The 58,615-nt window shown below is 38.4% G+C and overlaps 7 protein-coding genes across 13 annotated transcripts; 4 read left to right on the forward strand and 3 right to left on the reverse strand.

Moving 5' to 3' along the window:
- The first annotated feature begins 1,770 nt into the window (after window positions 1–1,770).
- On the forward strand, window positions 1,771–5,626 carry LOC112182594 (mitochondrial carrier protein MTM1). Of its 2 annotated transcripts, none has more exons than XR_002929513.2 (11): window positions 1,771–1,888; window positions 1,994–2,299; window positions 2,671–2,760; window positions 3,350–3,478; window positions 3,661–3,720; window positions 3,810–3,980; window positions 4,151–4,253; window positions 4,411–4,502; window positions 4,579–4,808; window positions 4,995–5,053; window positions 5,143–5,225. XR_002929513.2 is itself a non-coding variant. In XM_024321097.2 (11 exons), exons 2-11 carry the CDS (start codon window positions 2,030–2,032, stop codon window positions 5,273–5,275), a joined length of 1,257 nt encoding a protein of 418 aa, XP_024176865.1. In that variant the 5' UTR covers window positions 1,771–1,888; window positions 1,994–2,029; the 3' UTR covers window positions 5,276–5,626. The 2 variants fall into 2 exon arrangements, 1 of the variants encoding a protein (XP_024176865.1); XM_024321097.2 differs by having other exon boundaries at window positions 4,579–4,728; window positions 5,143–5,626.
- Window positions 5,627–5,966: 340 nt separating this feature from the next.
- Window positions 5,967–10,723, reverse strand: LOC112182608. 3 transcript variants are annotated; one of them, XR_005804417.1, is made up of 6 exons: window positions 10,571–10,723; window positions 9,679–10,401; window positions 8,145–9,264; window positions 7,681–8,011; window positions 6,669–7,527; window positions 5,967–6,229 (listed from the first exon to the last, which is right to left on the reverse strand). XR_005804417.1 is itself a non-coding variant. In XM_024321116.2 (4 exons), exons 2-4 carry the CDS (start codon window positions 10,304–10,306, stop codon window positions 7,825–7,827), a joined length of 1,935 nt encoding a protein of 644 aa, XP_024176884.1. In that variant the 5' UTR covers window positions 10,307–10,401; window positions 10,571–10,723; the 3' UTR covers window positions 7,593–7,824. The 3 variants fall into 3 exon arrangements, 2 of the variants coding, with proteins under 2 accessions (XP_024176884.1, XP_024176899.1); XM_024321116.2 differs by lacking the exons at window positions 5,967–6,229; window positions 6,669–7,527 and having other exon boundaries at window positions 7,593–8,011; XM_024321131.2 differs by lacking the exons at window positions 5,967–6,229; window positions 6,669–7,527 and having other exon boundaries at window positions 7,593–8,011; window positions 9,679–10,389; window positions 10,571–10,678.
- A 54-nt stretch (window positions 10,724–10,777) lies between these two features.
- LOC112182636 (dihydrofolate synthetase) lies at window positions 10,778–14,373 on the forward strand. Its single transcript, XM_024321149.2, has 10 exons — window positions 10,778–11,125; window positions 11,338–11,435; window positions 11,525–11,675; window positions 11,797–11,859; window positions 11,989–12,150; window positions 12,465–12,656; window positions 12,786–12,885; window positions 13,330–13,461; window positions 13,676–13,807; window positions 13,949–14,373. Exons 1-10 carry the CDS (start codon window positions 10,805–10,807, stop codon window positions 14,296–14,298), a joined length of 1,701 nt encoding a protein of 566 aa, XP_024176917.1. The 5' UTR covers window positions 10,778–10,804; the 3' UTR covers window positions 14,299–14,373.
- Window positions 14,374–21,031: 6,658 nt separating this feature from the next.
- On the forward strand, window positions 21,032–23,131 carry LOC112172490 (transcription factor SPEECHLESS). The gene is made up of 3 exons (XM_024309854.2): window positions 21,032–21,436; window positions 21,688–22,314; window positions 23,066–23,131. The coding sequence occupies exons 1-3, from the start codon at window positions 21,032–21,034 to the stop codon at window positions 23,129–23,131; spliced, it is 1,098 nt and encodes a 365-aa protein (XP_024165622.1).
- Window positions 23,132–37,758: 14,627 nt separating this feature from the next.
- Window positions 37,759–39,833, reverse strand: LOC112182644 (probable WRKY transcription factor 53). Its single transcript, XM_024321161.2, has 3 exons — window positions 38,973–39,833; window positions 38,711–38,839; window positions 37,759–38,624 (listed from the first exon to the last, which is right to left on the reverse strand). The coding sequence occupies exons 1-3, from the start codon at window positions 39,353–39,355 to the stop codon at window positions 38,030–38,032; spliced, it is 1,107 nt and encodes a 368-aa protein (XP_024176929.1). The 5' UTR covers window positions 39,356–39,833; the 3' UTR covers window positions 37,759–38,029.
- Window positions 39,834–44,693: 4,860 nt separating this feature from the next.
- Window positions 44,694–47,856, forward strand: LOC112182673 (RNA polymerase sigma factor sigE, chloroplastic/mitochondrial). 4 transcript variants are annotated; one of them, XM_024321192.2, is made up of 6 exons: window positions 44,694–44,838; window positions 45,226–45,997; window positions 46,111–46,257; window positions 46,358–46,594; window positions 46,733–46,996; window positions 47,341–47,856. In XM_024321192.2, exons 2-6 carry the CDS (start codon window positions 45,284–45,286, stop codon window positions 47,536–47,538), a joined length of 1,560 nt encoding a protein of 519 aa, XP_024176960.1. In that variant the 5' UTR covers window positions 44,694–44,838; window positions 45,226–45,283; the 3' UTR covers window positions 47,539–47,856. The 4 variants fall into 4 exon arrangements, with proteins under 4 accessions (XP_024176960.1, XP_040368413.1, XP_024176971.1 ...); XM_040512479.1 differs by lacking the exon at window positions 44,694–44,838 and adding an exon at window positions 44,865–44,885; XM_024321203.2 differs by lacking the exon at window positions 44,694–44,838 and adding an exon at window positions 44,980–45,059.
- LOC112182699 (MYB-like transcription factor ETC3) lies at window positions 47,806–49,643 on the reverse strand. The gene is made up of 3 exons (XM_024321222.2): window positions 49,204–49,643; window positions 49,010–49,097; window positions 47,806–48,152 (listed from the first exon to the last, which is right to left on the reverse strand). Exons 1-3 carry the CDS (start codon window positions 49,265–49,267, stop codon window positions 47,993–47,995), a joined length of 312 nt encoding a protein of 103 aa, XP_024176990.1. The 5' UTR covers window positions 49,268–49,643; the 3' UTR covers window positions 47,806–47,992.
- Window positions 49,644–58,615: the final 8,972 nt, after the last annotated feature.

Genomic DNA, 58,615 nt, shown 5'->3' on the forward strand with positions numbered 1-58,615 from the left:
CATAACATGTATAGAAACTGAAGCCCAGAACCAAAGGGCGAGTGAGACTAGGCCGAAGGTCCACACTGTAGTACTGATGCCAAAAAAGGGGACACACACTCAATATTTTGATCTCAACCATTGATATTAAATCGAAGAATACACAACTACTAATTTCCAAGTCACGTAGTGATCGGCTAAGAATCATCCCTAAATGTGACATATAACAACCTTATAATTTAGTGAATGCTTGTACACGGTGAATCATGACTAGACCAACTTCATATAAACATAGAATTAATCCTATTTGCTTGTCTATTTAGTCGACACAGAGTCATGCCACCTGTCAGTCTATCACACACAATCGAAATTTCTAGAAAAAGGCCAATCTCCCCTGATGTAGGATTTTCTCATACCAAAACACGGCTACGTTTGCATCCACTAATTCAGGAACTCCATCTTTACGGGGTTTGCATTAATGATTAATCAAAATCTCAACTAGACCTTTCAAACTTGACCTCTTGCTTCTGACCAAACTTTTAAACAATAAAATAAAAACTCAAAACATAGACCTTTCTAAAATGATAATAATAAAAAATCCAACCTAGGCTTTTTGAAATTAAAAAAAAAAACTATCTGGTGTGGTAAGGTTGGTCGACCAGCTTAACATTTTGTCCAGCGTGAGTCCTAACTTCCATCAATTTGTAGCCAGCAGATTTGAAGGCATTTGGGTTAGTGTCTCTGCGACGGGAGATTAGTCTGATTTTGTTAAGATATCCTTGTAGATCTCGGTTTGAATATTATCCGAGTGAATGTGTTATTAACTAACTAACATCACCGAGGTGGTTTGTTACCTCATCCCTGATGAAAAAATATATTCGCGCATCTCAGGTTCAATAATGGGTGGGTGTGTATTACTAATTCGCTAAGAGCATCTTTAGCAGACCCTCTATTTTGGCTACTAAGCTATTTTGGAGAGCGTGTTTAGTTTTTTTTTATCTATTTTAGCAGTTGCACCAAACTCCTAAGTGACTTTTCATTATAACTTTTAGCTATCTTGCTCTTAAATATAGAGAGCGAGATGAGACTCTCTATAATTTAAAACATTCATTTTAAGTTATTTTATGTAATTTATAAATATATTTAAATTATTTATCTTGCTCTCTATAATTTAAAACATTCATTTTAAGTTATTTTATGTAATTTATAAATACATTTAAACTATTTATTATTCATTTAAAAAATAATATAAATTCAAAACAAACTATAATAGATAGTATTGATGCAGATGTATTTCTGAAGTGGCTAACTAAAATGACTTTTTAGTTACTTTAGCTAAAATTTAACGCAAAAATGACTAACATTACTAAAAATACTCTAAGAGCATCTCCAACAGTAGAATTTATTTTTTAGTTAAATTTAGCTAAACTTGTGAAATATAGCTATTGATTTAACAATGTTGCTCCATCAATGATAGCTATTTGTAAGTGATATATTATGTTTCATCAAATCGTAAACTGACATGTGGACAAAAGAGGAGAGAGAAATATAACTTTTGCTTTAGCTATGTAGGATTCTCTAACTAAATATAGCTAGCCAATTTAGCTAAAGTTAAATATAGCTAAGCTATAGCTAGTCTGTTGGAGTTGAATTTAGCTTCAAACATAGTTAAATATAGCTAAAAATTAAATTTAGCTACTCCGTTGGAGATGCTCTAACAAGCTATCTCACTCGATCAGAAATAATAATAATAATAATAATAATAATAATAAATGGTTAATGGGGAAAATATATATTCCGTAGGTTTTAGGTGAAATAGTCTCTTCAAGAAGCGCGAACAAACGTGGCCCTCAGAATCACACACAGAAGCTGTCTGATTCGCCTTTCCCTATCCGTCGCTCTGTTTCAGGTAAACCCTAACCTCTCTCTCTCTCTCTCTCTTCTCCTCCACCAATCGGCGGGCAAACTTTTTTTTTTTTTTTTTGCTTTCCAAAAATAACCGGTTTATTTTTAGGTCGGCGTGATCGGAATATTCTAGAGCCGAGCGAACATGGTGGAGTTGGAGAGGGCGCAGAATCCTTGGGTGAGTAGTAGTGACGAGCAGCAAATCGACCGAGTTGAAATCGACGGTAGAGATTTGTCCATCATGCCGGAGCTGTCGGTTTTGGACAGAGGCGACGCCGGATTCGCTAAGCGACCAGACGGCGAGAGGTGTAAAACGACGTCGGATTGGAAGCTAGGGGTTGCGGAGAGAGCTTTCTCGGCCGCCGGCGCCGCGTTTTTGTCTGCCATTATTGTTAATCCACTTGATGTGGCCAAGGTGTGTGTACATAGCTTTCGCTTTTGGTTTTGGTGTTGCTAGGTTTCATTTCCGAGCGAAATGAAGCCATTGATAGTGTTCTAGGGTTTATGCTGTAGCAATTTGGAATTTTAGAACTGTGTAGTTTGTTAATATGGTACAATTTTTGTTGTATATAGAAGAATAGTTAGCCTATTGGATTTGTGTTAGTTTATGTAATAATGATGCTATTTCGGCCGATTTTGTGAATACAATTCGAATGTGATGCACCGAATTCAGGTAGTTTTGTTAAATGTGCTCTTGTGTTTAGCTTCTGGCTACTACTTACGGGTGGATTTCCAAGTCTTAGCTTTGCATTGAACTGTGTTCTTACTTTTTATGTTATTTAACAGACGAGGTTGCAAGCTCAGGCAGCTGGTGTGCCTTACTCGCATCCGCTAAGTAATATCACGAGTCGCATGGCTTTTTTCGGCCCTACCATGGTATGAACTCAATGCTTCTGTGTAATGGTTTACGTAGGCAATGAGAGATTTGGAAAACCTTTAATGTGGTTGCTTATATTGTTGTATACTATGCAAGCCTACACGAGGTTGCTTTATTTGCTTGCTTACTGTTTAGAGGGATATGTAATATGAGTGGAAATGAAATGGTGTCATACTGTGGTTGTGAATCCGTTTGGTAGACCATGCTGTTCGACCATGAGACAATGTGGTATTGCTCCATAGATTATCATATTATTCAATACTAGACACAAATAACTGAAGTTGCGGTTACTTGAACTAGCTTATAATTTCGAATTTAGTGGGACTAGAATTTAGGATAGTGGGGAGTTACAGATATGCGTTGTGCCCAACATATGTAAGGCGTCTATTTCATTGCATGTGGTTGTTGTTTCTTCTTTCTTCATTGTGGTTTGGTTTTCTAATACATATAAATGATACAGAGTTATTCATTACATGCTCTATAAATTTCTCCTTCTGTCATGGCATATTTGGGCTTTGATGTTTAACATATTCCTGTTCTGTGTCCAAGTTGAGGCAATTCATTTTGTTTTTCTTTATCTGTGCTCAGCTGTTTGCGGATCTAAGGTGTTCACCATCGTGCACACGTGCTGGAATTCATGGTACTGTATCAATATGCCCACCAGATTGTTTTCAGTACAAAGGCACACTTGATGTTTTCTACAAAATCATTCGACAGGTTGGTGGGTTTGTGTCAAGATTTACTTCTCATTATGCAACTGTTCATTTAATTTCTGGTTATGTTACTTTGTTATTCGCCTGCTCTATGTTCTGTTCTCTGTTCTCTGGTTTTGTGTGCTGTTAAGATGCCAAGTTTATCTACTGCTTGTCTATCATTTGATTCGGAATTTGATATTGCAGGAAGGGTTTGCAAGGTTATGGAGAGGCACAAATGCAGGATTGGCACTGGCTATTCCAACAGTGGGTTTCTGAATTCATTCAATTCTTAGTTCAGTTTCCACTCATTCCATTGATATTTCATTTATGTGACTCACCTTTTTGTTAATCAGGTGGGAATCTATCTACCATGCTATGACATATTTCGCAACTGGTTAGAAGAATTCACTGCCCGTAATGCTCCCAGCACGAGTGTATATGTTCCTTTAGTTGCTGGCTCTTTGGCACGCTCATTAGCTTGTGCAACTTGCTATCCTATTGAACTTGCTAGAACTCGCATGCAGGTAGTTTGGAGGCTTATACTTCATTCTATGTGTGATTTTGTTCTGTTTTCAAATTAATTTGTTTTGTTGCCTTAGAAGTTGTTTCCTATTTGTTTGTTAGAATATGCTAAGAGCAGAGTGATGGTGGTTATTCATTCTTTTCTTAATTATTGTTTATTGAATATTATTAGGCATTTAAAGTGATACAAAATGGTGCAAAGCCTCCTGGTGTTTTGAGGACTCTATTGGACGTTGTCTCTCATGTCAAGACCACAAGTAATGCTGAAAGCAACTGTAAGTCCATTGTTTCTGATGATGATTTGAGTTTGGCATGATCTCCTTTTTGAATGGATAGCACTTCAGTACTCCTTTTCTTATTGTGTCTTCTGTATTACTCCAGAATAATGTCTGAGCAAGTTAAATGACTTTAATCTTCTTTTCATTTTAACAGTAAGAGGCTATCGTGTCCTCTGGACTGGCATGGGAGCACAACTTGCTCGTGATGTTCCCTACTCTGCAATCTGTTGGTCGACTCTCGAGCCAGTAAGGATTGACTCTTCTGATTGTTTTGACTGCATGGATGTTACTTGAATCTAACATATATTTTTATCCTGAACAGATCAGAAGAAGACTTCTTAATCTTGTGGGTGATGAAGCAAATGCAGTCAGTATCTTTGGGGCAAATTTTTCTGCTGGTTTTGTTGCAGGAACCATAGCGGCTGCAGCTACATGTCCATTGGATGTTGCAAAGACCCGAAGACAGATAGAGGTGTTTTCTTCTTTCTGTTCTGAATTTTTTTTTCTACATATTATCACGTCCTGCTTCTGAAAGTTTGAAAACCAAGAAAGGTAAGAACACAAAATAAATGATTTCAATCATTTTTTCAATTTTTTTCAAAAAATAGCAGTATCAGAGTGATGTCTTTTGTTGATGAGTAGCGTTCCTACCAAAAATTCTTGTTTAGTGCTGCTGTGCTTATTTGAATATGTTTACTCTATCTTATGTATGTTCCTTTTCTTTTGAAACAAATTCAGAATGATCCAGTCAGGCAAATGAAAATGACGACAAGGCAAACGCTAATGGAGGTTTGGAGGTATACATCTCATCTTAAAACTTTAGTGGTATGCATTATCATCATTTAGATCTTTCCTACTAACACACCTTATTATTTACTTGGCGCAGGGGTGGAGGACTAAAGGGACTATTCACAGGGGTCGGTCCTCGTGTTGGTCGTGCAGGCCCTTCGGTAGGGATTGTTGTTTCCTTCTATGAAGTCGTGAAGTATGCTCTACATCAACGGTATGCAACTTCATGACGGGGATTCCGTGGTTTTTTTTTTCCTCCTGTTTTTGATCTTCGAAGGTGTCATTTGATGCGGTGTCTGGTGACTTAGGAAGGCCACCTACAAGTTTTGTAGATACAGTAGATTGAAGATGACAAATTTTCATCCTTTTTAGGCTGCAAGTGCAGGATTTAACCTTCTTTCCTATAGTTTTAGCTGTTCTTTACGTTGTTGCTCAATGACGAGCAAAGTTTTGTCCGTTTACATTGTTTCTTTGGGCCAACTTTATTCTGAGACTTGATCTCAGTTAATAAATTATGTCTGAAGGGACTAGATGAATCTTCAATTCTAATTTAATGACAATTTACACTGTTCTTTTTCTTTTAACTCCTAAAGATCAGCTGAGTTTACATGATAATGTCTGACAGGGCCGAAGCATTTACTTTGTTGCTAATGAATCGTTATTGAAATTAAATTGACATTCTTCGTTTGTTTGTATTGTGATTTTGTGAGAATCTGATTCTTTTATTGTGAACATTTTGTTTTCAAGTCACTGTTGCAATTTAGGAACAAAGCTCCAAGACGGAGCTTTTTTTTCTCTGGTTGCCAAAAATCTGTTCTGCAAAAGACAAAGCTGGCCTGACCAGGAACAGTGTTGATGATCAATTCAAGTGAAGAAAAGGAAGCAAGCAAGGACTTAATGTAGTAATAATGAGACTATGAATGGAGAACCAATTCAATACTTTGATTTATTCAATCTGAAACTTCCTGCCCAAAATAAAGAATTTCTCTCTAGCATACACCCAATCCAAACGAATTTACAACCCCATTACATCACAACCACCCTAAGAACCCAGTTATATGCCTGTTCTTGCTTTAATATATAACTTGAATCATCGATCAGATGGATGGTTCAGTGGATCAGGTATGTGAGAACCAACGCCAGCAGCATTAGAATGTATGCTATCCCTTGGTCAATTGCCGTGCCTGCAATCACATAGCAAACATTTCCGGCAAGTTAACATCAACAGCGAAATCGACAATTTCGACCAAAACACAGAAGCCTAAACATGATTTCACTCGTAATGAAATGGGAAACATCTAAAACAACACCTCAGGCGTTTCTATTACCAAAAATGACACTTCACATGTGAAATATCTAGAATTTCTTCTAGTTAAAGAATCAAGCTCCAAAAAGTTCTTAACGACTCATGCGATACATAATGGATTCATAATGCTCATTATGATTCAATATATGAACGTTTGCAGGGTATGAAATGTGCACATTTCATACGTTAAAAGTTGCATTCTATCAACAATTTTACAAGTACAAAACTAACAATCCAAGCTATTTCCGGAAGTTCCCCTAACGAAAACATCATACAGAAACATTTTTTTTTCTCTAAGAAAAGCAAAGAAAGCTTACCATCGCTTGTCGGAGCCAGAGCCGGAGCCGGAGCCGGAGCCAGGCCAGCTGCATGAATCATGGGCAAAATGACGGCGAAAATGAGTGCAATGACGCCAACCATTCCGTTAAATGGTGCAGCATTAACAGCCATTTTTGTCCCTTCCTCTCTCCTTGTTACGTTAGAAGCTCTCTTCTTGAAAACAAGAAGAGCACGTAACGTAGAGCGGGAGAGAGGAAGAAGTTTAACAATTCAGAGACGAATGGCTTTTGATTTTTAGAGGTCGAAAGGATGAGGGGGTTGAGGATGAAAACCCCTAAGCTTTTATAGTGCCAGAAATGGTGGTTAACCATGTAGGGTTAACCCGCATGTTTAGGGACTCATAAATCCATGTAACCCTTCAAATTTATTGTTTTTAATTTTAATTTTTCAGTTTATTACAAAAATGGGTTTTCATGTTCTGTCTTATTTGGTCGGTGCTTGATTGCCAGTTATTGCCAGCATGGATTCTCTTATTGTGGTTCTGGAAGATGATGATTCTTCTAAATTATGAGTTGGAGTGGGCAGTGTTCTGTTCTTGTTCACAAACCACCTCTCTTTTAGAAGCAAATGCAAGGTGTTTATTTATAGCAGCAACAATAATCAAAGCTTGACAGAGTTGATATATGGGGTCCTGAAATCCCCAATAATATCAGCATAACATTTATAGAAAAGGTCATCTTTTAGTGAGCATGAAGGAGGCCAAAGAAAAGCTCCCACGGCAAATTCTGCTGCACATTTCCGACAACTAGAAGGCGGTCCATCCCGATGACTTTTATCCAAGCAAACTCATCATTTCGTATAGATTGAACTCCTGGAGATCAATAAGATCTATTTTTGCTGCATAACCAAGTGAGGAAACCCATCAGGGTATTTATCTACCAGTAGTATAACTAAAGTAGGAATTTTAAAAGCATATATATACACATAAGACATTCATAGGAGTGATAGGACTACATAATACAAGTGACCTAATTTTTCTGATGTTCCTACTTGCATGTTTAAACATATCTGAAACCAAGAAGAGGCACACTTGGCAACCAAAATGGAAACCCTTCCCTCATCTCTGATAGGACTTTCCGGCAGAGGTTGTGGGTTATACATGCATATCATTACGTCGGCAAGTTGCTTGCACAGTCAAGATGGCAGAAAGAGAGGATCCTCTTTGTTTTTGTAGATCTCAAACAGTTGCTTAGAGTAACGAGTCGCAAATGTTCTACATGTTTCAAGGGCCTTGGGGTCATGCTCCTCCAACTCCTCTACGGTTTTTCTCAGATCACAATATGGGTCTCCATCAGTGAGAAAGCTAGCCAATTTAGAACCCCTGAAAAAAGGGAGAAAACCAATTAGCAAAGGTGGCTGAGAAAGGAATAGAATGCTATTATATAGTCCAAATATTCACTAATTCACATATCAACAACACGTAAAATGTTCCCTAAAGTATGCATTCATCGTACCTAGAAGCATCAAACTTGCTAAAGCCTCGAGAATTGGAGCATAAAGCCTCCCTATACATTTTTTCCTCAGAAGTTTGCTGTCTATAAAGAGCACATACAGCTTTCATGCACAGCTCTGGATCCTTAGCAAATGCAGAAAGCATGTCTGCCTCATACTCCCACCTTGTGTTGTGATCTTTGTTCCTTTGAAATGTTGATAGAACCTCCTCTAAGTTCACATCATCATCTGACACACTATTTGACTCACTAGAAGCATCATTACTTTCTGAAACATCAGAGCTGTGTACAATAAACCCACCCAAGCTTTCACCTTCACTTTCTGACCCAACCTCTTCGGGCTCATCTTCTTCAACACCCTTGTTTGGTCCTCGATCATTTTTAGTTTCACTTGTCTGACTTGAATTCCTTTGCGCCCGACCTCTTCCCCCACCTTTTCTTAACCTAACTAAATGTCGCTTTGGAGAGGTAACACTAACATCATCAACCACAGAAGTAGTAGCAGTCTCTAAGCTGGCATTCACATCAGATCCTACTTGATTGTGTATTCTTTTCTGACGATGCATTCTCTTGACCGAATTGATAGGAACATTATCATCACTACTCTCAGAATGATCATGTATTCTTTTCTGAAGATCCATTCTCTTGACTGCATTGATAGGAATATTATCATCACTACTCTCAGAGTCACTGGTCACAACATTAGAAGCTCGTTTTCTTTTGGGTGTTGAGAAAGCCAGTAATTCCTCATTGTAATTATCGAGATCTTCCTGATCATGACCGTCAGTATGTGCCTGCTTTAAAAAGCTTTTGGTAGCCAGACCTCCTATTACAGAATCTGATGATATGCAAATCTTTCTGCTTCCCTGATTCTCAGTAGGCAAAACTTTTTGGTTATCGGCAATTGTAACTTCATCATCGCTGTCACTAATATCAATGACACTGAGAGAGAAAGGTCTGCCACCACCTGGCGTAGGTGGAGCCATCTTCTTGCAAGGACTCCTATCTTCCTTGAATTCCAGCTGTTTTCTTGCTCGACTAACGTTACCATATTCCATACCAGATCTCTCTTCTTCCTTGGTACCACTGCGATGCTCATGAAGTGTAACATTAGGAGGTGTACCTGCCAAAACCCAGGTAATCGAAACAACTTTTTAAGGGACTAAGCATTTTTTGAGCACAAATATAGTCATATAATATGAGATATCTTCCAAAATCATGATGCTTTGCGTTACGATCATGCATCAATTAAGAACTAATGATTAAACGAAAGCCTCCATTCAAGAACACCAAAGATGGTAACACAGGAGATGACAGGCGCCACATACTCAAAAACCTAACAGTTATATGAGTCAAACCTAACCAATATCCACATTCGCTGCAGCTAATACCCATATTCATCTGGACTTTTGTCCAAAATTTGGTAATAATGCAAACACTAAGATATTTCCTGAAACCAATTTGTTCAGTACATCAGGGGACAAGACAACAGATTAATATAGATATTAGAGTACCCTAGTACATAAATAACTTATACCTGCTTCTTGCAGATGGCAGATCTCTTTACCAGGGGAGTGATATGTAGAGCTAAGATCAATAACATTCACAGCTATATCTTTGCTCCTTGAACTTTCCATGCCAACTCCAACATTCAACCCATCCTCAAGTTCAATCCTTTCATTCGGTTGTGTTCTCCTGCTTGCTTCAACGGAATCCCCAGTTAAGTTCCACGGAAACTCCCCACCTTTCAAGACTAAATCCTTGTCCAACTTCAAGACCCACGTCTTCAATTCTTTGAACTTCTGCTTCCAAGCCTCAACCTCACTTTCAGCAGTTTTCTTCTCACACTCCAACACCTTGTTCTCAAGCATAAGCTGAAAGACCCCATCTCCCTCCAAGCTATCCTCATTAAAATCAACTATTATCTCCGTCCCATCTCCACCCCCATTAGCTTGCTTCCTAATTTCATCACTTCCTCTCTTCAATGCCCTAATCTCTTCTTCCATCGCAAGCTTTTCGCCTTCCAAAGCCCGAAACTTAATCTCAAGATCTTCATACTCACTCTTTCTCTTCACAATCTCCAACTCTAACTCCTCACACCTCTCTTCAACTCTCCTCCTCCTATTTTCTACCTCACTAGCCCCACAATCTTCCACCACCTCCATTTTACCCTAAACCCAATTCAAAAAACCCTACTCTATAACATCAAGCATTTCAAAAACCCTCGCATTTCCCACTTCAAAATCACCTGGAAAATTCACTATTTATCAAAAAAAAAAAAAATCAAGCATATTAGTAAAAGCATCGATCTTGAATGTACCAAATTTTTTTTTTTTAAAAAAAGAAAAGCACCAATCTTTGAAGCTAAAAAGAGAAGAATTATGTTCTTTCTTTTCTGGGAAACAAACCGGAGAGAAGCAGCAACTTACAGCAGAAAAAGTCCACCGTCGCCTCAAAACGTCGCCGTTTCAGTCGTTTTAGGGTTTTCTACCTTTTCTTTTCTTAATCAGAGTTTGAGAGACAAAAGCCGCCGTATTTCGTTTTCGGGGAAGAAATATAACTGCCGCCTGTTACCCGCGTAAAACCGCCACGTGTCAGCCACGTGCCTCAAAACGCAGCGTTTAAATGTAAAGTAAAAAAACTGTGCGTTTCGCCTTTAGGCTATGACTCGTCTCCTTCACTTCAGTTTTCACAGAATGAAAATTCTCAAGCTTTTCCGGCGATGCTCCGTCATTACTAACCGGACGGGCCCAATTGCCTCAGTTCGGGTCGGGTTATTGGGTAATGCGGGGCCCAAAAGAGGGTTTTGCTCGAGCACAGAGGATTCGGAGCTGAAGGACTTGATGGAGTACATGGACTCACTCAAGAACTACGAGAAATCGGGGGTTCCGGTCGGGGCGGGTACGGATTCTGACGACGGGTTCGATCTGGGTCGGATGCGGACGTTGATGGAGCTTCTGGGTCGTCCTCATTTCAAGTTCAAGGTTCGACCTTTAACTCTAATTTCATTGCTTGAAGGGTTTAGGGTTTATGTTATAAAGTTATAGTCTTTTGGGTTGCGATTGCTCAAATTGCTTTGCTTGCTTACGACCCAAGAAAGAAATCCATGGATGGATGGTATGAATTAGTTAGGAAAGTTTTTTTTTTCTTTTTTGGTTTTATGTTGTGTAATTAACTAGAGAGACAGGAATTATAGGCGGTTCACATTGCCGGAACGAAAGGAAAAGGATCAACAGCTGCATTTCTGTGCAGCATTTTGAGGGCAGAAGGGTATTCAGTTGGTTGTTATACTAGGTATGGTTTCATTCCTTTATGGCTGTGTTGATGTTACTGTTTTTGCTTGTTGCTATTCTGAGAAGAGGCTTTGTTTTGTGTGTATGCAGCCCACATATTCGAACTATCAGGGAGCGAATAACTTTGGGAAGGTCTGGTGAGCCGGTGTCGGCAAAGGCTTTGAATTCTCTGTTTCAGGAGAATAAGGAGACTCTGGATCGTGCAATGAAAGTTGAAAATGGATATATTAGTCACTTTGAGGTATGCCCTGTGTACAATGTGTTTAAAAGTATTGATATGGTTGAGAAACTTTGTATATCTCCATTGTTATGTTCAGATATTATCAATGAGAATTCAACGTTTAGTATGTGTTGTATATTAGGTTCTTACTGCTCTGGCATTCACACTATTTGCTAAGGAGAAGGTTGATATTGCAGTGATTGAGGTCATTCACTTTCCCTTCTGAGATATTTTTCTATCTATTTCCTTGTCATATGCAAATTGGTAGAAGGATATACTAAACAATTAAAAAAAGGTTATGATAGTACTAAGTTTATATACCTGAAATGAACAGGCCGGCTTGGGGGGTGCACGGGATGCAACTAATGTCATTCCTAGCTCTGGACTTGCCACATCGGTCATTACTACAATAGGAGAGGAACATTTGGCTGCACTTGGGGGTTCTTTGGAAAGCATTGCAATGGCGAAGTCTGGAATCATGAAACATGGCCGCCCAGTTAGGTGGTTCTGCCTTAGAGATTATTGTAGAAGTTGATGCCATGCACAAATAAGCTAATAGTGTTCCTGCATTGTGTTCCATCTAACGTACTCTTATCTCCTATTTCATGTCACAAATATCATAATTCCCTTGGTAGGTCATATTGAATGATAGTAATCATATAATCCGTTCTCCTCTGTCATCATTCTCATTATTTCACGTTCATACTGCTGCTTATTTGTCATCAGACTGCTGTTTCTGACTGCAGGATATATACTTCTCTTTTTGATCATGTTAAATTTTTTGACTTTTTTGAGTGGTATATATTTCAGGTGGTTTTGGGTGGTCCATTTCTTCCACATATTGAGTGCATTCTTCGTGATAAAGCTCTGTTGATGAGTTCTCCTGTTGTATTAGCGTCTGATACTAGAAATAGAAGCAAGATAAATGGTTTTAGCATGCACGATGGTAGACCCTTCCAATCTTGTGATATAGTGCTACAACTTGAGAGTGACTCAAAGCTGGTATGCATTTGAGTCATTATTTTAGGATATATTGAATCTTTCATTTTCATATCGGACTGTATTCTAAATGGTCATTATTTCAGTTATTCAGAGTTTTGTGATAACTTCTAGTTGTGGTATTTGTTGCAGTCAATTGAATTATTGGATTTGAAACTATACATGCTTGGAAGTCACCAACTGCAGAATGCTGCAACTGCTACTTGTGCAGCACTATGTCTCCGAAACTTAGGTTAGTGATTAACTTTTTACTCTGCTCCTTCAAGCTTTAACGTAGCAATACTGGAAACCTACAGGTTTTATCTTATTAGTCAAAGAGCTTTCTTTTGCTGTAAGTCTAGTAATTTGCTTCAACATAGCATTCTGTTTAACAAACTATTTTGCTGTACGTCTAGTAATGTGCTTCAACATAGCATTCTGTTTAGCAGTAAATAGGATAGATTGCTTGTTACATACCTGTAGTTTTGCTGATTCACTTAACTGGGATCATAAATTCTACAAGTCATCTACTTAGATTGAGTACTCATTAATGTAGTCATCTTTGAGTCAGCTTCCTCTATTTTGTCCATGTTACCTGAGTTCAGAGTCACTTCACTGTTATTGTACATAGTTGGTAGAATTTTTATTTGGTCATGGTCTTTCAGTTTAATCACTATTGCTTCGATGGTTACTTTAGGATGGAGAATTTCAGATGCATCCATTAGAACTGGTTTACAGCAGACACATCTTCTTGGAAGAAGTCAATTTCTAACATCGAAGGAAGCTCAGGCATTGAGATTGTATGGAGCAACAATATTGCTTGATGGAGGTTTGTTTTCCATTGAATGTTATTGTACATTCCCATTTGCATCTATGAATTATTTACTGTATGTACCATCAGAAAAAAGGTTATATAGAATATATTAAGGGTATTGCCGAAGGGATTTCAACATAAATGGTTATTTTGATTTTCTTATTTTGGATCTATTCTTTATGTACCAACATATAACAGCATCGCTAATACTTTCCGAAATACTCTTCAGCCCACACCAAAGAATCTGCTAAAGCGCTGATGGACACTATAAAGATGACTTTCCCAGAGTCGCGATTGACTCTTGTGGTTGCAATGGCAAACGACAAAGATCATCTAGGTTTCGCAAGAGAGTTTCTTTCAGGTCCAGTTACTACTCGGTTACTTTTTCCAGTACTCCCCTTATGTCATAATGTTCAATGCGGACGAGTCAAAAAGATTAAACCTTCATATATAGATTTTAGGATAGCATACAAATCTAACACACTTGGCCGCTTCTCTTCAGGTGGGCATCTAGAGGGTGTCCTCTGTACAGAAGCTAACATTGCTGGGGGGAAATCTCGGACAACTGCAGCGTCAGTGCTAAGAAATTGCTGGATCCAAGCTTCCAAAGAATTGGGCCTAGATATTGTTCATGATCAAATGACAGAATGTCAAAACTTTTCAATGGACCAATTAGTTGGCTTAAGCACGTCGGAAAAGAGACCATTATTGGCTGCTGTGCCTTCATTTCCGGATTCCATCAAGATTGCAAATCTGATTTCCAGAGGAAGAACTAGGGATCAATCTCATATTACTGTAATCACTGGCTCTCTACATATAGTTTCATTGACATTAGCCACCCTCAATAGTTAATGCCTTTTCTTTTGTCACTATGAACTAGCACAGTAAGATTTGAATTCTATTATTGCTTTCAATCCTTCTTTTACATTATCTACTAATTAAAAGCTTTTAGATTTCGCTTACATGCATGCATGCAGAATAGTTGCCACAGGAGGACCACATTTTGTTCAAATCAAGTGCACCATGCTACTTGTTAATAAATTTTCTGTTCAAATCATATGCTTCTCTTTGTCGAAAATTACTATTCTGCAGAAAAGCATGAGGATTTTCATTGGGTCATCATCCTCTATAATTAAATTTTGCATTATACATGTCAATGGCATGCAAAATCATAGCCTTTGGGAGGAGGACCACATATTCAGATTGTTCAAAGTTAATTTTCTCTTCCATAATTATATTGTTTTGTTGTCAAATAAATTATTTCTTGAATCCCTTTTGCATGTCGCAATATAAATTATCCTGCAGGGAAGGATGAGAGGGTTCATTCGGCTTATATGTTTTATTTTACTCTTTAATAGAATGGACCGGTTACGTCTGATGGATCAGACCTGCTGTGTCAAAACTTTTAATTTCAGCAACTTTATGTACTTCCAGTAAGTATTGCATGCACGTATTTTGATGGATCGAAAGAGTGAGTTCTCACATATCAACAGGTTTCATTGGGATGGTAAACATATGACTATTACGAAATTCAATCTCCCAATATTCATGGTGAACTCATGAATTAAACTGTCATTCATTAATTCTATTTTCTGGATTCCACCGGAGGAATAAAAAGGACAACGGAAACGCTACTATACCCCGATCTAAGCGTATCAAAGTTGAAAGCCGAGATAGCTCTCCATGGTTATATTTTGTCTACAGCCTATACTTCCACACACATTTTAGCTCGCCCAACTCGAGCTATATTCTCCCACACTTACCTTGTATTAATCACGAGACCCTTCAAGTCTCCTTCAACCTGGAAAACTAATTAATCTTAGATTAATGTTAAATAACTTATCAACAAGGACACTCGAACTGGATCAGTATGCTGGAAAGTAGGAAGCTGCTGTTGTTACAGACATTCTGGTAGAACAGTTTGGAGCCAAGCGCTAACAGTCGGCATCAATTGACCTACAACCTGCATATCTCTCCTTCTCAGTCGTCGCCATCACAGAAAACACATAGAAAGCTCATGATTCGAATTTTTTGTTTTATGTACGTATAGAAAGAAAAGAGGTAGCAACCCAACAATGGCATTCAAGGCTCATCTTCCTTCTGAGGGTTGATTGGATGTTTTAACACCAATGGAGGAATCCCCACATGCCCTCAATATCATTTTGAATCTCATGTCAGACCCAACTTTGTTAGCCATACGTACGTCCGACGGTCCGAGAGGTAGATCACATTCATTTTTCTTAATTTAATTTTCATATTTCATCTTAAGTATTTTGTAGAAAAACTCAAGCTCAAGAGCCTCAAATTAAAGGAGAAGGAATGGAGACAAATCAGACAATGATAGATCGATAGGAAGGATCTCCTCCTTACCTATCCAAGCCTCCACACAAAAAAAAAAAAAAAAAAAAAAAAATCAGACAATGATAGATCGATCGATCGTGGATTCAAATATGTTTTGCAAGCAAAATAAAAGAATATATGTTTCTTAAAATAATAGCTGGCTAGCTAGCCATTGCACCATCTTGGCCTGAAAAGTTGTGCTGGGTCCTAGACCAACCCTACCCCGACTGAGAATTTTGTTGCCCTAGCTAATAACTTTTATTATGTACCGGCCTGGATCGAGTTGGTTGCATTGCAGCTCGTTATAAATTAGTTTGTCTCAAAATCATCAATACAGTTCATCCAATATAAAAACAGTATTCCTTCTTGCGTGTCTCTATGTATGCAGCAATAAGAGAGAGAATGATGAGGATGGTTTCTCCACATGTTCATCGGAGACTTGTATCAATAATGCTGAGAATTTCATAATTATATTCAAAACTAAGAATGATATAGCATCTCATCGATTTCAAGATATAATGTTTTTTATTATATCATTTTTCCGTTTAGTTGCATCATTTCAATACCCTCGAATACGGTCCATTTTCTAAAAGACATGCATGACAATACTTATGATGAAGATGCTAAATTTGAGACATATAATTTGCTATATACATGATTAAATTTGAAATCCCTAGTAAATTGAATTAAGAGAGTAGCATGGGAAGGGGGAGCTGAACCAAATTCTGGCACCCAACGGTTATGGGTCAGAGATGGGGACATGACCTCCCAAACATATAAGGGAATGGGGCACCAAGTCTAATGCCATATATATTTGCATTGTATTGCAATATTGCATTTCATTGTATAGAATCCAAGATCAATTTAAGGTCCCACTTTTTACGTCTGAATTCCGACATATCCATCGGATGGTGACCCACAACAATTCCATCCCAACAGGTTTGTACTACACCTCCCGGAGATCTCGAACTTCTTACTTAAATATGCAGCACTCTTTCCGGCGTAGCAGTAGATGGCAGAAAATGGGGGGATGCATGTAAGGGTGTTGTGGTTATAACTTCATCATGATGACGACGATGACGAGTTCATGGATCAAACAGGATCACACAGAAAACGAAAGAAAGGAAAAGAAAGTTGATCAGGTTCATGATGACGACGGCGAGGAGGAGTTCATGGATCAACAGGATCACACAGAAAAAGAAAGAAAGGAAAAGAAAATTAATAAGGTTGGAGCTGTAATAAAGTCTGTCTCAGACATTTCGTGGGTGGTATTGAATGAGGTTTTCAGATTTGGAAGTGAATCAAGTTTGAGAAGAAGAGCTAGGTCCCATGGTATTTACTCTTAGCTATAGCTAGCAATATTCATTAACTTTGTCTTAAAATTTTGTCCTGCATTCTCATTCATTGATCTGTAAGGAGAGTGAAGGAGGGCTATAAATGATAAACAGTCGTAATAGTTCCGATCACATTCATTCATTTACCAAAACCAAAACTGCGCGCATAGTTTTTTGTACATCTAGATCTGGCTAAATCTATATGATACCTACCCAGAAAGCCACGCTTTTGTTTCTCTGGGAATTGAGCACAGAGATATGAAAGAGTAGTACCGCGTCTAAGGGATCTATGCCTGTATGTGTGTTACTCTTAAGGTGGTTATGAGATAAATGCCAACCCGAAGCAATTTAAAGCAATAGGGTTTATGTTGCGAATATTAATGCTAGAAGAAACAATGTGGTTGAATTATTGTAAATAGCTAGGCAGCTAGTAATATATCCGAATTTGTGGACTTCTACCGTTGTATAGGCTGCAGTCTGGTGTAGATTCTAGCTAGAAGCTAGCCTAGAATCAGTGGCCGGGTACTATCATGCATATAGGAATTGCAGTCTTTTATAGATCATTATTGGAGGAGTAGACTGAGAAAGTTAAATTAGGTAGGCCAAGTAATACAACCAGTGCTCATAGTTTGGTTCTAGAATATATGTTACTCTACTACTTCAATGCTTCCTTCAAACCTTAATGACACAAGGTTGTTTGGTGTATAATCTACTGATCTTTAAAGATTTTTTATGCATAAGCCATTGTAATTAATAATCAAAAGATTACAAGCCTTAACCGCATTGCTAGAGAGAACACGAGTTACCGGCCCCCTATTATGTTCAATGCTTAATCACATTGTCGCAATACGCCGGCTACCACACTAGGAAAGAGACTAAACGGCTCTACATGAAAGCAACAAATTATGAAAATTATAGTACCAATATTAGCTATTGCTTATGATCCAACTAATTAATTTTGAAACTAGGAGTGTACATTCCATATCAAGATATATTCATATTCAAAACTACGAAAAAAATTTAAATTTTGATAATATAATTGATGACAGAGAGAGGGAGGTTGTTGAGGGTGGTAAATATGAAAATTGATGTGTGATAACCTAGAATTGGACTGATATGGAGAGAAGTAAATGTGATAAAAACAAGTATAGATTATATGGTACACAAACACAACCTCCACTTTAAATGAAACGCGTACACTCCCATGCTTTTGCTAGCTAAACCAAAAATACGAGATACAATTTGCAATTACTCCCCTTAGGGTTTGTCACTCAACTGCACCAGTACTCCTCTCTGCTCGCTATTTGCCAAAACCAGCCACTATGAAAATATTGCAATTTGCAGCAGTAGCTTTAGTAATTCACACTGATCGAAGAGAGAGGGGAGAGAGAAAGGGAGGGATCCTCTAGTCTTTATCTAATAACTTGAAATTGATTTCATCGTAGGCACGGAGATGCCGTGGACCTGCAAATTGATAGCACATACCTTTCATAATTTTCATATATTTTAAGCATGAAAGTCGTAAATATATAATAAATAACGGGAAACAAGTTGCAGAATCTGAGCAAGTAGTACCCTACCGGCCGTCGTCATCATCTTCATCTGAAACTCTATGGACCCCCGTCTCCTCATTCATTAATGTTCATTCATTCATTTCTACTGATCCTTTCTTGCTCAAACACATGTATTTCTGGAATTTGTCCCACATACAGATACTTCATACACTTAAAAGCCATAGTTAAGCATCATCCTGAATATACTTTGTATACATTGGAACCATAAATGGTGGGATTGGGGTGCTTTTTGTGTGTGCTTGGTCGATCTCCTCCCACTTGTTTTCGACTGGGAGAGGATACCACACTCATCCGTTCAATCGCTTAATCCTCTGTTTGCTATAAAAAGAAATTATTTATTTTTTGGTGTTTGGACCTTTTATGCCTAAAGATAGGTTAGTAGCGTTGGTTCCTAATTTGCACTCGTAATCAATGGCTCATCTACTTTGTTACTCAACCAAAACAGACAGAGTATCAAGTAGCTTTCTAATATTGCTGGTAGCTAGGTTTTGGTCCGGCTAATGATCCTTGTTGGACGTACAATGAGTTTTAAGAATCTGTCCCATCAACGATAGTGCAAAATAATTATTCAATTTAAGTTTCAGTGCTAGTCTCGATCTCCTAGATGATCCATGATGGTGATCTTGCATGATCGACAAACATATACAGAAAGATATAGATGAAAAAGGTAATATCTACATGGTTTTACTCCGTTTACAAAGCAATAGCGATTGATGTTCAGCTAGCTAGATCTGACTAAGAGTACTGTTGGTTTTTGGTACGGAGATTAGCAAAGAGGAGCATTCCCCAGTAGTAGTCATGGCAATGCTAGCTAGCTCTTCCTTCTCTTTTTTTTCTTTTTCTTTAAAGGTATTGCTAGCTCCTGTATTAACTATCAACCAGTAGAGAGGTCATCCATGGCATTCATGAATGCGTAATTGCGTCTTCACTTTCTCCGGCCCCTATAAATGAGTAGAACTGAGGAAGCCCTTAATTTATTCCTCCTCACTTTTTAGAATTTTCCCACTGTCACCTCTGATTCTGATGATCTTTAATCAAACATCAAACTTTTCAACTGCATGCATGATGAATCCAGCAGTGAAAACTGTGGGAGGATTCAGAGCACTGACGTGCACTTACATTAACATAAATGGACAGTTGGATAACATCAAATACACTTTATAGTTATTAAAAAAATTACTATAAATATCAAGGGCTGAAATACCTAATAAGCGCTTGGTCACTTGTATCACCATTGCATAGAAGGATTTTCAATGAAAACCTAAGAAAATGAATGTATTCTGGACAAACCTAATAATGAACTAGGAAATGAAAGAAAATTTTACTAAATATACGCCTACACGTGGTGTTGAAAATACTACTATGGATTATTATGATTTTTTTAATTTTTAATTTATTTTGATTTTGATTTGATCTCTCATTACAATTGACATGAATGTTGAACAAAATAGTAAACAACTCAAATTTGTAAATTATTGTTTACCATTTATAAAGTTAAATAATATAATTATTTTTTTCGAGAACTTTTATCATATATCTCGCGGTATTGAATACTTCAAATTCTTTTATCATTAAATTTTTATTTTTCTTTACCAAATACAAAATGGTGAAAACACAACAAGTGTGCATTAGATTACATTTTTGTAATTTTATACGTCAAGAAAAAATATACATATATAAAAAAAATTACATTTTTGTAATTTTATACGTCAAGAGATAATTTGTAAATTTATAAAGTATTAATTACCCTCTAATAATAAGTTTTTTTGTGATTGAAAATAGTATATTAAGGGGATTGAGATTGACACCTGTTTGTTAAAATGAGCAATTTTGCAATCGACATATGCATGGAGATCGAGGGGGAGTGGTTTGAACAAAAGTGGGTGTCAGTTTTACCCATATATTAAATGTCAAATAGAGTGTCCACTTCCAATTTTGTATCGGTAAAAATGTGGCTTGAAATCTACATTCTCACATCTTTGTAGCTCTCTCTTTGTATATATATTTCTTCCAAGTCTTAATGTTCGCTCTCTATATCACACACAAACAGCTCCCCTCTTTTGTTTTTGTATTTTCTTGGGACTGTGTGCTCCACTGCCCTTCTGATTCCTGATTCCTGTACAAGAAAGATCCCGGAGACAATTATAATCCAACGGCTAAATTAAAAACCAACCAACAAAGTTCTTCAAAAATAGGTGATGGTGATGGTTTAGTCCCTTTCACCAGAGTCCCTCTTATTACTCCTTCTCGCATCCATCTCAATACACACTTTTCTTGATCTCGACAACGTCATATCTCCCTAACTTTTCGTGCTATCCTTTCTAAGCTTTGGCCACTATGGATGATCATCTTTTGTCTGAATTTTTCGAAGAACACGATCACTGCTACGGTGGCGGCGATGCTAGCAGCTTGGCTCCCGGTGATGATCTTTTTAGCATATTGGATAGCTTAGATGCAGGGTCACTCATGGATAGTTTTCCTCCGCCAACACCGTGCGATGAACTCGTGTTTAGCTCATCAAAAGAAGGAGGGATAGAAGTGTCACCGGAGCTCGAAACTTCACCAAAATCATGCAAGAGAGTGAAGCTTTCAAAAGAGGCTTCCCCAGGCGGGACAGGTTCTAATTCTGACGATGGACAGCAAAGGATGTCGCATATAACGGTGGAGCGCAACCGGAGGAAGCAAATGAACGAGCACTTGACAGTCTTGCGCTCTCTCATGCCTTGTTTCTATGTCAAAAGAGTCCGTACTCACTACTTTTTCAGTTACAATACGTTTATTTACGTTGTGATGTTTAGAATTTCATAATTAAGAAGCCAAAAAGGGTCTATTTTCGGGTAGGCTTCCACAATAGCCTCACATATGTGGATGGACTTGTTTGAGTCATCCATCCTCTCTTATTTCCTTTTGAGCTTCGTTTTCCTTTCCGTCCCACTTTAATTAGTTTCTTTGTTTTTAATATGTATTGATTGCAATTATGTTTGATAAAACAGGGGGATCAAGCATCAATTATTGGAGGGGTGGTTGACTACATCAATGAATTGCAGCAAGTTCTTCAATCACTAGAGGCCAAGAAGCAACGAAAGGCATACAGTGAAGTGTTAAGCCCTAGGCTACCAGTTTCAAGTAGTCCCAGATTACCTTCATCACCACTAGTACTTAGCCCTAGAAAACCCCCAATAAGTCCTTTGGCAAGTCCCAGAATCAGCTGCAGCAGCTTGCCTATTAGTCCAAGAACCCCACAGCCAACCAGCCCTTACAAGCCTCCCAGGACGACGTCGTTACAACAGTTGCAACAACCAGTTTACCTCTCTAGTCCAACCATAACTGCAGCTAGCTCATCACTTGAACCATCTCCTTCAAATTCGTCGACTACTAATTTTTCCTCCGTTAATCATGTTATTGACAATCTCAATGAGCTTTTTGCCAATTCTAAGTCCGCCATTGCCCATGTGGAAGTGAAGTTTTCAGGTGCAAATGTTCTTTTAAACACGGTGTCTCCTCGGATACCAGGACAAGCTCTCAAAATCATTTCGGCTCTCGAAGATCTTTCCCTCGAGATTCTCCACGTCGAAATAAAGACGGAAGACGAAAAGATGCTTAATTCCTTCACCATCAAGGTACTTATGTTAACCAATCGTTTTTATCACGTACTTTCTTTAGAAAACAGATTTCTGATGCTGAGAGAAAATTATAGAAAACTACTTCATCTTTAACCACTTAACATGCAGTACCTAAAATGAACATATTTGTGATTTAATTTTTTTTGTAATTAGTTATCGATCATAGTGGCTCTATATACAGTGCATGTTTTAAAACTCTGTATAATACATCACAAACTGGTACACAGTTTTGTTTGTGTCAGACACTCAGTACGTTCAACATATCTAGAAAAGAGTTCATCGTTTAATATACTGGTAATCAATAATGAAAATGATAGATACATGACACTCAGTACCTTCAACATATCTAGAAAAGAGTCCATCGTTTAATTTACTGGTAATCAATAGTGAAAATGATAAATACATGCATAGTGGGGACTCATCGTGAACTTCTAGTTTCTCTTCCTTGGTTTATTGGGAGGTACAGTATTGTTTCCTTTTGAAGGTAATATATGATCTATTACTATCTATGCAGTAACTTCATTCCTCCCAGTTGTAAATAAAATTTGAGTTCTAGACATGCACTGTACTGATAATGACCGTTGATTTTAAATGCTAGGGTCACTATGAAGTGCTGAAATCTAGGGTATCTATGTCTGCAGGCATTGATAGCTACTACGGATGAACTGTGATTAATAATAGTAGATTAATTGAATTGAGTTTGTTCTTTGCTAATGATTGGTAAATCTGATTTTCTTTTTCTTGCCAGATTGGAATTGAATGCCAACTTAGTGCTGAGGAACTCGCTCACCAAATTCAGCAAACATTCCGCTAAGTACATTAGGGTTGAGGATATATAACCCTAACAACTACGTACTTCAATCTCAATCTCTGAAGTACTGGTGCTGCTAATAAAAGAGAATGTGGTAATTAGGCATATGTTTTAGTTTCTCACCATATTCTTATTAGTTTACGTACAATTGTAATTGTAGATCGTCATAAGTCATAATTAGTTTAGATAGCTAGGGTAATTAACCCATGTAATTTAGCATTCCTAATATCTAGTTTGATGTATGCATGCATATATATGCATTTCAAATTTCAATTCAAAACATCTCCTCGGATCTGACTGGCCATTAATTTTTGTAACAATGGAGTGTAACAATTTCTCTTTCAGAAATTAATTTGAATAAGAGACAAGAACATGCAAGAAATAACTTCTTCGGATTTTACATATGTATTATATACTTCTTGAAAAACAGTTAATTTTTGTATTCGTACTATTGGAGAAAGAGGTTTGTCGGCCATAATTAAACTCTTTGCCATGGATGACTCTAGTATACATTGGAAACCATTTAACCCATTTAGTGGACGGGGATTTCTTGTTATTAATCAATGAAAAGAAAGGTCTTCCTATTTTATTCTACCTTTTGTAACTTCAACCATCTGTTAATCTTCACATATGGTGTATGAACTTTAAGCATTTTTACACTTTGGTGTACCAACTTTCATAACTATTAGAATTATGTATCAAGTTTGCTCCAATCTTTCATTTTGGTGTACGTACGCCGTTAAATTTTCCGTTATCTTTGCCAAAAAAAAATTTCCGTTATCTTTCCTTTAGCTTTGTCAGTTTTTTTTTTTTTGGTAAAGATAACGGAAAACTTAATAGCGTACACCAAAATGAAATATTTGAGCAAACTCGATACACCATTCTAATAGTTAAGAAAGTTGGTACACCAAAGTATAGAAATGCTTAAAGTTAATACATCATTTGTGATGTTTTCCCTTAATATTTCATTGCATTCGGAATTTCGGATCCATGAGTAGTGATGTTGCATGTGATGATGTGAATATATAGTGAGCAATCGATAGAAAACCATTTTTCTTCTCCTTTTTAATTACTATATCCAAAATCAGTAATTAATTTGATATGAGCAATGACTGCTCGATCGAAATGATCATTAGGACTTGCAAATCACATAGTTGATACTTGATAGTTCTAACTCATAGCTAGTAGTATAGCCAGGACCAAAACATATATAATAGGTGGGGTTAGTAGTTAGGCAGCTGAGTGAGAGCATTGTTGTCGTTCTTGGGACCAACAATATTGGGTGCATGTCCTACAATTATTGGGTACATATAGGGGGTACCTAGTTCTAAATTAAATGCCATAAATGATGGCAAACCTTCATGTAATATCCCTGCTAACCTAGCATGGCGAATATAGTCATAGCTAGCTCATGATCACCTACAATTCTTAGCTAGACCAAACTCTAAGAATAGACATGCAAGAGACAGATCTAGCTGAGAGGGAGAGTGGGGAGCCAAATTGCTTTTGTTACAAAATTCGTTGGTATATTGTGGACTCTTAGTATATCAATTAAGCGACATGTTTGACCCTATGAAACATATATAGATCGATGGACCACGGTAGCCCTCAACCAAATTCCTCTTTCTAACCATCTAGCTAAATTTCTTTTCTCATCTTTGCCTCTCAATTGTTGGATCATCTTGTAAATATCTAAAAAAAAAAAAAACTGTAAGAACCAGGGTGATAATCAAAAATAGGATTAAAGATTATTATTGCCAGTGGTGGAGTCAGAAACTTAGGGTTACTAGGGCACAAAAAAAAAATATCTTAACACAAAAAATCTTGGAAAATAACAAGAAATTTGTGATCGAGTTGAGAGTTGATACATGTTGCAACTATGCTTTCCTATTTTAAAGAGTTTTCCAAATCATCATTAAGTAACAATGAGTGATGGAGCTAGAACTTCATCTTAGATGAAGACTTTTAGAAATTGAAAAGAAAAAATTTAGAACTTGTTTAAGGAAAACTGAAATTGGAAGAGAATTGATCGAGTTGTACTTTCATTGATAATAGAGACCTCTTTATATAGAGGATTATAAGGCATAGAATCAGAGTTCTACAAGGAAACACAATATTACAATTGATTGGATATCTCCAAGGTTCTCCGATATTATCTCTAATTCTAACTCTATTACCAGTAGGTCAAGTAACCTAGAGTTTGGGCCAGACATATATTCTGGATTTACTTGAACACTCCCCCTTATGTCTCCCAAACATGGTGCTTCTCTCGTTGCCTCATTAAAAACCTTGTCGAGTAACAAAAACCCTGTGGGACAAAATAACCTTTGTCGAAGGGGAAAAAGAGCATAACACACCCTTCACGTTTCGAGACCATACATATAGACACCTCCCCCTGATGTCTGCATCTCCCCCTAACGACTACGGTCATTGGAGTTCAGATAACTTCCGCAAACGATGCTACCAACATATTTCTCGAAAGTGAAATTTAGGCAATGGCTTAGTGAGCAAGTTTGCCATATTGTCCTCAGATCGAACCTAGTTCACTTTGATCTTGAGGAGAGTTTGTTGTTGCTGATTATACTTGGTGTGGTCGCTTTTGATGTAGCCTTACTTCAAAACAAGCAGCATTATCCTATATGCTCGTAGGCTCATCTGTGGTAGACTTCAAACCACAATTAATCGAACATGCGTAACTATGGATCCAATCCATATACATTCACTATCACTTCGTGAGGAGCAATAATCTCTGCATTGTTCGAAGATATAGCAACTATGGTCTGTTTTGTAGACCTCTAAGATATCATGGTCTTTACCTATGGTGAACACTTAACCAGTTTGGGAATGACCTTTGTATGGGTCAGAGAGATACCCAATATTAGCAAAACCTTTCAAAACACATGTCTTTTTGGGATGGGGATAGAGGACGCAAGCCAGTGTTGGCGGCGTTCCTGGTGTGTGATGGGTCCGAATCCATCATCTCTCTATAGGGATAGAACAAGCCCATATCAATCGTACATCTCAAGTACTGAAAGATATCTTTTACACCAATCCAATGGCGTCGCGTTGGCACAAAGCTATATCCAGCTATCAAGTTCATTGCAAACGAGATGTCTGGTCTTGTGCATTTAGCTAAGTACAATAATGCGCCTATTGTACTTATGTAGGGCACTTCCGCCTCTAGCACATCTTCGCCATCATCATTCGGACGAAGAGGATCCTTTTCAAGATCAGGACTAAGGACGATCATGGGGGTGCTTGAAGGTTTGACCTTGTCAAAATGCCTAAGCATCTATCAACACGATGCTCAAGTTCCAAACCGAGACATAATCGTGTTCTCCCAAAATCATTCATCTCAAACTCGGATTTCAAGTGTTCAACGGTTTCCCTTAACTCTTTAAGGGCTTCCAATGAAGATCATGTCCAACATGAATCGCAGTAGAATCCGAAACTTGTTATGGAAACGCGTAGGCATATACCTTCCCAATCAAGTGGTCATCTTAGTGAGCGTTCCATGCATCCTAGCTAGGGCCATGGACTGTAACGCCAGAGCGCCACTCTCTTTGGCGTTGGCGCCACGTCCGTTTAGGGTGGTGTTACATCCTCTCGTAGGGACGTACTTCCTTGCAAGCATATTTGCAGCAGATGTGTGATCTCGTCACTTTAGTAGGGATTGAGATGAGACATAGTGGGGACAGACCATGACAATTCCTGTCGTTACTGCTGAACATCTGTGTTCTTATCTCCCCCTAACGACGGGAAGACTGTCTCATCAAAGTGACAATCCGCAAATCTAGCGGTAATGAGATCGTCTTGCAAGGGCATTAAGTGGCGGACGATGGTCGGAGTCTCAAATCCAACGTAGTTGCCCATTCGTCTGTAAGTACGATACTTGTACTCAGTCACTAGCTGTAACGTAGAGGTAGATTGAGTGGCAGTGGGTCGTAGACGAATTAGCATAGCTGCATGAGATAGTGCATCACCCCAAGCGGATATAAGGCAATTGATGAGATTTACCAATGTCTGGACTACCATCGTAGTTTTTTTCACGAGACCATTTGGGTGTGTACATGGGAATGTGATGTCCAGCATCAGTCCCATTGCAATATCTATCGAAAGTCGTCGATGTAAACTCTCTAGCATAGTCAAATACAATTGATTAAATAGGATGATTCGGGGAGTGAGCCCGTTGTCATATGATATATGCTAGGAGTGTAGCATAAGCAGCATTATAAGTGCATAATGGCACAACACGTAACCAACGTGTTTGCGTGTCAACCAACATCATGAGATATTTAACTGTCCGCAGGTAGGTTGAATCAGTCCACAGAATCCCTATGGATTCTATGTAAGAACATAATGAGTATTTTCATATCCTTTGCATAGAACGGTCTCAGTCCTAAATTCCCTAAGGAACGACCTTTGTAAAATGAGAGAGAGGCTTTAGAAGCAACCAATGAGGATTTTGGTTGGGCCTAAGCGTCTGAAACGCTATTTGAAGCAAAGTTGGTGATTGCAACATCACCTGGGGTGTCATCACCATGATGTACGCTATCCATGGAGTCATGGATAAGGACTATGCTAGCCCTAGGTTGGTGGTGGAAGGAGGCGGTGCTCTAGGCAGCAGCGTCGGTCACACTTAGTCCAAAAATCAACTTTTGATTCAAGTTTCGTTTCGCTCGAAAGAAATGATGTCCATACGAAGTCCTTAGTAGACAGATCATCATATCATAACTAGGATGACCTATCATATCGTGATAACGCTAATATGTGTCTAAATCCAAGAGATATTCTCTCATGACTTTATTGGATTTAATAGCTCGAATAGTGACATAGAGTCTACTAGAGAGACACATAAACTGCTCTAAGATGCACATTTGTTCGCAATCAGTAGAGGTATTGCAAATGAACTTATTTCCGTTCTCTACATGCATTTTCGCATGAAATCCGTTGGCTACTCATAGGTGCGATTTACCCTAAGAGCGTAGAGAGTTTTTGCGACAGTAATCAAGGTGCCTTTTGGCAAGGGGAACTTGGGCTGTTCCATGTCCTTGAATTAATACTGATGGCCCAGCCATCATAGTCACAAAGTCATATGCTCAGAATCAAAATTGAGTCATAATGAAAAAACTTGAAATTTTATTCATAAGCCAACAGAGTTACATCATTGTCTCTTTGACCAAAGAAAATCTAATCCAAAATGCTAGCTAATGTAAAACAATGGTAGTCGTCTAACTTCTTTCGGTAATTCCAAAATAAATGTGACCAGGTGAGTAGAGAGATGTCAGTGGAGCAAGGCTCGCTTAAGTACCACTAATCTCAGAACCTTCCTAGACATCATACTTACTTTGGGTGAGCCTACTTTGAAGAAAGACTAAACCATTGGCATTTACTACAAAGTATATGGCAATTGCCTATTACATCTCTTGGAAAAATAAAGACTTAAACAGAATTGGAGATCTATTGATCCCAGCCATATTTGTAGTCTTCAACCCTTCACTCTAGATCATCTTCATGATCTTCTTGTTCCACATAGTGAACTTCTCTTGCTTCACAATATGCTTTGTAGGTAGTGACAATTTCTTCACGAGCTCTACAAATGTGTGCCCAATGACCGGATACTCCACATTGAGAACACACATCTCTTTGCTCAGACTCCATTGATTGAGGTGCTTTGAAAGCATCATTTAAATTGCTCTTAGTGTTGGTGGTGCCACCAACATGGCCAGAGGCGTTGCCTCCCTCTCTCTTTCCACGTTGACCTTTTCGGTTCCATGTTTGCCTATTTCGGCGGTTACCTTCCCAAGTAGAGAGATTATATGGACCAGAATGTCCAGAAGTATCCCTAAGATTAGGGTTTTGCTCTTGGCACCCTCTCTTAGGGGCGCGACTATAATTGGATTCTGGAATATGCTTTGTTTCCACTGATCTTGAATTATAGTTTTTCACAAGGATGTTGTCATGCTTTTCAGCAACATTCATAGCTCCAATGAGCTCATGAAACCTTGTGATCGTCCTGTAGTAACATCGATTCGATAGTTTTTAGCAACCATCAATGCAGAGACGGGGAAGGTAAAGAGAGTTATTCTCAATCAACATCGCATCTGTGATCTCTTTACCACAGAATTCCATTAAGGATTTAATGCGAAGTGCTTCCGAGTTATAGTCAAGAACTGACTTGAAATCACAGAAGCAGAGGCTATGCCATCTCACTTCTAGGTCAGGAAGCAGGGAGTCACGGACGTTGCCAAATCTTTCTTCAAGTGAGACCCACAACCTTGTGGGGTCTTCTTCATTCATACACTCGTACTGGAGCGAATCATCCATACGATGAGTCATTAGGATGATGGCTTTCACCTTATTTGCCTTTAAGGCTGCTCTATTTGTTTCCAAAGCTTGAGCTTGCTCAACAGTTAGCACGTCCTGGTTAGGCTCGAGAATCGTATCCAAGATTCCATCGGCCTTGAGATGCTAGCGGACATCACGAACCCACATGTGATATTCAGAGCCAGTTGTTCTCAATGGAGCAAAATCCAATTTGTTCATGTTACTCATCCTGAAAGAGAATAAGAAATTAGGGTTAGTTTCGGAGCGTAAAAGGCTACCATGAAAACATATAAAATTTCTTAGAGTAGTTGCTCCCAAGAAATTATGAATTTCTAAGCGTAATCGCTTCCAAGAAATTCAATTCCAAGAGGTATTGGATTAGATCGAAATAATGACGTAAGTGGTCGATCATAAATTCTCTACAAACTCTAAGTTTGGAGATCTCAACAAGCTCCAAGCTTGGATTGAGCATGAACCTCCACCGTTCGGCTTAATTAGGTCTCCCATATGATGAAGAAAGGGGGGGGGGTAGAAGAAGGGAGTTTGCAAGTCCCCGAAAAAGAAGAAAAATTGAATTTAAAAACTAAAAAAAAAAGGGAAATTTTAGAAAAAAAATACCTCGAAATAGGTCACCCGGAAATTTGACCGGAAAAGTCACCGGAAAGTGGCCGGCAGTCTTTGACCTCCGTTGACCAGGGGCTGACCTAGCTGACATGGCAATGGGGTCCAATGCTGAGTTGGCTGTGGGGTCAGATACTGACATGGCTAGGGCTGGGCATCCAAAACAGAAATCCCGGTCCCGTCCCGAAACCGTCCCCAAATCCCCCGGTACGGGCCGGGATCAAAATCTGAAATTTACTATTTGGGCCCGTCCCGTCCCGTAGAAACGGGCCCGGTACCGGTACTAGCCCAGTCGATCCCGGTTGATCCCGTCCCGTCCCGTTTAAATTAATTATTTAATTATTTATATTACTTGGTTGATTTTGATTGGGTAGTTTATGTGAGAACACAGAGCAATGACCACACCCGATCAAAACATTTTGACCTAAACTAAACGGCCAAGGCCCTAACTCCCTAAGCCGCAACGAACTAACGAAGGGATCCCCAGTTCTAAGCTCTCTTCTCCCTCCACTCTCCAGATCTGCTTATGTTGTTCATCTAAATCCCAATCCCGACTGATCCCCAATTCACTAACCCTAGTTCTAAGCTCTTTTCGAGTCTTCTCCACTCTCCATATCTTCTTCTGTTCCTCATCTAAATCCCCGATCCCCCTCTATCAGTCGATCCCCAATTCACTAATCCCTGATCCCAATTCATTAATCGTTTGGGTGTTGCGTAAAGAGGAAGGTCAGAGAGGTTTCAAGGAGGAGCATGATAAGAAGTTTCAAGGTCAGTCATGCTCTCATTTTCTCAGTTTCATGCATTGCTTTGTGGTTAACTATGTTTTTTGATAATGTTAAAACTTTGGTGCAGGTGACGCATTTACTGACAGGTCACTTGTTCGACAATTACCTTGTTCCTGTGGTTCTTCATTAAAAGCCACAGGTTCTTATGAAAGATTGTCTACTCCTATACAAGCTGATGAGCGGTTTCATGGTTCGTCATACTTCACTTTCTCAATTCGATTCATTTCATTTTGGTCAGCTGTGTTTTGTGACTATGTTAAAGCTTTGGTTCAGGTGTGTTTGATTCATTTGATTCTGATATATATTTGATTCATTTGATTCTGATCAGCTTATTTCAATTAGAGGTTTCAACTGAATGGTGTTGAATTGCCTCACGTGCCCAGCCCTAATAATAACCGCTCCACAGGTCCCCTCATTCATGTATATCATTGTCCTTGGTTGGGATGGATGTTTATATATCCACTACTGATCACTGTGATCCACAGCGACTAACCATATATAGTATTAGGGAGTATATGTTTAGGATCATATTGATATATTCATTATTCACTATCCCTCGTGCTTAATTTGTCAAAGCCTCTTCTTTTGGAAACTAATCACTTTGGGTCACCAGTGACATAATATTGGTGTTTTCTGTTTTCTTACATGTAGTTTCTTACATTCAAGTTATCATAGATTAGATTAGATTGATCATTGTTTGTTAGCTCAGAATTAGCGTGATCATCAGATAGCTGCTGATTCATACTTCATCTCCAGGTCAGTTATTCACTTATTTGATTCAAATCGTTCGATGGCTAGAGCGAAGAAGGTAGCTGCTCGGCCTCATTGTTGATTCAAATCGTTCAAGACTTGTAGTTAACTAGTTTTTATCATGTAATGGACTTTAAGACCTACTGGACTTCTTGTTGAATTCATGAATTGGTTTCTATGTTTATTCATTTATTGAACTTATTGTTGGTCTATTGAATTGGCTATTTGCTGTGTTGCACATTGGATTTCTTTCCTGTCATAATCTGCAATTTGCATTACTGCATCACAGCCATGTCATAAACTCATAATCTGCATTACTGCACTTTGAATTCATAATCTGCAATTTGGTTTAAGGCAAAATTGATTGTGTAGATTTATAAGTTGCAGTGCTAAGAGAACAGCTGCATCCTATAATGATTGAAATCTGGAAATTTTGGATAGCTGTTAAAGTCCTTTAAGTGTGGAAAAAAAAAAAAAAAAAAAGGGATTCGGGTATCCCGAATTGGGCCCGGACCCGACCCGATCCCGGTCGGTTTCGGTACCTCCGGTACCAACTTTGAAAAAACGTAATCCCGTCCCGAAAAATATTTCCAGTACCGGGTTCGGTATCACTCAATAACCGGCCCGTGCCCAGCCCTAGACATGGCAGTGGGTTACCGGATGCTGACGGGGCAGTGGATCCCCCGGATGCTGACGTGACGGCTGACTGTTCTACTGACGTGGCTGTGGGGTCTGCGTCAGTGGACTTGGGCTTAGTCTTGGGCTTCTTTTCCTTTTTTTTTTTGTTTTTCTTTTTTTCTTTCTTCTGTCAGCTTTTCTATTGGCCGGTTCTGCTACTTTTATAAGGGTTTTTTGTATTTTTCTTCCAGTTCCTAAATCCTGGTATCGAAGAGCTGCTGTTGGAAAAATTTGGTAGCAATTGGAGGTCTGGAAGGTGGTGAACCGGTGTAGGGATCCCTTTTTTTCTTCTTGGAGAGTTGGTTCGATACTTCCGGTGGCCGGTTCGGTGGTTTTCCGGACGGTTCTGGTGGTACCGTTGCCGATTCTGGAATCCTGGGATTGAGGGCTTCAATATATGAGGAGGTAGTGGCTAGGGTTTGAAAGCTACGAATTTAGGGTTTCAAGGTTAGAGATTCGTGTTGATAAAGTGTTTAAGGAAAACTGAAATAGGGAGATAATTGAGTCGTACTTTCATTGATAATAAGGGCCTTTTTATATAGAGGATTACAAGACATAGAATCAGAGTTCTAAAGGAAATGTTATATTACAATTGATTGGATATCTCCAAGATTTTCCGATATTATCTCTAATTCTAACCCTATTACCACTAGGTCAAGTAACCTAGAGTTTGGGCCAGACAAATATTCTGGATTTACTTGAACAGAACTCAATTTATATATCAAAATTTATATATAAAAATTGTAACAAAATCCTATAAAAAAAATTGATAGAAATATTATAATCTACAAATAAGAATAATTTAAGATAAGAATATTATTAAAATTATGTTAAGTTTATAATAGAAAGCAACTTGAAAAAATAATAATTAGTTCTGCAAGCTCTAATTAAACCTTGGAAGAAAAAAAAAATACTGAAGTTAGCAAGAATCAAACCCTAGACCTGCAATGTAGGTAAAATGTGCCAGACCACTGCACTATGAAGCCGATTGTATTACTTGGTAACTCTAACTGCTTATAAAATGAAAATTTTAATGGGTCAGAGGACCCAGTGTGCCCCTATGTGGCTGCGCCACTGATTATTGCTATGGACATGACAAATCAAAGAAAAATTGTTAGAAGAAAATCTTTGACCTAGCTCTCTGCTAGGGTTTTGAGAAAGTCTCTCCTTTGGGTACTTTCTCTTGTATCTTCCCCGTTGATTTCTTAATGGTGGCCATAGCAAACTCAGGCCTGTTCATCTTATGTGTGTATGGTGCGATCAGTGTTGGCGACGGTCTGCGTTATTCGGTCTTAAATGAAGGCATGGTCGATCTGGTGGTTGTGGGTGAAGGGAGTACTTTTGGGGCTCCGTACGAGATAAGTGGCTTGGGTGGTGACTTCCGGATCCGATTCTGACAGGTCAAAGGATTATATGCACGATCGACCAAGGCGATTGGAGGACTGGTGGTGCGACTAGAGTACTCGGCGGTGACGGGGAAGAGTCTTGTTCGCGATCAGAGGATTTCTGGCTGGATTTTTCTCTTGCTGCTGTTGGTGGCGTTGATAACGAGTTTAACTTCTTTTACTGGGCTCGAGTTCAGGGTATTAAAGATGGTTATGACGTTGCTCGTGGTGGTGGTGACGCGTATTGCGGCGGTGGTCGGAAGCTGGTGATGGATGAGGATCGAGGGCGACCTATCTCCATATGAGGCCGGACTTCTTCGGTGGCGGTGGGATTTGCTGCCTTCAGAGATCTGCAAGCTTCTGGGTGCAATGAGGTGCCCTAGTAATCATGGGGGTGTCCTTTGTAATTGCCATATGCACTAGAGCTTGGTGAGCTGGTGTTTACTGGTAGGTCTGCTGGGCTTGCCTAACTTTTTTTTGGGGGGGGGGGGGGAAGGTGACTTGTCAGCTTCCATTCCAAGTATTTAGTTTCTTTTTTCAGGTCACAAAAACCAGATGCTCTGAGGGATCATTTTAATTTACTGTTTCGGAGTTTCTTGGTTTTTGTTTGAAATAATGGTGCATTGACTTCTTAAAAGGTGGGTGTACTGGGAGTATATTGGGTTCTTGTTCTTATTTTAAAATAGGAGTCTCATGGTACTCTGAGAAACGATTTTTTCTGTCAACCTCATAGCGGTGTTTCGTTTTTGTACTGCTTACTGAATCTATATAATAGGCTGACCTCCCTTGATAAAAAAAAAAAAAAATTGCTTTTCATAGCAAATAGTCAGTTCTATTATTATTTTTTCTTTAATGAAACATTACATTTTGCAAATGTCTTCCTAAGAGATTATGAATGATTTAGTATGCAGATGATATATTAAATAATGTCATTTTAAAATTTTCTAGATTCGTTAACATGATAGGAACACGAATAACACAAGAAGTCAACAAGTATTCAATTTAAGGCTTGTGTATACATTGGGAAAGGCCTGTTAATACGCACATTGACTAAAACTTTTATAAATTTGTACGTAATATGACAGCTCATTTGGAACATACCAATTTCAGCAAGATTGTATCGTTTAGAGAATAGCTTGTCATTTGATTTTAGATCATAATTTTTTTGTCCTTTGTTTTTTCTTTCTTGCCAATTTCGACGGAACAAGGATAATTTTTTTGTGTCTTGATTCAAAAAGAAGAATGATATATAATAGTTCTGGTATGAACAATTAGAAAACCAGGGATGAATATCGATAATATTTTTGGTCCCAAACGAATATCTAAAATATGTTTAGTTTTTAACAAAAAGGTTATAAATATTAACAAAAAGTAAGAGCCCATAAATAATTTATTTCCTCGATATTAAGGCATGTTGATGGGTAGCTTGTGAATTTTTATGTCACTTAATAAGTTAATTTTTAGTTATTTACCATCCTACACTCATCAAATTAACGAAAGGCCTATTATTATACAATTAGACTATTATGTACTGAAAATAAACTTCACATAATACGAACACAGAACGTCACTTTACAAAATCTTATTAGATAAAATGATGTTGCTTGGATCCTAGATACAACGTCATTTCATTTCATAGTTCATGACAAGAATATTTGGGGGCCAATAGACAGCCTTGATTTCGCCTTGAGCCGCAGGAGGGAAATTTTATTTGAAAATAGAAATGTATGGAAAGTCAACACATGAAGAGCATGCATGGAAAGTTTCCAGAAGCCATATTTATAGATAAGGAAAACCGCGGCGAATTTATGATTTCCTATAAATTGTTTTTCTTTTTGGTAAGAAACGAAAATCCTTGAATGATGAAAAAAATAATAATTAAATGAGATTCAATTTCACCACTAGAGAAAGAGAGTAGAAATATCCAAATTGGAATCTGCTAAAATGAATTTAATTTCGAATAATGATGAAGGTTTTCTGCATTCCTTATTAATCCTTTGACGTAGAATGGAAGGCATATCTCACTCTTATCTAATTTATATGCATCCTTTTTTCTTCTATAAAATGACTCACATTCCACCCTACTTCAAGTACTCCTGACTTTCTCATTTTCTTCTTCTGCCTGAATTTGTGTTCTTTTCCGCCCTGTTGATTATGGAGGAGTTGGGTTCTATATGGACTACTACATATCAAGAGGTGAGCCAGTTAGTTTTTGTTATGTATGTGATGGTTTTGCTGTAACATCTCAATTCAATTTTTGTTCTTGGATTTTCTTCACTGTTCTTTCAATTTGTGTTTCAGTTCTTTAATATGAATGTAAGATTTTGTCATTGATAGATCTTCCCAATCTAACCGATTCACCACCACTAAGCTTTGTTGGTTTTAACATTCGATTTCTCCCTTATCAGTTTTAATACTACTAAGATTATCAAATTTATGATTATATATCTGCTGAGGTTTTCTTTTTTTCTGCAAAGGCCTATGTGCTTCCATAATTTTGTAAGCATTTACAATTCCTGGCTTTCATCTCATTAAGAGCTAGGGTTTTGTGAATGTAAATATTGTTTTCAAATTCTGACCAAATTGATATGTTTTCTGCAAGTGTCCTAGGCCAATATATCTTTGACTATCATCAATTAATTGAATCTTTGAGTAGCACATACATATGAATTGGTATATATTGGTCAAAGCTTGTGATATGCCATGGCAACAATAAATTTAGTTTTATGGCCGATTGCTGATTTAGCAGTAGATTTTAATGGTGATTCATTCTTGTTTTGACCATTAATGGTGAATCTTTAATTTAATCTTTTTTCCCTCTTTCTCTTTTATTTAAATAAGCTCCTTTTTTTTTCGAATTTTTATTCATTAACTTACTAGGTGTTTTAAGATTCTTCAGATTCATTTGTTCTATTCAATTTTTTTTCTTTCAATTTTATGATCAAGTACTCGATGGAAAGTACCCTTTTATTATATTTAACCAATTACTTGTTTGGAATTGACATGCAGAGCACTGACGAGTTAAAGAACGAGCTTATGTACTCAAGTCTTGAACTAGAATCAGTAAAATGCAAAGTTACCGAGAGTCAAGAAAATGTGACCAACTTGCTCAATCTGTTAGAGGTTGCATACAAAGAAAGAGATGAAGCCAGAGACCAGTTGAAGAAAATCTTTGAGAAGATGAACCCCAATTGTACTCCAATTGATCAACTGCCAAATCATGTAGTCCAGTCTGTTAGCCCCCAAATTTTGATGCCGACGACTACAAAAGAAAACTTAAGCTTAACTGAATCCAACAGTCCCTCTTCTGTTGATTCCTTATTCGATCATGCAGTTTCTTCACCAGAGTTTCCAAGCATCATTATGCCTGATTCAAGCACCATGGGTTTTCTTAATGTGAAGCAGCCTAATGCGGTTCAACATTTTAATTTGGGCACTACTAATGTTACCATGAGTGCCCAAACTGATACAGCTTCTGAAATAGTTAACGATTTTGCTAAAGGAAAGACTTTACCTCAGAAAGGGAAACTCATGCAAGCTGTGAAGGAAGCTGGTCCATTGCTTCGGACGCTTCTTATTGCTGGTCCCCCATTGCCCCAGTGGCGAAACCCCCCTCCCCCTTTGCAACAGCCTTTCAAAATCCCACCCGTTGCTCCGATCAACGGTTGTACGACAGCTTCTCCTCTAAGCTTTAATCAGAAACCATTTGCCATTTCAAATCCTACAACTAGCTATTTCAATGTGGCTCATACATCTTCAGCTGCCAATGCCATGTTGAGTTTCAACACTGTCCTTCCTTCTGCTGGTGTTTCATGCTTCAATAACTCAAGAATGATGGAGACTTCAAACTCTGGTTTCGACCACCAAATCCCATTTGCCAAGCGGCGAAGGCTTCAATGAAATTGTTAGCGAAAAACACTGAACAGCTTTCTTGGGGATTAGGTTTCAGCTACAACTTTCAATTGGGCCAATTGGGCCTTGTTTCAAATGGTGTGTAGAACAATTAAAGGTGTAATAAAAGGGCCTTTCTTTCTTGGGGTGTGCCACCAATTCAGTTGTTGTAAAGGGCCTTTCTTTCTTGGAATGAATAAATGTAGAAATTTGCTATTCAATTGGAAAAAGATTACACACATTTTAGTACTCTTTGCCTCTTTGGCACAACATATCCGCAACTACAAGCTAAAGCCTACGGTAGGGAATTAGAAAGTGCTTCCTTAATTAAGCACATTTGGAAGTTCTAATTTTGCTGCCTCTTCATTTTACGGCAAAAAAATACGACCTAGCTACCTCAAATGCTTTTACAAGCTAATTTGCTTCGATTTATATGTTACTTTTGGGAAGCTATGTGTAGGAGATTAGGGAAAAAATCCAGGATCATCAAAAGTGAAGTTGGGGTATAATATCTGATGATCAGCTTCAGCAAATGGAAAATCCAAACCAACAGTCGGAGAGTTGGAAGCTGAAGTAGCAGCTGAGATTATATCATGAGACTCGGCCGCAGCGCTGATCTGCAGATTTTGGTTACCACCAAAGTCCTGCTGAGACAGTACAGAGAAATAGTTTGTCCCAGAAGTTGAAGCAGTAGGCATAGTTAATGAAGGAGAAAAGTTCCCCGCATAATTGTTGTTGTTGAATGAGGGAAATAATAATTCGCCACGATGATCATGACTAGTGTCTAGGCCTTCGGTTATGACCCTGAGGCCTTCAGGGAGGCTTAAGAGCATATTATGTTGAGGCTGCTGATTCATCTGTGGTGGTTCTGGTTTTTGATCAGGCAATGGTGACATTGGTTTTGGAGGAGGACTAGCTACGGAGGTGGAGGCTGCTTGAGTACAAGTGTGCCTTCCTCGGTAAGTAATTTCGAGGATCATTGGGTCCTCATCGGAGCGTTGCACTTGTTTTGTGGCCAAACAACCTTGAACATTTCGATGAGTGCATCTGTAATACCCTCTGCAACCCAACAGATACACTAGCTAATGTTAAGGGAAGAAACATAGATTAGTTTCGTTTGAAAAACATGTTCTAAATATAGGTACCTCGGATATTTGGCTCCAAGGATGTCCTTTTGGCCATACTTCCTCCAGCTAAAGCCATCATCAAGAGGCCCTTCAAGCCCCATACCTGATGTTACTCTTACTTGTTTTGTCCACCTTGCCAGACCTTTCCTGCATCCATTTAGAAATTTAACATCGATCAGATTTACACAGCTATAATATGTCTTGTATGTACCAAGTTGACTAGGACTGTACGAAGCACATTTTTGTCCTTCGATCAAAAAACTTGAAATGAGGGGCTAACCTTTTTCTAGAGGGATCTTTGTGGTCATCGGAATCTTCACTCCGAGGACTCCCATTTAGCGAAGGTGGGGAGTCAGCCATTCGAATCGTAACAACACCTGTGGAAGCAGCTACTGTAAATGTAGGTTGTTGTTGGTGTAGTTGCTCTACTGCTACTGGCATTGGGGCTGAGCTGCTAGAATTGAGCATCGAAAGCGCCTTTTCGTAGGAAGATATGATCTTTTGGATCAGCATCTCGCGAGTTAACGCTGTTTGAGAGCTCGTGGAAGGATTCAAAGTTGATGTAGCATTGAGATGGATCTGGAGCTGCCTAGCAAGCTCCCTGCCACGTGTTAGCTCATTTACAATACCACTCTTTTGCACCCAATTCACTCCCATGTCCATTTCTATATTATTAATTAGCAAGCTAGAGCATGGATTGTGCAATTTCGACCTCAGCTAACATAAACAAGCAGCAAACTAAGATCTGAATCTAGCTAAATCACAAAGGATTGGATGCTAAAATATTCATGCTAAGCATGATTTTGTGATGAAAGGGTCCAAAGGCAAGAAGGAAAAAGACCGGAAAGAATGGGAATTTAAGCCAAAATTGGAACTGGGTATTCAAAAGTTTCTACCTTTGAGGGCTTGGAAGCAATGTAATTGAATCAAAGTTGGAAAATTTCAAGTTTTCAAGAATGCCCAAATCAGAGACAAAACTGAGTAACCCAATAAGGAAGAAAAAGAGGACAGAATACTGAGAATCGTGTTTTCTGTTTTGGGATGTTTTTGAAGCTTTTGAATTGGTAAAGGCTAAGACTTGAGGAAAGAGGAGAGGTGGTTATGGGGATTTAAGGGAAGGCTTTAGCTTGTATTTGAATGTTTAGAAAGTGAGGGAATGTAATTAAGAGAGAGATGAAGTTTGACTGAGAGAAAATCAAATCAAAATCCTAGTGGAGTTGATTTTCTTCATGAAGACCAGTCTTTGGTCATAGGAATTGGAAGGGGTTGTGAGATTTCATAGAGTAGTAAGAGGTCCAATTGCTGACCAATTCAGCCCCCCTCTCGGTCTCTCTCTTAAAGCTAGAGCTCCAATCAAAGCTACGTACACGCTACACATATGCAAAGATCAACAAGATTTCTGTATCTCGCTTTTTTATTTTAAGCAAGCAAAAGAAGAAAGTCAACGATATACTATTGGTAGCAAGATAGAGAGGCGGAGGAGGCCAAGAATCTTCAAACTCAGTTCCGCGTTATTACTACTAAAGTACTATCCTCTACCAAATTTTATAGGGAGAAACTGAGAAAGTATGGCGTCACCCTAAAACCTTTGCTTACGTTCACGGCAGAAACAATTGGGTTGGCTGTCCTATGTTTTGAAGAGACAGAATTTAGCTCTGCCCAAAACCCAATAATGAAAAACATGATCATTAATTGGTAATAGAAAGAGTATTCAGTAGTATTTCATTTTTTAACGCGTAGAGACTCGAGCTTGGCTAAGGCGTGTTGAAACTTGAAAGTGGAAACATGCCGATATATGCATGCTTGGTGCTTCGTTTATGATTTGAACATGTTTGAACTCTTATGGTCTCAGTTCTAAATAATAAGGTTCACAACAAACAAACCCACTCAGTTTTCTCAAAGTTGAAGCATATTTGAGAACTAATTGGGGCAGATAGAACCTAGTTTCATGGGATATATTAGTCGATCGGGTTGAATTAAAAAAGACCAAGTAGATTCTATCAATTAGTATATAGTACGTTTTCTATGAGGTTTTGGTCTGATACATGCATAAGCTACTCTCTGACGACATTATTTTAAGGTTTTGGAACCTTCAGCCTCAGTCCAAGTCCTCCGAAATGAATTAACTATTTCCAACTAATTGGTAACGGGTAAAAAGAAACCCTAAAATATAAGTGGCAAGAAAGTGAAGAAACTATGTATCGTGCATATGGCCCCGTTAGCCTTGCTTACATGGGCGTGGGTACTTGCATGACTAAAGACATAATTAGCCTCTCTTGCATGGACGTATATGATATCATTAATTACCCTCGCTTTAATGATCATTGACGTGTACATCGTTAACCTAGTTCTTATGGGTGAGAGCTAGGAAGCATGTCAGTGTAGACATCGTTAGTTTCGCTTCCATGAACATGGGCTAACTTTTTAGATAGTTAAAAATCCGGCTGAGTATTATTTTGACATGATGATATAATTTGAGGGTGACAATCTAGTTAAACAAACAGAAACCATAAGACCTGAAACAATTGTTTATCTCGGTATGTAATCCAATTAGGGTCTAGATTTTTCCTCAGTTGATAGGGACAAAGATCAAAACTACCCTATGGTCCTGATCGGTCTTAATAAACTCTGTTATATATATGAGAGTGATTGACCATACTTAACTACGAACAGAAAACTCGGTCTTACCAAACTTTGTTAATTTGGACCAGTTCAAAGTTCAAACTAAGTAAAATAATTGGGAAAAAAGTGCATGGTCAGCTAATGTGGAAAGTGAAATAGCAAACTGGGACAAATGGAAAAAAATTTCAAGGTCATGTAACAGCTGCAAGTCTGCAACATACCATATCCATACATATATAACCTTCTAGATGATATTGATATGTTGTTCTTGTCCATTGTACATAGTCAGTCCCAGTGGTTGACCGGCCGCGTGGAATTGAAACAAATAGCACGTACCACTGGTCACAACATTGATCATTCTCCTTTCCTCCGACCAAATCACAGAAATGATTTCTTTTCTAATTTGGAGACGGACAAGAACATTAATTGTTGGTTTGAGGGATTAATTAGAAGTCATTTGCACTAATAAATTTACATGATAGATTGAAGTTTGTTCTCGTCAAAGTAGTTCCTGGTTATGTTATGTGTCCAAATTAATTTGAAATTTTGAGACCCATAGGACCATATGTATTACAACAAACTAAGGCATAAAAGAGATGAGACGAGTTTTTTCAAACATTGATTGTAATATAAGACAACACTGCAGTTGTAATCACCCTCATATCTCATCTACTTAATTACAATCAATTGCACTTATACCTTACTTTGACTTGATAATTCGATCCGTTTTAAAATTGAAATTTGCTCAGTCTCCCTCATACCTAATTCTTATCTCGCTATTAAAGATGCAAATGAGAAGTAACTTTCTACCAAAATGAGCTCTATTTACACAGAAGAATGAGTATTATTTTGGTATGATTCTAATATAGAATTCACTTCATTCTCATTCAATATCTTCATATACACAATGTAATGTAAATTTAATAGCTGCTTATATCAGCCGGATTTTTATTTGTAGTTTTTATTTTTGATATTAAAAGGGAAGTGTTAAATTATTCTCATCCGAAGTAAATCACTTGATCCAACTAATGACATCTTTTTTCTTTTTTTTTCCCTAATATGGACGTTCTCGATCTTGGCAATCTCGGCCACCGCCCAGGCCTTGCAAGTGTTGGACTCTAAACAGGCTAGGTGACACAACCAAAATCAAGCCCAATTATTAATATTGGGCCTGTCATACCAGTCAAGTTTGGGCCATTTCTATATTCTATCAGTTGGCCCATACAAAAACCTAACTTTGAAAATATTAAAAGTAGCACCCAAATTAACCTAAAAATAAAAAATAAAAACAAAGAAACAAGGTGACAAACATGGCTGAAAATTTTTCAGTTTCAACCACCCCAGTAATTAGGGTATAAAAAAAAAATTATAAGGATTAATTACCTCAACAGAAAAAAAAAGGGGCTGTGACCACTTACCCAATTTCAACAACAAAATTGCCCACTTACTCCACTAAGAGTTTTTTAACCCCACTTACCCAATTTAATATCTATTGACAATTTTGTCCTGTCAATTCACCTAAAACTCATCGATCTCTGTCTCCTCTCAAACTCTCTCTCCTCCCAGAGTCTCTCTCTCTCTCTCTCTGCTTCATGCTCCGGTGAGGTTGGACGGCGCAAGGAGTCATTGCCGAGAGCGACCGTCTGGACGCGTTGGACTTCCACACCTTGACGTGGAGCTTGCCGTCGTCGCCGATCTCGGCGTCGGTTTTGAGGAAGTCGCTGCCGTCAAGGAACATGACGTCGGACTCGACCTTGAAGGAGACGATGGAGGGAACGGTCTCCGGGAACTGCTCCATTATCAGCAGCTTGGCTCCGGGGCTCGTCCTTCACCTTCAGCCTCTCTAGAATCTCGAATCGGTGCTTCTCCTCCGGCACCGCCTTTTCGTGCTTGTGTTGCTCAATCTCTTGCCTTAGCTCCGCTTCTCTGGATGACAATCCCTCTACCGCAAAGTCCAACTCTACAACTATTGAACTGCCGTCCTCAGCCATCTCCGGCTGCTGTGCGGGGTTCCAGTGAGGTTCTGTGAGCGGAGTCGAAATTTGGTGCTATTCTTATTTGAGTGTGGTGATTGAGTGAACGAGATGATGCCATGTAGTTAGCATGCACGATCCTGCTGTTAATTGCAGTTCTCCAAAATCGAAACCTTGCCGTCTTGGGGCACAGCGACTTTTCACTATTGTACTTTGACTACTTTCTTTCTTCTTTGTTTCTTGCTAAATGGAAGAGAATATGAAAGCCAATGATCTACTATATGTTCAACAATGTAAGTAATCTGACATTGCAATGTAACTGTGGGGTTTGTTTGATGGTCTACTGGGGGGTAGTAGACACATTATTGGCCCCCAGTAAACTTTGATACGAGGGACATGGATCACTATAGTGTGGTGTTTTGATAAGTTATATGTTGTTTTCTGTGTATTAAAGTCAAATTATCTGTGAATCCTACAAAAAGGTGCATTTTTGGTGGTCTATTGGGAGGCAGTAGAAACATTAGACTTTGTATTGGGGGGCAATAATATGATTACTGGGGGGCAGTAATATGATTATAAATTGATCAATTGTTCCTGTAGTGTATTCATTTTGGTTTTGGGAGTTCATACAATTCACTGGACGTCAATAATATGATTTTTGGGAGGCAATAATATGATTACTAGGTGGCAGTAATATGATTACTGGGGGGCAATAATAGCCGGATTTTGGAATCCGGTCACCGGTCGTCGGAATCAGGTCACCGTTCGCCGGAGTCTGGTCACCGGTCGCCGGAATCCGGTCACCGTTCGCCGGAGTCCTGTCACCGGAACTGGTCACCGTAGCACAGCAAGGTGGAAGGTGACTTCTCTCTCTAAGTGAGAAAGAAGGAGAGGGCAAAAAAGTCTCAAAAAAAAAGAAAAAAGAATTAATTGGGTAAAGGGGAAATAATCCCTTAGAGTGTTTTGGGTAAAGGGTTAAAAAACAGTTGGTGGAGCAAGTGGGCAATTTTTAGCCTAAAATCGGGTAAATGATCATTTTCCCAAAAAAAAAAAAATTGAAAAAATGGAAATGAAGAAGAAGAAAAAGAAAATGTAATTTTTTTTTTTTGTCAAACTTAATGGTTATTATTGAGCAACGTAACCTCCACACTCAGCTAGGTCCCAATAGTATAAATTCCACGTGTCAAAAACATAGTCCACTCGTTTACCAAAAATCCTCCGGTCCACTAAGAAACCTCCACGCCGCACCTTCACACAGACCCTTCTCTGTTCCAGCACCACCCACGTCACCCTCTCTTGCTCCAAAACCAGTCCTCTACGGTCTACGTGGGCAACTCCTTGCCGTCGGATCAACATACCAACAGTACGGACCGTCCGTATTTCGGAGTTTATTGTGGTCACCGTAATTCCCATATTTACGTGCCCTGTATTAAAGTCCCAAATTTTGTGTACCAAAACAAAAACAAAAAAGGAATCGAACTTTCATTTTCCTAGTCCCAGATTCTTCGAGATTTTCTTGGCGTCTGATCGAGCAGTTGGACATTGGTTAAGGTATGATTCCCTGCAACTGAGCTCTTGTTTGACATGAAAGAAAGTTAGTTACGTTCTTGAACTTGTTCTAGCTTGATGAATGAATCAATAATGATCAGTAATGTTCTGAATGTTTGGTTTCTTACAGATTGTTATGTATTGTGTAGTTTGAATTATGAAGGATTTAAAGGGTTTTGAGGGTTTATGGTGGTGAAGACAATGAGAGTATGGTTAACTGTGAGGTTTTGTATTGATCTGAACTTATATGAGTTGTGATTTAGAGTTTTGATGATCAGATAATAATAAAAAATGAGGATTTAATTTCTAAGTTGTGTGTTTTCAAGTAGCTATAGTGTTGTTGGACAAGGTTGAGCTTAAATGGGTGCATTTCTTTATGTTTTGTTGCAGAGTTTGTGTATAAATAAGGCTCTTGTTTAGCAATTAGAACTTTGCTGTGGGAATTGGCATGGGAGTTGTGACAGTTTCTAGCTCAGTTTCTAGGACTCCGTTAGGATTGAGCCCAAAATTGGCATCAAGTCAGAGATCAACGTTGAGAAAGCCATTGATTGTTGCCTTTAGAACAGATAAATCCAATAAGAACGCGTTGGTTGCGCCTCAGGAGAAAGTACCTTTGCCAATAGAAACACGAAAGAAGGTCCAAAAACTAGGGAAGGCTCGAAAGCTCCCCGAAAGTGTAAAAGCTGCATTGATAGAGGAGGCTCCTACTTGTAATTTGGAACTGGATTACAATGAAGCTGCTGCCAAGCTGGAAAATCTGTACAAGCGCAGCCCCGAGACTGAAGCTTCGGATTTGGAAAATGTAGATGGATTGATGATCAAGAGAAGTCGCAAAAGGAGGAAGAAGATCAGTGAAGTTGATGACAAAGTAGAGAAGAGAAAAAGCGATGACATTGTGGTTGGGAGCAGGACAAAGAAGGCTAAAAGATTGAGTCTTGATAAAAGGGTTGCGTTGAAATGGAATAAGGACGAGAAAGTGGCTGCTCCAGTAGTTCGAAAGAGAAAAGATAGAAAGAGTGAGAATCAGATGATTGAGGAGCTTGTAAGGGAGTATTCGGCTTCAACTGATCTCGTCAGTTTAGACTGGAAAAAGATGAGGATTCCTCCAGTTCTTACTTCTTCTGAGCATACTTGGTTGTTCAAGCTAATGCAACCTATGAAGGTGAGTCTTCTCAATTTTCTAATTTGTGGCAACTGTGATTCTGAAATTTGGCTAGTCCATGTGTTTGTGTGTAGTATTTTGCTGCTGACTTATGTTATGTTGTCGTGATTCAGGCTCTTCTTCAAGTGAAAGAGACCCTGCAGAAAGATTTGGGGAGAGAACCAAATAAGGGTGAACTAGCTGAGGCGACAAGTACGAGTGTGGTTCAAGTGAAAAAACACTTGGAGGTTGGTCGAGCTGCAAGAAACAAACTCATCAAGGTATGTAATACTTAATTTGCTTACGTATTGGTTTTACTAATTTGGCTTGAAATGTGAAAAAGAGAAACTAACTGGTGATTGTTATTTTCACCTATTGCAGCATAATCTCCGGCTTGTGTTATTTGTCATTAACAAATACTTTCAAGACTTTGCTAATGGTCCAAAATTTCAAGACCTTTGTCAGGCAGGAGTGAAGGGACTTATCACGGCAATTGATCGCTTTGAACCACAAAGAAGATTCCGGCTTTCCACATATGGTCTTTTCTGGATCAGGCATGCCATCATACGTTCCATGACACTATCAAGCTTTACTCGTGTCTCCTTTGGCCTTGAGTCTGTAAGCTCTCTTGCTCCTTAAGTCCCTAAGCTAGGTTACTGACATTTTTGTTCACAGTAGCATAGTGGTTGATATGAGTCCCTTGATAGTAATTGTAATGAGAAATATGTAGTAACATGCACCTGGTCTTTTATGCAGGTTAGGGCGGAAATCCAGAAAGCCAAGCTTGAAATGTTGGTTCAGCTTAAAAGAATGCCAACAGAGGACGAGATAATTGAAAAGGTTGGAATTTCTCCTGAGAGGTATCATGAAGTAATGAGGGCCTCAAAACCTGTCTTCTCTCTTCATTCAAGGCATTCGGTCACACAGGAGGAATTTATAAACGCTATTACTGATGTTGACGGCGTTGAAGGTGATAACCGGCGGAAACCTGCTCTTCTCAGGCTTGCTATCGATGATGTGGTAATTACTTTTTCCTCTTTGATCATTGTCCTCAATTATTATTGCCCTGCTTGCTCTGTTCAAACCATTTAGTTCACTTGGTTTTAGCATTTATATACTTTTAGAATTCTCAAAGTTCATAGGTACTCACTAGTACTGATTGTCAACTCTAGAGTCTAGAATTCAAAAGAGGCCTAGTTCCATTGTAGGGTAGGACTGTAGGAGAGGCTTAATAGTGTTCAAAACTTTAGATTTTCCTTCTCTGTTTGCCATATTATACTTCCCTTCATCGTAGTCATTAGTCAATAGTCAATACAATCCCATTTATGTGCTAGCTAATACTTCCGCTGGAAATTGTCTCCCAGCTTGATTCCCTGAAGCCAAAAGAAAGCTTGGTGATCAGGCAGAGATATGGCCTTGATGGCAAGGGTGACAGAACATTGGGGGAGATAGCTGGAAACTTGAATATTTCAAGAGAAATGGTTCGAAAGCATGAAGTTAAGGCCCTCATGAAGCTCAAGCATCCAGCTCGAGTAGACTATCTTCGCAGATACATAGTCTAAAGTAATCGGCACAGTACAATACGCTCACTCGCGGTTCTCCTTTAAAGTTTTCCAACTATGGTTTTATCTCTAATCGCCATCTCAATGATCCTGTATACTAGTCATTTGTACCATAGTCTAAAGCGATCGACAGTCAACATAGAAATCTCATACCTTCTAATTCATACAGAATTGATGGTATGAGACATGAGATTCCCCATATATACCCATGTATATAATACATGAAATGTAATACTTATGGTCCATCTTTATGACTATATTCCACACTTGTAGAAAAGCGCATTCAGTACACTGAAAAGTATGAGAGTTGTGAGTTTAGGCTTGGTACACCACAATGATCATGAACATTACCTTTGCCATTTAATTTTACAATCTTTTTACGAAACAGTTGCTAAGAACTACATTGAGAAACAAATCTAACAAAAGCCACATAAATCATGGAAAGGGAAGCCAACTATCCAAATCCACTGAAAGTTCGACGCGGAACAATTTTTGAGTTTTCTTTCTTATGCTTCCTTCGTTTCTCAGCAAACACCTCACAATGTCTCATTATCCAAAACCTCTCCAATTCTACTGCTGTTCGACCCGGAACCCGACCAGCTATTAAATCCCACCTGAAACCAAGAAAACGAAACTCACATCATCTAAAATGTTTTGAACTCATGATTACTTCATATAGTGCCAGCCTTTCAGACATGATTACTTCATATGGTTTCAGACATTTTAAGCAACTAGTCAATGTCAGATAGTTTCACGTGACTTTTAAAGCCCCAGATGTACTTCAGGTTCTGGTTTGTAATAACTTCAGGGGAAGTTGGTTACTTGATATTATAAATCAATTATTGAAGATCAACTCTGATGTTGACCAAAGGAACCAGGATCTTAAGTGCACATATGCAACCGTAAAAATTCACGAATTTCAAAGACAAACTCTACAACTTTTGGCAGAAAGAAACACTCAAGAAATAACGAAGTGATCGAATTCTACAGGATCAAATCTATGACTATAGGTGAAAAATAAATACACAAAAAGTGAAATACAAGAGCCTAAATTCTGGGTAAAGTGAAACACGTTAAAATTGGATTTGAATACTTCCATTTCATCCAGGAAAAGAAGGGAACGAAGTAACATTTTACACCAAATTAAAGGAAAAGGTGTATAGTAGTATCATGATTGTTTACCATCAAAAGAATATCCTTTTCTCACTCCTTACTACCTTTCAAAAAAGACTGCTAAAAAGTTGTGGTAATCCCAATTCAAAGAGACTGAGGATCAATGTACATGTCAAATCATCGATATAAATAACCATGCATATTAGCAAACGATGAATCAATTACTAGTTATGTCTTCCTCCATTTCTAGATGTTTAAGCTCTAAAACAGTGACATTTTAGTGCTAAGAGAGCCTAAATACAAGATATCAAGATATCGGAACCAAGTACTACAGCAATAGCTAGCTTTAGAGATTTACCTTTCTCCGACAAGTCTATACATTCTATAGATGAGATCTTCTTCTTGCTCACTCATATGAATGAACTCCCATTCACTGCTAATAACCTCTGCATGCCAAACAAGGAAGTGAAAGTGTCAGTTTCCAAAAATCAGTGGAACTAAAGTTGAGTGGAGAAATCCAACTTATATGGAAATGGAGAAACTAATACCAACCTTCAGACTGATCAGAAGTAGTGATTTTGGGTCGCTTCCGACCACATCGGTCCATTTTTTGCATCAAACTTAGCGGTTATAAAGAAAGGGAAAAGGATTATGAGAAACCAGAAATATACAGCAGAAATGGGGTTAGGACTTAGGACAGCCTGGGAGGACTGGAGGTGACAAGAGATGTGATAGAGATCGATATAGTATTATACATATGGGTGTGCTATAGCTGAATCCAGCAGATAAATTAAGAAAAGGGAATAATCCTTGAAGCAGATGCACAACCACAAAGTTTACAGATAGTATCAGACTACAAACACTGCCCAACAAACTAGAAAGTGCGACTGTTTGTGTGTTTGTTGACTCCTGCTTGCCTTTGTAGACTTGTAGTTTTTTTCGATTGAGTTGTAGACTTGTTGTTGAAAACACAGATATCAGAGGAAGCAAGAAAGAAAAAACAGATGGACAATGGCAACAAATAATAAACATATATAAGCAAAAAAGAATAATTTCGTGCAGCTTTATCCGAAAAGGATAATCTACCTCTTAACCTTTGTCAGCATATACATGCAATGTGAATAAGAAACAGTACTTTCTCTTCTTTTACAGTTTAAAATGAGTCAATCATCTGGCTTGTACCATCATAAAAGGTAAGAATGCATTTTTCAAAAGACAACCTATAAGTTAAGAGCAGGGTAGTTATTTTTTAGGGTTTTTGTCCATTTACATCATTTTAAGAGATTTTTTTTCTCATTTACCCCACTAAGTTTTTTAGTTCCCTCTTACCTAAAACACTCTAAAGAGGTCTTCCCTAATACCCCATTAAGATTTTTTTTTTGTTTTTTAAATTTTTTTAATACAATTTTACCCTCACTCCTTTAATTGTTACTGAGAGAGAGAGAGAGAGAGAGAGAGAGAGAGAGAGAGAGAGAGAGAGAGAGAGAGAGAGAGAGAGAGAGAGAGAGAGAGAGAGAGAGAGAGAGAGAGAATGGAAGAGAGAGAAACCATGGGAGACTTCGCCGGAGCCCGATCAACGGCTGCCGATTCCTGTCACCGGCTGCCGCCCACCGGAATTTGCTGAAAATCTCACCGAAAATATTTGTTTGCCCCTAATAGACATCTATTGCCCCCTAATAGAAGGGCAATAGATGTCTATTGCTCCAATAGTTTATTGCCTTCTAATAGACGTCTATTGCCCCCCCAATAGACTACTATCAGTCATGTATTGCCCCCTAATAGACGTCTATTTCCCCCCAATAGATGACTATTGGCCATGTATTGTCTCTCAATTGACGTCTATTGCCCTCTAATAGAACAAATAAAACTAATCTTCCTAAAATTAGACAAATAAAAAAAAATATTACATCAATTTAAAACATCTATTGCCCCACAATAGACGTTTATTGCCCCCCAATAGTCGTTTATTGGCCCTCAATAAAACCTTTTTTTCTTTCTTTCTGGGCTTCTGCCACATTTTACCACACAAAAAAAAAAAAAAAAACTCATCTTGGGCACCCAATCACCAATCTCACCGGCAAAAATGCTCGACTCAGGCCACAACCCATTTTCACCGTCGTCTCAACCCGGACAGCGTCATCAAGCGAGTCACCTATGAGCAGACCTGCGGCCACGCGCCGCCCTACCTCATCTACGTCTACCACGACCACCGCAACATAGTCCTTGCCATTCGGGGGCTTAATCTGGTGAAGGAGAGCGACTACAAGTTATTGCTGGATAACAAGCTTGGAATGCAGATGTTCGACGGCGGCTACGTCCACCATGGTCTCTTGAAGTCCACCATTTGGTTGCTTAACGAGGAAGGCGAGACTCTGAAAAGACTTTGGTTTTGATCTTTGGCTGTCAAAGGCGAAACCATCTGAAACCGGAATCGAAATCTTCTGGTGAGAGATCCTGTGCTTCTGCCCGTGTTTCGACTACAACCACTAGTCCACCACCGGACTTCCGACGACGTGGACCAGTCCTGCTCATCTCCTTGAGCTAAATCCTGTTTCGACGCCTCACCGGATTTAGAGATCAGAGAGAGAGAGAGACCGGAGGTGGAGATCGGGGAAAGAGAGAGAAGAGAGAGAGAGATCTGAGGCAGAGATCGGGGAAGAGAGAGGAGAGGAGGGAGAGGCATAAAATGTAATTCATTAATTAGATTGAGGGCAGAATAGTCATTTTTCTTTAAATTGGGTTGGTGGGAATAAAAATCTGTTGCTGGGGTAAGTGAGATAATTTTTGTTCATTTTGGGGATTTTGGTCAATGACCCAATTTTTCATTCACGCTTGTGTGTAATTATGTGACTATTACTCATTAATTAGTATTAACACGTGAGACAAGATATGATACTTGTGGGTATCTCATACACTCATTTACAACTATTTGAACAAAAAAATTACAATTATTTGAACTAAAATTACAACATTGAGAACAAAAGTTACCATATTCATTTACACAATTTACATATAGTTAAACAAAAATTACAACATTGACTACGAATTTGTTCAAAAGCTTGCAACAATGTCGTAAGAGGTGTAATTATTACTATTATTAGAACTAAGATTACAACAAAAACTACAACATTGACAACGAATTTGTTCAAAAGCTTGTAATAATAATGTCGTAAGAGGTGTAATTACCATTATTAGAACTAAGATTACACAAAATAGGACTCAACATTACCACTCTGACAACAAATTTGTTGTCACTTTTGTAAATGTGGGTATGAGATACCCACAAGTACACTAGAATTTTCCTTAACATGTCGCAAGAGAAACAAACTTATAAAGTTATAATCGAATAATATGGTAATAGGTTACGGAAAGAAAAAAACCCACTTACTTATCGAGATCTTGTGTAAGACCGCGTCTCTCAGAAAACTAGGGTTCTCATATTTTCCTTTGTGCTCGTCCGGCGGTTCACCGCGCTGAGGCAGGCTTCTGGCCTCGTCGGAGGATGGTGAGTGCAACCGGACGGGTTATCTGTTACTGTGACGATGGTGTGTCGATGGATTGGATCCGGCTATTGGCTGAAGATGGCAGATTCAGTGAGATACCATACCTGGACGGTGCTGCATCAATGGTGGGTAACTCGGGGCGCCGTTGCACCTCAGGGCTTCTGTGCATCAGGGGATGGTAAAGATGGGTCGCAGGACTGCCTGCGGACTGGCAACCTGGGTGGCGGTGATGGGATCGATCGATCCTTTTGCTTTGGCCCCGATCTCGGCGAGTTGCAGTCTGGGCTTTTCAACCCAGATTTGGTATGGTTTGGTTGCTAGGATGGTGGGATGGCAATCAAGGCCTTGACTCAATGGTAGTGTGCCGATGTAGGTGGTGCAGTGGAGGCGGCGGCGACGCTGTGCAGGGGGCGATGGTGTTGATGCTACAGTGAGCCTGGGTGGTGGACTTTCTCACTGAGATTTAGGTTGGATGTTGTGCTGCATCGCTGATGTCGCTCCAGCCTCGATTGGAACGAGGACAGTGGTTGCCCTAGAGGAACAAGAAGGGGGGCGAGATCTGGTACAGAGGATCTTGGATCGGATCGGATTGTTCCGATCTGGTTTAGGCGGTTTGTTGCAATCCAGGCGAGGGGGATGAGTTGGTGTGGCGGCCAGCAGCGTGGAAAGGGGTTTGGGCCAGGTTATGTGTGTTGGGCCCTTGTGGGTGGGCAGTTCTTACTAAGTTTTAGGGTTTGGCCTTTTGGTTTTGTTTTTCGGTAATAACTTTTAGTTGTTAGGTCGGTGCACAGCAACTATTGGCATAGACAATCTTCTGTTCGGCAGTCTAGAGGGTCGAACCTATTCTGGAGTTGGGTCAGTAGCGGTGGCGAAAATGTCTGGCTGTGGCATACTAGCATAGACAATCATTCTTGGCCTTCTAGTGGGTCGTTCTTTTCTGGCTGCGGGTCGGAGGTGATGGCGATTTGGAGCATTTGTGGATTGCTGGTGTTGACATTAAGGTGGCACTGGAGTTGGGTTTAGTTTAGTCTCAGGTCTGATGGTCCAGCATTTCACTTTGGTCGGGTTTGAAGTCACAATGAGTGTAGACTTGGTCGATCAAAGGCAGGTCAGGAGGACTCTGGGTGGCGAGTTAGTGTTGACAAAGTTGTGAGTTAGGCATTCACTGCTCCTGCGCATGTTCCTTTTAGTTGATGTGCAAGTCTTGAGTCTGTAGTTGAGTTGGGGTTTTTTTTTTTTTTTTTTTTCACTCCTTCAGTCAGTCATTATGGAGTTCTAGTGTGAAGTCCATTGGTCATTTATGTGTAAGAGATGTTGCCAAAAATTGTTGTAACCAGTTCATTATTAATGAAGTTTCTTCTTAATAAAAAAAAATAAAATAAAAAAAACTTATCGAGATCTTTATGATCATGAAGGGATCGATATTTGTTCTTTTATCCGTGATAGATAGGGAAGGGAAAAATCTGCCAACTTATTGAGATCCTTATCATGATGCGATATCGGTTCTTTATTCATAGAAATATATAACAATGTATTGTGAAAGAAGTAAACACTTGATTGTTGATCGAGTTCCTAATGTTCTTCCTCCAAGTAATCTATACGGTTTGGAAAGAGCCACTTCAGCCAATATTATCTTTGGTATTTAGTGGTGATTATTTTCCTTTCTCAATCAACTACGTTCTGGACTGAAGATACATGATGAAACTGTACGTCCATAAACTTCTTTCAGGTAATGATGGCCTAGTAAGAGAAAGGAAACCAAGATGCCTTGCTGTACAGCCATTTTCCAAGATATATTGCAATCAAAATCGCAGTCATTATTATATGAGCGAAAGGACAGTCGTAGCTCTTCAAAACTTAATTAATTATCTTTCTGGACAAAGAAAACATCAGGCAGAGTTGACCCTCAACAGCCCTTAATGATTACCTGATATAGTTTTAGGGATAAACACAAGATCATCTAGCAATTCAAATCTGGAATATTTTTCATGATAGAAATGGAGGAAGAGATCAAAAAAGAAACGACGAGAGGAGACAGAGTCTTCGCATTCGTTCTTTATCGAGGCTCCCAAATCCAGTTAGTCCTACAGGGGAAAAGAATGATGGATTCTTGTTCGATCAATAATAATATGGAAGAAAGTTGGTCCCTAACGTATGGAGCTCATTCTCATGAAGGGCCTATTGGTTAGTTTGTGTATACATTGTGTTCCTCCGAATATGCCTAGTACATATATTGTTTCCCTCTGAATCTAAGCGTGTCCTTTGAAATTTTGGAATGATTACAGGCAGATAGTACCTACTTAATTATTCTCCCTCTGGAGTTTCAATCAATAGCTGTCGTATAATGCAATAAAACGTGAACAAATGCTTGGTAGCTCACTTTTAGATATTTTAAGCTCCAACCACTGAACAGTTCAGTGCTAAAAGAGCCTAAATAGTAGATATCAAGATTTGGAAACAAACTACAGAGCTAGCTAGCTTTAGGGATCAACCTTTCTCCAACGAGCCTATACACTATAAATGCATGAGATCTTGTTCACTGATCATACGTATGATCTCCCATTCATTGCTAATAATAACCTCTAGAACAAACATGAAATGGAGATCGAAAATACTACCAACCTTCAGACTGATCAGAAGTAGTAATTTCGGGTTGCTTCTAACCAGATTGGTCCATGTTTTGCATTAACCTAGCGTGGCAATAAAAATTAATTGGAGGAGAAGGAATATGAGAAACCAGATATATGTGATGGAGGAGGTGATGAGAGAAATGATAGAAGGATAGAGAGGTGGTGGTGCGCTATTGCTGAATCGTTAGTATCAGACTACTACTACTACTACAGACGAGGATGGTTCATTTGCATGTAATATTGTGATCAAAAGCAATAGTAAATAGTGAATAAAGAACAATATTCCACATAGATCTAGACTCATATTAATTAGTAAATTGATAATGCAAAAAACATGATGAATGCTTTGATAGTTAACACTGTCATCGATCATGATACTTCCGATCATCCATCCGTAATTTTTAACTGTAAATTGATTTATAATTCGTACTGTCATCTTCTCAAATTTTTTATGATGAATGTTTTGAAACAAACAAAAAATAAGTCAATTTGAGGGAAAGAAAAAAAAAACACTAAATTTGGAACAGTAAATCAATAATGTATGAATGATATTTTAAAATTGAAAATTGGTGCGAAGATCACGTGAGTTGCTAACATTTTCATGGGTCAAGCTAAACCATCATGAATCCTTGCTTAATAGTATTACCACCAAAAAGGAAAAAGAGAAAGAAAGAAAAAAAGAATATTGGTGTTAGAGCCCAACTCAGACAAGGGTGGGCCTAGAAGCAAAGGGAATTATGCAACAAATTTGGGCCCTACAATAGGTAAATTCGCAAAAGTTAGATGGGAAAATAAATGTTTTTTTTGTAATTTTTGACACTAAAAGAAAATAAGAGAAAGTACATAGAGATAGCAACATGGCAGCTCACAGGTTGGCAAAACATGCTTTGATTGAATGAGAGGATATATTCTGAAAGGAGGCAGGGGCACCATGGCTTACTGTAATTATGTTAGCGGATTGTACGAATTGATGTAATGAGACTTTCTACTTGCTTAGATCAAGCAAGCAGGGTTTTTAATGGGGTTATCTTCACACCGAGAGTTGTATTAATTATTGTGTTATCAATAAACGTTTATCTTTGATAAAAAAAAAAAAATTCCCGAGTATCAAATTCTACATTTGAGTATTGATGGTTAGACAGGGTTCCGCCTATTATTCGTTATAGTTGAATGTAGTTTGGGATTTAGGTGTTATGTCTTCTCGCAGTGAAATTGTGCATCAATAAATAATAATATAGATGTGAGGATAAACCTCTTGGCTTGACTGGGTTCCAAATCGCTTGACTAAATAAAAAAAAACAAAAAAAAACCTCATTCTGCAGCCTAAGCTAAAGAAAGCAACTATATAACACATAACAAAGAAGAAAAGAAAAGGGCACATATCAAACAATAACAAATATCAGGGATTACCAAAGCAAAAGAAGTAGACAACTAAACGTCAACATAATCGATCATGAATCTAAGCGATTAAGTAATAAGCTTTCGCCTTCTGTAATAAGTATATCATTTCTGGAGGAAGAGTTTTGGACTTTTGGCTCTTGAGCTAAGTTAGAAGACAATAATGTGCATATTTTGTCATTTCAGATGCATAAGTAAGTGTGATTACCCCTGCAGCAAGCAAAAGGGGAAACAAAAATATAGAGATTCCCCATAATCCTTTTTTTTTAAACTTGGTTGCCCCCTACAGACTTGACAGTATATATATAAAGGAGAAATGAAGGTTTCTTTTTACATAAAAAATACAAACAAAGGATCTTCTCAGCTAGACCGCTAGACTATTAGTCTACAGTCTACTCAGTAAGAAACTAAGAACTAAGGAATAACCAAGTATAACAAGCTTATTAGTTTTTCTCTCGTATTATTTTCCTTGGATGAAATGAAGGTTAGATTCAATTATTTCGAAATAATAGCATAACTTTGTCTCTTCATGCCAGCTTGATTGATTGATTCACACATTCTTTGGTTGGTCTGATGCATCCATTCTGTGTGGATAAGCTGTGATGCATCCTTCTGTGTGGATTATCATCTTAATCATAAACTTTTTGCTAAAAGCCTAAAACAAACATAATTGATTTAATTAAAGCTTAATTTTTGAGAAGCATAGCGAAGCCACATGTTTGTTTTAGGCTTTTAGCAAAAAGTTTATGATTAAGATGATCTTAAGCAGCTAGCTAGCAATAGCATCACCTCTGATTGTTGCTTTGCATACACAAACCAGTTTGCATCTTTCACATATCTTTTCAGTTTTGATACCCAACCCCTTAATCTTGGACGACAACATTTATTCATCACCTGGAAAGCAGAGCAGAGAACATAACATAAAGATTATTATCCAAAATGCCAAATTCTACTGCTCAAGAAGGCATCTTCTTGTTTCCAATTTCCAAGTCACTAGGACATGAATGTAGAAACCAGTTACTAAATGCTAATTACTAAGAAAAAGACATGATGTACAAAAAGAGCTCCCTACACTTTCTGAAAAACCTTCCGGTTCATGATAAACGCTGGGTTACGGTTGAGATTCTCATGTTTCAGAATTGACTATTCATATTGTTGATAGAATGTGTGTTTTATCAAAGTTGATCAGCCTTTTTAATTCATATCTACATATATCATGAATGAACAGGACATATCAATACATATGCTAGACACCACCAAAAGACTGCATTTGATCATATGTTTCTTTTCAGTAGAGAATATATTCTGAATTCTCAACTGATAATAAATTCATCATTTGCTGGAAACCACAAATTTTACAACTAAAACCACCAATCGATCGAGCATGAGAATCCAACTTTGGTTAGAGATCATGGAACTTGCATTTGATGGATTACAGCAACCCACTGACCACCCACTTCCTTGATCAATCAGCATTAATCAGCAAGTGGGTGTTCAAACCATGCATTTGCCAACAGTTTTCACTATTCTCGTATATATTATTCAGAACTGTACATGCATATGACACATCACAACTGAAACCCAAACCCAGTGTTGGATTTTAGGAAATATTCTAATTACTATTAGAGCAAAAACAAATATGTGAACGGGGGACACTCAAAAGCATGATTAGCTTAACCCATAATCCTCTAAACCAATCAATCCAGCTCCACCAAAATAATATAGCAAATGATTTCTTTCATCATTACCAAAAACAGAAAGGAAAAAAAAAAACAATTTAAAGGGAGACAAAAGGATGCCTCCACTTTGAGCTTTGGATATAAGGATCATATATTTGACTCTGAAGGAATTAATTTCTCTGAAATTAAAATCCCTTCCCCATCATTTTTATGTAATTCAGAACCATGAGAAACCTACTTAAAATTTAATTTGGAATAAAGATTATAGTCTTTTCACGAAAGCAAGCAATCAATTCAAACATTTTAGTTGGAATAGTTTGGATTCCATAAGAAAAATTCTTCTTCACCTGCTTGTTCTAGTTAGAACCATTGGTGATGTATGATTCTGTGAATGGAATAATTAATGACTAGCTTATCATTTATTCATTTATGTTATTTCAAAGAATAAATATCTGGGTGCAATTTAGTTGTGGTAAAATATCAACCATTATGCAGGAACACTTTCATTGGAATTCAACAAGATAATAGTCAATTTCTGAATTTTTTTTTTCAGGGAATAGTAGTCATTACTTTTTAAGAAAGTCAAGTGCAAGAATTATTTTTACTAAAACAGAGGATCCAATGACCAGCTCCTGTACTCAATTACCAATAGCTAGGTTCTGATTAGTTCCTAGTTACAGATAATGGAAGCCATATCATCAAAGAAAACAGTAAGCAGCACTTCTAGTTATATATGGTTTAATTACTACTACGA

Source organism: Rosa chinensis, chromosome 1 (genome assembly GCF_002994745.2).
Source record: "Rosa chinensis cultivar Old Blush chromosome 1, RchiOBHm-V2, whole genome shotgun sequence".
Lineage (NCBI taxonomy): Eukaryota > Viridiplantae > Streptophyta > Magnoliopsida > Rosales > Rosaceae > Rosa > Rosa chinensis.

Bases quoted from the DNA above. Each gene is read 5' to 3' on its own strand.
- LOC112182608 (XM_024321116.2), bottom strand. From the start codon at position 10,306: ATGGAGGTGGTGGAAGATTGTGGGGCTAGTGAGGTAGAAAATAGGAGG. The intron at 9,265-9,678 runs GTATAAGTTATT...GGGTTTTGGCAG, and splicing joins CTGCCATCTGCAAGAAGCAG to GTACACCTCCTAATGTTACA. The intron at 8,012-8,144 runs GTACGATGAATG...CCCTTTTTTCAG, and splicing joins AGCAAGTTTGATGCTTCTAG to GGGTTCTAAATTGGCTAGCT.
- LOC112182699 (XM_024321222.2), bottom strand. From the start codon at position 49,267: ATGCAAAAAATGGACCGATGTGGTCGGAAGCGACCCAAAATCACTACT. The intron at 49,098-49,203 runs GTTGGTATTAGT...TTTGGCATGCAG, and splicing joins TACTTCTGATCAGTCTGAAG to AGGTTATTAGCAGTGAATGG. The intron at 48,153-49,009 runs GTAAATCTCTAA...TCTTGGTTTCAG, and splicing joins TATAGACTTGTCGGAGAAAG to GTGGGATTTAATAGCTGGTC.
- LOC112182644 (XM_024321161.2), bottom strand. From the start codon at position 39,355: ATGGACATGGGAGTGAATTGGGTGCAAAAGAGTGGTATTGTAAATGAG. The intron at 38,840-38,972 runs GTTAGCCCCTCA...AAATGGATGCAG, and splicing joins AAAGATCCCTCTAGAAAAAG to GAAAGGTCTGGCAAGGTGGA. The intron at 38,625-38,710 runs GTACCTATATTT...GTTGGGTTGCAG, and splicing joins CTTGGAGCCAAATATCCGAG to AGGGTATTACAGATGCACTC.
- LOC112182673 (XM_024321192.2), top strand. From the start codon at position 45,284: ATGGGAGTTGTGACAGTTTCTAGCTCAGTTTCTAGGACTCCGTTAGGA. The intron at 46,258-46,357 runs GTATGTAATACT...CACCTATTGCAG, and splicing joins CAAGAAACAAACTCATCAAG to CATAATCTCCGGCTTGTGTT. The intron at 46,595-46,732 runs GTAAGCTCTCTT...TCTTTTATGCAG, and splicing joins TCTCCTTTGGCCTTGAGTCT to GTTAGGGCGGAAATCCAGAA.
- LOC112172490 (XM_024309854.2), top strand. From the start codon at position 21,032: ATGGATGATCATCTTTTGTCTGAATTTTTCGAAGAACACGATCACTGC. The intron at 21,437-21,687 runs GTCCGTACTCAC...TTGATAAAACAG, and splicing joins CTTGTTTCTATGTCAAAAGA to GGGGATCAAGCATCAATTAT. The intron at 22,315-23,065 runs GTACTTATGTTA...TTTTCTTGCCAG, and splicing joins TTAATTCCTTCACCATCAAG to ATTGGAATTGAATGCCAACT.
- LOC112182594 (XM_024321097.2), top strand. From the start codon at position 2,030: ATGGTGGAGTTGGAGAGGGCGCAGAATCCTTGGGTGAGTAGTAGTGAC. The intron at 2,300-2,670 runs GTGTGTGTACAT...GTTATTTAACAG, and splicing joins ATCCACTTGATGTGGCCAAG to ACGAGGTTGCAAGCTCAGGC. The intron at 3,721-3,809 runs GTGGGTTTCTGA...TTTGTTAATCAG, and splicing joins TGGCACTGGCTATTCCAACA to GTGGGAATCTATCTACCATG.
- LOC112182636 (XM_024321149.2), top strand. From the start codon at position 10,805: ATGACTCGTCTCCTTCACTTCAGTTTTCACAGAATGAAAATTCTCAAG. The intron at 11,676-11,796 runs GTATGCCCTGTG...GTTGTATATTAG, and splicing joins GATATATTAGTCACTTTGAG to GTTCTTACTGCTCTGGCATT. The intron at 13,808-13,948 runs GTCCAGTTACTA...GCTTCTCTTCAG, and splicing joins CGCAAGAGAGTTTCTTTCAG to GTGGGCATCTAGAGGGTGTC.